Source organism: Dama dama, chromosome 20, assembly GCF_033118175.1.
Source record: "Dama dama isolate Ldn47 chromosome 20, ASM3311817v1, whole genome shotgun sequence".
In the NCBI taxonomy this organism is placed as follows: domain Eukaryota; kingdom Metazoa; phylum Chordata; class Mammalia; order Artiodactyla; family Cervidae; genus Dama; species Dama dama.
The window spans coordinates 20,333,228-20,384,553 of record NC_083700.1 but is presented as its reverse complement, the minus strand read 5'-3'; the positions used below and the strand labels follow the sequence as shown (position 1 = coordinate 20,384,553).

The 51,326-nt window shown below is 43.2% G+C and overlaps 1 protein-coding gene and 1 non-coding gene across 3 annotated transcripts; both read left to right on the top strand.

The window, feature by feature from the left end:
• Positions 1 to 1,161: 1,161 nt before the first annotated feature.
• On the top strand, positions 1,162 to 43,854 carry TUFT1 (tuftelin 1). 2 transcript variants are annotated; one of them, XM_061120831.1, is made up of 13 exons: positions 1,197 to 1,319; positions 21,615 to 21,689; positions 22,101 to 22,202; positions 26,087 to 26,173; positions 26,727 to 26,816; positions 28,770 to 28,835; positions 32,163 to 32,276; positions 36,316 to 36,444; positions 37,188 to 37,282; positions 39,480 to 39,585; positions 40,425 to 40,508; positions 41,423 to 41,523; positions 42,342 to 43,854. In XM_061120831.1, exons 1-13 carry the CDS (start codon positions 1,260 to 1,262, stop codon positions 42,403 to 42,405), a joined length of 1,173 nt encoding a protein of 390 aa, XP_060976814.1. In that variant the 5' UTR covers positions 1,197 to 1,259; the 3' UTR covers positions 42,406 to 43,854. The 2 variants fall into 2 exon arrangements, with proteins under 2 accessions (XP_060976815.1, XP_060976814.1); XM_061120832.1 differs by lacking the exon at positions 21,615 to 21,689 and having other exon boundaries at positions 1,162 to 1,319.
• On the top strand, positions 3,565 to 3,694 carry LOC133041871 (small nucleolar RNA SNORA11). The gene has a single exon (XR_009689423.1). It is a non-coding gene; the product is annotated as a small nucleolar RNA SNORA11 (small nucleolar RNA).
• Positions 43,855 to 51,326: the final 7,472 nt, after the last annotated feature.

Sequence of the window (51,326 nt, the reverse complement as noted above, 5' to 3'; positions counted from 1 at the left end):
TTTATAGCAGCTCCATTCTTCCTGGGAATAGCAAGACCAAGAATAGTAAATGCCTTCTTTGAGAATTAAAGAAGACAGGCTAGAACTGAGTTTTATTCCTATGGGGCATAAGGATATCCTAAATATTTACCTTCCAGTTGCAAAGACACCATCCATTCCTACATTTCATGTGACTAAGGGAAGTTTCTGTCATCCCTGCCCTTGTGTTCCCTTGAAGAGGGGATTAGGTGTTCACCAAAGTCTATTGTCAGATTCAGAAGTTCTGCCCACTCAAGAATAGGTCAGACCTCCTCCTGTCTGATGTCCATGAAGATCATAGCCCCATTGAGAAGCCACCTGCCAAGAGCAGTTGGGCTGGGAGAGGCTCCAAGGTCCTGCTAGACCAACCTCTCTTATGGGCCCTTAAGATGCTAACCTGGGCTTAGGGAGCAAATGCCACTGGAGAAGTTGAGATTTATCCCTTCTCAAGAATACAAATTCCTTTTAAGGCAATGTGTCCCGCCTCTCCCTTCTATATAAGGGCAGCTTCGATATAATAGCTTCTGCCAAACAAGCCCCACCCATAGCCACGCTGGCATTGACTTTGGCCTGGGCTTCCTGCCAGGGAAGGGCACTTGCCAGACTGGCTTAGGCCAGTCTGAGTGAGCTGGTCCTGGAAGTCTGTAAGGTTTGCTCAGCTCCACAAACCCTACAGGCTGGCCTATATGTAGGAACAGGAGAAGATTTTTCCAACTCCTCATCCTCTAGGGGCTGGCAGGGTGATTCTATCTTACAAACACTGGTCTTGGAATTGAAAGGTGAAGGCAAGACTAATGTTTGAGGTACAAACATACACGCATATGTGCTTAGTCGCTTAGTCATGTCCTACTCTTTGCGACGCTCTGGACTGTAACCCGTCAGGCTCCTCTGTCCATGGGATTTTCCAGGCAAGAATGCTGCAGTGGGTTGCCATTTCTTCATATAGGCATAAAACGCTATACAAAACTTCAGTTAAGCAAATAAGTTGCTCCCAAGCCATAAGCCCCACCTCTAGGTAAATCAGTGCGAGCTCAGATGGGCGAGTCCTGATACATCTAGACCACGCCCATTGCACCCTTTCGCCCACTCGTTGGCCAATGGCGTCTTAGGGGCGTGTCCTGTCTTGCCCCCTCCCCTGACGCGACTATACAAGGTGGGGCGGTTCGGCGCGCGCACACTTAGTAAGAGCCAGACTGCAGGGCAGAGGGTTGGGCTTTGTGCTGCGACCCCCGCAGGAAAAGATGAACGGGACGAGTAATTGGTGTACATTGGTGGACGTGCACCCGGAGGGGCAGAACGCGGTAAGAAAAAGCGTTCGCGCCGACTACCTACCTTGATATTCTGGTTTTCGAATTCTTCCTTTGCAGTGCCCCGCGAGGGGTTCGCTGACATCTGATGTCGCGCTCGGTGTGGTAGCTCGTCGCGGCGCTTCTCTTTTTCTGCCACTTCGCGGCGGGCAGTGGGGTCAGCTGGATAAAGACTCTTCTGGGGCTAGAGGACACGGGGCTTCCCTGCCCTTTGGGAGGACACTGCGGCTCCTGCCCGGAACTCGGCGCGGGTCACCGGTGCGCGCTGCTCAGGCGTCCTATGGGCTGTTAGGCTGTGTCGTAGGAGAATGAGCTCCAGGGACGGGATCCCTGTGCCCTTTTGGACTTTGGTTCCCATCGAGGGGGATTAGGCTTTTCTGTGGGTCCTGATGACTTCAGGGGTTCTTCAAAGAACTTCGTAGTGCTTTGGGCGATCAGTAGCAAGACAAAGGATACAAAGTGAAATTCTAGGGCTTGGACTGGAGGGTGGGGGTGGTAGAACTCCAAGTACGCCGAGATTGGCCAAGGACTCTTATTTTGCGCTAGGAGGCTGTCTGCTTGGGGTCACCTCTCTGCTATGATTTCCGCTCTTTCCCCCATGCCGGTTTTCCTGCTCGCCTCCTCCCATCGGTCAGCCGATAGCTTCCTGGGACTTTCGGTTGGTTTTGCTTCCGTCTTCAAGCACGGAGCAAGTGGGAAGGGATGCCAGAACCTGGGCTGAGAAGGGGAGGGAAGTGACCTGCACGAGCTTCTAGACAGAGTGAGAGTAGGGGAGCGAGGAGCCCTTCCCATTTGCTCCAGTGCTAAGCTATCTGCCCAGCTCCCCTCCACTCCCTTGGTCTCCTCCCCACCACAGCAGACCGTGTGGTTTTTCCTCATACCCTCAGAGGAGGGTAACTTGTGGCTCTGCTGGGAAACCTAACCCAGAATGAATGTGTACTATTTCATCAGTTTCCAAGCAATTCTGGGGGAGAATGAACGGGAGCCAAGGTGATAGGGAGTTTGTATCCCTCCTTTTCTCCCACTGCACTCTGATTCCGTTCCTGTCTTCCTGTTTCAGCATGCCCTTGAGATAGAGCTAATCCATCTGCACCTGGATTATGGCTTTTCAAAGTATATTTGTAGAATAGTTGGTCATTTCAAGTTTAGGGTATAGATGATCACTTAATTTGGCTCACAGTCCCCTCTCCATTTCTGTCCAGGCTGTGAGTTTCTATCACATTACAATTCAGGTATTGCTACTGCCCAACCCCAATACCCCCACCCCTGTCTTCTGTTATTTGCCACTCCCCCAGCTCTGGGACACCAAAGAGATGGGGGAAAAAAATCCATCCTTTATTGTGTTAGACCCAAGTCCTATTCCAAATGCTTGCTCACTGTTTTGGAATGGCTGAGGCAGGATATGAGGGACATAAAGGAGAGGAATGACTTGACTTCTTTTTGCTTATTGTAGAAAAGAGATTCAGAGAAGTCTTAAATCTAAGGCATTGGCAGTGTTGAGAATGAATTGACACTCTCTTCTATCCCTTGATGTTTTGCTGCTTGTCTGGTGGGGCAGAAAGAGTGGATTGGAAAATAGCAAGAAATTCAGACAGTCTCCAGCTGTGGATTAGTTTGAAGCTAATCAGAGGCCTCTAGAATAAGAGAGAGACAGAAATTTTCTTTTATTCCTTCTTACCAGGCTGAATTTGAGAGTTATTTGACTTCAAAGGTGGGAATGAAATCACTATTGCCCATATCTGGTGTTGGAGACATTCCTGAGCTCTTACAGAAGAGGAGATGGTAAACAATCAATCAGTCAGGAGACAGGCTTTGTCCTGGATTCCTTTCCTCTGAGCCATCTTGAAGACAATTTATGGCTCTGGACAGTCCCCAGGAACCTCTTGTATATTCACACTGTTGAATGAGTGCTCAGTGTGTGTGCAAAGTGAGTGAGTGAATAAATGAACGAAGAAGTTATTTCTTTTGGTGTCAGCAGTGCAGACAGTTTAACTGACTGGTGTGTCCTGCTGAGTGTCAGGACCCTGGGACTGTGTTGGTGTTTCTCCAACAACCAGGCCATGTGCCTCAGTGCACCACACATGGTCACTGTAAATATGGCTGCTGCATTCTCTGGGTTGTTTTTATTGTTGGAGGCAGATGCGGCAGGTACAAGGAGCCAGTGCTTTCCAACTGCTGATCATAATCACATAGTCACTAAAATCAACTTAGTGGGTCAGAACCAGCTGTAAAAAAGAAATAGATGTGCTCAGAGCGGGAGGCCTGAAGAAATGGCCCCTCTATTTGTAACACACCCAACAGGAATCTGGGTTCACTGTAACAAGAGGCACAGAACTTGTGGCCTTCCTATGAATAAATACCCTACACATGTCCGCCTGCACCTCCACTGGGCAGGGACAGTGGGATAGGGCTCAGTATTGGAAGAAAAGTTGCAGTATTTAGTGGAAGAGTTTGCCACCTACAGCCTCTCTGGCCCTTACATGGGTGAGCTATGAATGGTCTTACAGTCATAAAAGCTTTGAACTTCTCTTTTCAGGAAAAAAGAAAGTGAGTCCAACTGTATGCCATTCTGGAAATGGTAAAACTATGGAGACAATAAAAAGACCAATGGATGCCAGGAATTTGGGGGGAGAGTGCAGATGAATACAAAGAGTACAGAAGTTTTTTAGGGCAGTGAAAATACTTGATAGTATAATGATGAATATATGTCATTATACATTTGTCCAAACCCATGGAAGGTGTAACATACTCACTTGACTTAGAGTGAATGTTAAGATGATCTGTGGATCCTAGGTGGTTATGATGTATCAGTATATGTTCATCTTCGGTTAAAAAGTACCATTCTGGTGAATGATACTGATAATGGCTATGCATGTGTGTGGGGAGGGGGCATATGGGAAATTTCTATATCTTCCTGTCAATTTTGTTACAAACCTAAAACTGCTCTAAAAAGCAACAAACTTCTTATTTCTTAAAATAAGAAATAAGAGTTAACAGGCTCAGAGTGTTAGGGTAGACATTTTTGGTGAAACTTTTGTTTCAGTTATATCTTTGTTTACATATTATATATGTGTATGTGTATTTATTTGATTGTGATGTAAAATGTGTTTTTTTTTTAAATGTGTTTTTTAAAGCCAAAAAACTTTGCAAGCCACTGTAGTAAATTGTACTGGCAAATAAAAGCACAGATTAACCTCATACTCATTTTTTTAAAGACATTCCATTAAGTTCCCTTATTATAAACAACAGAGAGTGGCTTCACTAACTTAAGCAAAAGAGGAATTTATTAGAAGGAAATGGGCAGCTCACAGAATTTAAGCTTAAAAAGTCTAAACCAAGGGAGTCCTGGGGCCTGGGTAAATAGAAGGAGAGAATGGAGGGTTTCCAGTTCTGGGTCCACTGTTTCCAGCTGTGTTAGGTCTTTTTGCCATTCTGTTTTCTGTTCAAGATTCCGGGGAGAAAGTGTCATTGGCCCCTTCCCCTCTTGGCCAGGGCTTGGGGTTCCTTGATTAAGAGGCCAACCAGATTACCCAGTAAAGGAGGAGATTCTCTGAAACAAAACCCCAGTGCTGTTATCAGTGGAGGAGGATGGAAATTGGTAACAAGAACAGCAATAGACTTAATTTAAATGATCTCTGATTATCTTTCTTTTCCTTTTTAAATCATTTTTAATCAAAGGAATGTATGTGTATGATTTTAAAAAGATCTAGTAATATAAAAGGCCTTAGAGGAAAATAGTAAGCAATTCCCTCCCTAAGGCCAGCTGAGCAGTAAAGAATCTGCCTGCTGAGGCAGGAGATGCAGATTCTATCCCTGGGTAGAGAGGATCCCCTGGAGAAGGAAATGGCAACTCACTCCAGTATTCATGCCTGGGAATCCCATGCACAGGGGAGGCTGGCAGGCTCCAGTCCATGGGGTCGTAAAGAGTCAGACATGACTTACACTTAGCGACTAAAACAGAAGCCACCCAAAACCACCCAAAGTGGAAGTTACCGCTCTTAACTCTTAGCTCTGTCTAGTGTTTATGGCCATGTTTCTAAATAGTTTGCTTATGATTTGTCAGTTTTAGACATTGTTGACTTCCTGTTGTAGGAATTATTGGAAGGTTTATACTGGCACCCCTTACATGCTTCCTTTTCCTTCTGCCTTCTTCCCAAAGAAATTATATCACAATTTTTGACTAAATTGTGGTTCTATTCATAACATTGCAGTTAAGAGCCTGGTTCTGGGAGTCTGACCCACTGGACTATAGTCAGAGCTTCAGTGTTTGCTTTGCTCAAGATCACTTTGATAAACTACTTTATCTCTTTAGTCTCAGTTTCCTCATTTGTAAAATGGGGATAATAATTACATCCTTTTCATAAGGTTGTTGTGAAGAATGCATATGAAATATTACGTACAATGCCTGGCACATGGTAAGTGCTCAGATGTTAGTCATTATTTTCTCTTTGTTACTTACGGCTAGACTGTTTTAACTCCCCCTGATCAAGGGATGGAGAAAGAAGTTTTGCTCCTCATTATGTTGATGTCTGCTCTTACCTGTTCCTTTCCCCTTTCCTCTGTCAGTGGAGGGTCTTGAGGGTCAAAAGGGACATCTAGGTAGATCCAGAGTGAAGACCTGAATCACCTCGGCTAGTCTCAACTCAGCAGGGACTGTCTTAGAGTGATAGTCAGGGTTCATGTTTTAGCATCTTGTTCTGGGCTCTTTTCCTCCTTCTCCTTTTTCTGAAATCATGGCCAAGACAGCTGGTGTCCCATGATGTCTGGGCTGTGAGAAGGTCCTTTTAAGCATCCTGTCAATGTTACCCTTCCGTAGAATATTTTCTCCCTGCCTCCACCCCAGGACTTCCCTGGTGGCTCAGATGGTAAAGAATCTGCCCGCAATGTGGGAGACCCAAGTTCAGTCCCTGGGTTGGGAAGGTCCCCTGGAGAAGGGAATGGCTACCCACTTCACAGTTCTTGCCTGGAGAATTCCATGGACAGAGGCTACAGTCTGTGGGGTTGCAAAAAGTTGGACAGGAGTGAGCAACTAACACTCCCCCCCACCAGCACCCAGTCCTCTCTACAATTTTTATATTGGTCAGTCTAGCTAGAGAGGTTTTCTCAATATCTGAGTGGATTTGAAATTTTACATCAGCTGCAGTCTGAACCTTTGTCTTTACCCTGAAATAGGTGTCATTTCTTTAGGACCTCAGAAGCTGCATTAGTTTAATGCCAAGTCTTTCCTAATTTAGAAAGACTTTTTTTTTCTTTTACTAAAGTTATGGTTTACTGAAGGCTCAATATAGGCCTCATTTTCATTTTCTTTTTATACTAGTTTTATTGAGATATAATTCACATGCCATACATATCACCCATTCCATATACAATTTAATGGGTTTTAGTATAGTCACAGAGTTGTATAGTCATCAACACAGCTGATTTTAGAACATATTTCATCACCCCATAAAGAAATCCTGACCCATTAGCAAGCACTCCCCATTTTTCTCCAATAGTCCCTGACCCCAGCCATAGCAGTCTACTTTCTCTGTGGTTTGCCTATTCTAGATATTTTATCTAAATGTAATCATGTAATATGTGATCCTTTGTGACTGGCTTCCTCTGGTTAGCATGTTTTTAAGGTTGACCCATATTGTAACCTGAATCAGTATTTCATTTCTCTTTATGACCGAATAACAAGTGTTACATTGCATGGAAATATTCTGACGTGTTCATCACGGGTAAATGTCACTGGGCTTCTGGGTTGCTTCTTTAAAAAAAAAAATGTTTTGAAATTGGAGTCTAGTTGATTTACAGTGTTGTGTTTGTTTCAGGTGTATGGCAAAGCAAATCACTTATGCATATATCCACTCTTTTTAAGAATCTTTTCCTATATAGGCCATAACAGAGTATTGAGTGGAGTTCCCTGTACTATACAGTTCAGTTCAGTTCAGTCACTCAGTTGTGTCCGACTCTCTACAACCCCATGAACCGCAGCACGCCAGGCCTCCCTGTCCATCACCAATTCCCGGAGTCCATTGAGTCGGTGATGCCATCCAGCCATCTTATCCTCTGTCGTCCCCTTCTCCTGCCCTCAATCTTTCCCAGTGGCTTCTTATTAGTTGGTTGTTTCTTCTTTTCTTCTTTTATGAATAATGCTCTTATGAACATTTGTTGACAAGTTTTTATGTGGACTTATGTTTTAATTTCTCTTGGCAAGAAATACCTAGGTTTGGAATTGCTGCGTCGGAATATTTGCATTTTAAAAGAGGATTCTTCTGGAGCCATTGATGCTTACTCCAAAGGAATGAATGAATTCTAAGCCGGTGGCAGCCCTGCCTCTGTGACACCTGGATGGGGAAAGAAACTCCTGGGCAGAGGAACCATTCAAGTTCAGTGACTGCCTGTTCCTTTCACTCATGAGCTCTGCCACAAGCTCAGCCCGTAAATTCCTCCTCACACCATTCTATTTCCCCCATTCGTTGCCAAGTTTTTACCTTTAGGAGCACTACAGCTGATGATGTCTCCAAACCTGCCAGGAATTTGGGGAATGCTGGGCTTTGTGGGAGGATCTGAGAGGGGAGGTTTATGGAGTCACCAGGCATTTGGCGCCAACGTCTGCCCATATTTCCCGCAGGTGGGAGTGGTGGGGTGGAGTATGCACCCAGATGGTTTCAGTTCCATACACGTGTACTCAGAGCAGGTGGGACAAGCTTCCTCGCCTGCTGATAATTATGGTATGTGCCTCTTTGGGTCACGATTCAGTCTTGTGAAATACCTTTGTCTCCTAGGGGTGGGGAGGTTTAGTTGAGGGAACAGGTATGTGCCAGGGGACTCTTGGCCCAGATTGAAGCCTGGCCAGCAGGGGCAGGAAGGGGAAAAGAAAACAGAGAGGAAGGAAAAGGAAATGGTCTTCTAGAGCTTAGGGGCAAAGAAAGCAAAAATCACAAAGCAAGGTAATCAGAGACTGGAGAAGGGGAGGGGGTGCCAGGGAACTGGGGATTCCAGGCTGGCTGGGCACAAGGTGGGTTTCCTAAAGGAAGATTGGCTGAGCAAAAGGGTGTATTCCTCAGAGTTGAGAGTTCAGGAGCCCACCTCCCTCTCACTGCTGGCCCCTGTGTTTTGCTGTGCCAGCGGTCCAGAGAATGAGAACAGCTGCCTCAATTTAGGGTGCCACCCTAAATCCCTTTTTCTCACTTCACCTCCCAATCACCTTGGTCAGCTCTCTGCATAGAGCTTGTCCAGCCCATGCCTTTGGGCAGGGAACCAGACAAAAAGCAAACACCTGTTTTGTTGGTTACTCTGTGGGGAGGAGCAGGAATGCAACAAAGAGCCAGCTCTGACCTAGAGAGCCCTGCAAGAGGCAGGACCAAGAGGACCCCATGAGATCTGTGAGCCAAGTGGGTTAGGAGTCTCAGCCAAGAGAGGATGGTCCCCCAGTCACTGCACCTAGCCTCTTTGACTTTACTGGGGCTTTCCTCGACCTGACCTCTTGGGAACCGTTGTTTCAAGAGGCTGGCTATTTCCATTTCTCAGAAGGGAAAAATTGAGGGGGCTTCTTGAGAGACCACGGACATTCCAAGTGGAAACAGGGAACAGGATCAAGGGACAAGATGGTGGAGGAGTGGATTATAGGGTACGGATAAATTAAGGATGCAGGTTTCCAGCTGAGGGACAATCTTACTCAGAGGCCCTTGACTCTCACCTGCCATTCAGTCCTCATGGCCCTCGTAGCAGCCTGGGGAGTAGGAGCTGGGGAGATACATTTTCCCATGGATCTTTCCACTATTCACGTGAGCCTGAGGTGTGAGAACCTCTGGGGCCTCCCTGTTTATCTCCCTATCACTGTTCCTTAGCTATGTGTTTACCCCCTCCCCGCTCTGAGGAGTGAGTCACAGCTGGAGATTTGTTTGAACAGAGTGGAGAGGCTGCCTATAATTTAGAGGTGGCTGGGCTTCTCCCCAGGAATGTTTATGAGGTTAGAGGCTGCTTACCTTGTGATTAGCTCTGTTCCTTTTTCCCTAGAGAAGATGGCTCCCCTTCCTATCTTACCGTTCAGAGAGTCCCCAGAGGGGACCCCCCTGCTAGATATTTTGGGGTGTTCTTGAAGCTCCCTGAAGCCCGCTCACAGCCCTGGGGTCCCTCCAGCCCCAGAAACCAGTGGTACCAAACAGAGAGGGGCCTGGGTTTTCCTCCTTGGCTGTGGTTTGGGGCTGTGGGGTGAAGTCTGTGGCCTTACAGACTGGATCCTCTGGTTCCGGAGGATGAAGTGCCAGAAAGAACCCTAGATTTATTCATAGGCTCCTTTTATTTTTTTATTTATTGAAGGCACACGGGCTTAGTTGCTCCATGGCGTGTGGGATCTTCCTGGACCAGGGATAGAACCCGAGTCTCCTGCATTGGCAGGCAGATTCTTTACCATTAAGCCACCAAGGAAGCCCTCACAGACTCGTTTTAGACAGTTGGTTTCACCCACTCCCCTCCCTTGAAGTTTTCCTAGAGCTCCTTGGGAAAGTCAATGCTTGCCTCACTTTTGGGAAGTGATTTATGGTTTGCAAAGTACTTTCACACTGTTCCTAAATATCTGCTACCTACTTGCCTAAAGTACAGGCAAAGTAGGTATTATTAACCCCCATTTGCAGATGGAAAATTGCCCAGAGAGATAAAATGATTTGCTCAAGGATTAGTAGGTGCCATTTGTACTCAAACTCCACCTTTGTCTCGAAGTTTAGTATTTTTTCTTTCCTTCTCTTTCTTTTATCTATTTTATATAGGAATGTCACACAAATACATTTTTGTTGCAGACGTTTAAAACACTGTAGAAGTGTTGATGTATGAGCTGAAAGTCCCTTTACTCCTCTGACTTTTTCCGTGTGTTCAGTCGTGTCCAACTCTTTGCGACCCCACGGACTGTGGCCTGCTAGGTTCCTCTGTTCGTGGGAGTTTTCAAGCAAGAATATTGGAGTGAGTTGCCATTTCCTCCTCCAGGGGATCTTCCCAACCCAGGGATCGAACCCGAATCTCCTGTGTTGCAGGCAGATTCTTTACCACTGAGTAGACTTTTTCTAGCTTAGTGTGTGTGAGTTCAGTGCTTTTCTGTTGTGGTTACTTTCAAAGAAATGCCAGTGTGGCATGGTGGTTAGGAGTACAGACTCTGGAATCACAGGGCCTGGGTTTGAATCCTGACTCTTCTCCTTACTAATTATGTGACCTTGGGCAAGATACTTATGTGCCTCAGTTTTCTCATCTGTAAAATGGGGATTTATACCTAACCTATAGTTGCCTTGTGAGGATTAAATGAGTTAATACATATAAAGCACTTAGAACAGGACCCAGTAGGGCTTAGCATGTAGTATTCTTCGCTTTACTTAGGAGTTGACAATTACTAATACTCTGAACATATATATGTACTTAAATAAATAAGAGGTCATATTTTATGAATTAAATTGTGACTTGCTTTTTTCACTTAATATATCTTTTTAATATTTATTTGGCTACATCTGGTCTTAGTTGTAGCACGGGATCTTTGCTGCATCATGTGGGATCTTTGTTGTGGTGCACAGACTCTCTAGTTGGGGTGCATGTACTCTCTATTTGTGGCATGCAGCCTTTCTAGTTGCGGCACTTGGGCTCCAGATCACATAGGCTTCAGTAGTTGAAGTGTACAGTCTTAGTTGCTTCACGGCATGGGATCTTAGTTCCCGACCAGGGATCTAACCTGCATCCTCTGCATTGCAAAGTGGATTCTTAACTACTGGACCACCAGGGAAATTCCTCACTTGATATATCTTGCAGGTCTTTTCCTGTCAACTTGCAGAGGTTTACTTATCAGCAGTGTAGTATTTCATAGCATGGATAGTACCATGCTTTATTCACTCACTTGAGACTATTTATGCTGTTTCCAGGTCTTTAAGTATTGTAAAGAGGATTGCAGTTAACATTTTTACACACATATCTTTGGGTAAATGTGCACATTCCTAAAAGTGGAATTAGTCAAAGGGTTTTAAAAAGTATGCACTCTTAATATTGGCCAAATTGATTTCTAAAAATACTTTCATAATCTCTGATGATATACATGTGAAATTAGTCTTTTTTCCTGCATCCTCATCTTAGGTATTATCAGTATCCTTAAAATTTGCCATTCACTTGATTTAAAAATGATATTTCTGCAGGATTTACATGAAGTAACTCACTCACTCTACCGAAAAGCAAGAAAGGATACCTTTGTATATAAGAAGGTTTTTTTTTTTTTTCCTGTCACACCATGTGGCATACGGGATTTTAATTCCCTGATGCCCAGGGATCGAACCCATGCCTGTGCCCCCGCAGTGGAAGCACAGAGTCTTCATCACTAGACCACCAGAAAAGTCCCTATATGGGAAGTTTTAAAACACAGCAGAGAAAATGGTCACCTGTGTACTGAATAGCCACCTTAAGAAACAGAACATCACCAATTCTTTGAAGCTCCCTGGGTCCCTTATGGATCATAACCCTTCTGCATCCTCCACAGAATTTGGGAATTTTGTGTTTTTATTTTTATGCTTTTTATTATACTTTTACTACATACTCAAGTAATGTATTGCTTAGTTTGACGTGTTTTGAACTTTGTATACCTGGTATCATCTGTATTCTACTGCTTACTTTTTTGCATAATATTAATTTTGGGATTCTGTCATGTCGATGCATGTAGCTGTAGTTCATTTATTTTCACGGCTGAATATACTGGTTCATTGTATTACTCTGGCAGAGTTTATTCATCCATTTCCTTGTCAGCGCACCATCTGGGTTGTTTCCAGCGTTTTCCCACTGCAAGCCGTGCTGCTGTGAGCGTACATCTGTGTGTCTTGTCTTACACTTTTCAAATCAAAATTTAATGAAATTCCCCGCAAATGATAACTCATTATTATCTTAATTTTTGCATTTCCTTTGTTACTGGTAATGTTGAGCATCTTTTATATATTTTTTTAGCCATTTGTATTTCTGTTTTAAATTCATTTATTCATTCATTTATTTATTTATTGGCTGTGCTGGGTCTTCATTGCTGCCCATGGGCTTTCTCTAGTTGTGGCAAGCAGGGGCTACTCTCTAGTTGTGTGCATGGGCTTCTCATTGCAGGGGCTTCTCCTGTTGCAGAGCACAGGCTCTTGGGTGCCTGGACTCGGTAGTTGCCGTACACAGGCTTCAGCAGTTGTGACGTATGGGTGCAGTAGTTATGGTTCATGGGCTAAGTCGCTCTGCAACATGTGGAATCTTCCCGGACTAGGGATTGAACCCATGCCTTCTGCATTGGCAGGCTGATTCTTAACCACTAGACCACAAGAGTAGTCCCTGTAGTTTTTCTTAGTGTTGCCTTTCTTGGTCTTTGCTCATTTTTTCCTTGTTTCCCCCCTTTTCATGTCTGCTTTTTTCCAGTGTTCTGTACCACTTCTCTAAACTGAGGAGTCTAATGTTCTCAAAAGAAAAGGAATTGGGAAGATCCCAAACCACATTACCTGGAATTCGTGCAACACATATTCTTTGATGTGCCTACTCTAAGCAAGGCACTGTGCTAAATAAGCCATCAAGGAGGTCTTCAGGAGCTTATGATTTTATCGGGGAGAAGAGTGAATAAGTAGTTATGAAGGAATGGGACCTGTGTTACAGTGTAGGGTATGTAGGATGCAGTGGGTGCAGGAGCAGGCTCTGACAGAGGGCTGCTGGGGTAGGACTGTTAGAGCGGAGCCTTAAGGTTGAGTGCAACTCTCCAAGGAGACAAGGGAGGGGAAGGTGATCTCAGAGGAGAACACAACGTGTACACCTTTGGGGAGGTGGGAAAGTGTATTGCATTGGAAGGCTCATCAACAGAAATTTGGATTTGGGTGCTTTGCTACAGTTGGATCAGGAAAGTTTGGAATAGCTCGTGTTGGGTACAGGTGAGGTCCTGGTGGGAGTCAAGACATTATGTGATGCAGACAGTGATAATAGGTCTGATCATAAGGGCGTTTTAATGCTATGATAAGCAGTTTTAAATTTTTTTGTTTACTTTTAAAAAAGGCATGCATTTATGTATGTGTGCAATAACATACATACATAAATGTACAATCAAGTAATTTTCACAAACTGGACACTAACCATCACCCAGATCAAGAAACAAATCATTACCAGTATTAGGGAGTCCCCTTTTGTCCCCTTCTAGTTATTACCTACCCTCTGTCCTCACGGGTAACCACAATCTTGACTTCTGAAAGCATTCTTAATTTTGCTTGTTTTTATGCTTTTTGTAGAAATGGAATACTTTATTGTCTGACTCCTTTTGCTTACCCTATCTGTAAACATATCCATAACATATCCATGTTGCATGTCCATTAGTTCATTCTTTTCCATTGTTGTACACTGTTCTGTTGCATGGATGGCTATATTGCAATTAATCCATTCTACTCCAAAACATTTGCTAATTTTGGCTATTGTGAAAAATGCTACCGTGAACATTCTAGTATGTGTTTTTCATGGGGAAAGTATATGTGCATTTCTATTGAGTAGATAACCAGGGGTAGAATTGCTGTGTTATAGGATGCTTATAAGATTGAAGGCAGGAGGAGAAGGGGATGACAGAGGATGAGATGGTTGGATGGCATCACCGACTCAATGGACATGAGTTTGAGTAAACTCTGGGAGTTGGCGATGGACAGGGAGGCCTGGCGTGCTGCAGTCCATGGGGTCGCAAAGAGTTGGACATGACTGAGCAACTGGACTGAGGGTGTCATGTGTTCATCTGTGGTAGATACTTCCAAAGTGATTGTGATTGATTGTGATGATGAGCACACCCTCCATCAGCGTAGGAGAGTTCTGATTGTTCTACAGCCCCTAATGCTTGGTGGTGGTTTTTTTTTTTTTAACCCTTCATTCTGATGGGTATTTTGTGGTATTGCCTTGTGGTTTTAGTTCCTAGTTCTTTGATGACATGGCTAATGAGATAGAACCCTTTTCATATGTTTATTGGCTATGTGAATATCCTCTTATATGATGATTCTATTAAAGTGTTTTGCTCATTTTTCTGTTGGGCACCACTCTCTCTCCCTCTCATGTTCCCTCCCTCCCCTTCTTTCTTCCTTTAAATATGCTCTTTACTTTGAAATAATTTTAGGTTTACAGAAAAGTTGCAAAGATAATACTCATATACTCTTCACCCAGTTTTCTCAATGCTAGCATCTTACGTAACCACGGCACATTTATCATAACTAAGAAATTTTTAATTGAGGTAATACTGGTTAACTAAATTGTAGAGTTTAATTGAATTTCACCAGATTTTTCACTAATGTCCTTTTTTTGATCCAGGATTCAGTCCAGGATATCATGTTGTTTTTTGTCTTACAGGAATTCTTAATGTATTCTGAATATCCTTTGTCAGATGGTCGTAGAATGAATATCTTCTACTCTGTGGGTTGTCATGCACTCTCTTAATGGTGTCTTCTGATGAATGAAAGTTCAAAATTTTAATATAGTCCAATTTATCGATTTTTTATGAGAAGGATTTTTTTATGCTGTGTTTAAGAAAAATTTTGCCTTTGTCAAGGCCGTAAAAATGTTCTGAAAGAAAAGTGAAGTTGCTCAGTCATGTCCAACTCTTTATGACCTCTTTGTGACTATAGCCTGCCAGGCTCCTCTGTCCATGGGATTTTCCAGGCAAGAATACCGGAGTGGGTTGACATTTCCTTCTCCAGGAGATCTTCCTGACCCAGGGATCCAACCTGGGTCTTCCACATTGCAGGCAGACTCTTTATCGTCTGAGCCACTAGGGAATCCTAAAAAAAAAATTCTATAAAAACTTTTATTTTTCTAGGAATTCCCTGGTGGTTCAGTGGCTAAGACTCTGCTCTCCCAATACAGGGGGCCTGGGTTTGATCCCTGGTCAGGAAACTAGATCCCATGTGTCACAACTAAGACCCTATGCAGCCAAATAAATAAAAATTAAAAAAAAATTTTAAAAACCTTTATTTTTCTGCTTTTCACATTTACATCTGCAATCCACTCAGAATTAATGTTTTTATATAGTATGAAGTAGGAATTAATATGCATTTTTTCCCCATAACAAGGCATATTTACTTTAACCTATATGCTTATGGAAAGTATTTTAAAGAGCATTGTCAAATTTGAGGAACTGGCACTTTTGTATGTCTATGTGTATTAGTCACTGTGTTCTCACTTAAGTGTTGTACTATCCGTCTTATCAACTAGTAAAGTAAGGCTGAAGGAGAATAAAATTAATACACACAACAAATGAAAGTCAGAGCTAATGTTTGGGCCAAGGTCTAACTGTTCTAAATGCTATTCTTTTTCTGCAAAGAAGGTAGAAAATCAGTCTGGGCTTGAGGGATAATGGACCAGGCAACAGACCTGGTGGTGATTTGGGTACTGTTTGTTATGTATCATTCTCATTCAATCAAAATAAAATATATTTTCTAAAATAAAAAATAAGTATATGAAAAATAAAATGAAAGAAGTTGATCATATCCTACACTGAAGTTGGGGAACAGTTAGGCTGAATAAATTAGTCTGATCTATTCATGGAGTACTAATACTAATGGCCATTAAAAGCCACTTTTGAAGAATGCTTAATGTGATGGAAATTAATGATGAAATATTAAAGGGGGGCAAAGCAAGTATATAACTGTATATAGTAGTATGCCTTTCAAAAATGTGCATAGAAAAACTATAAGGAATACATTTTAATGGTGGCTATTTTAGAGTAGTAGGATAATAATTACTTATTTCCTTCATTATTTCTTTAATTTTTATCTCTGTAGGTATTTTTTTTAAGCACAGTTGTAGATTCACATGCAATCATAAGAAATAATAGAGATCTTTTGCATTTACTTAGCATTCCTCAGTGGTAACATCTTATAAAACCATAATGCATTGTCAAAACCAGGATAGTGACATCAATACAGTCAAGATACAGACTATTTCCATCACTACAAAGATACTTCAGTTTGCCATTTTAGAGTCACACCCACTTCCTTTCCACTTCCATCTTCTCCCTAACTCTTGAACCCCTTTGCTTGTTTTCTATTTCTGTAGTTTTGTAATTTCAAGACTATTGGATAAATGGAATCATATAGTATGTAACCTCTTGTGATTGGCTTCTTCCATTTAGCATAATTCTTGGGAAATTGGTGTTGCATGCGTCAGTAATTAGTTGCTTTTTATTGCAGAATAGTAAGCATTCCATGATATGGCCTTACCATAGTTTGTTTAATCATTCACTTACTGAAGGGTATCTGGGTTGTTTCTGGTTTTGGGGTTTTACAAGTAAAGCTGCTATAAGCATTAGTGTGCAAGTTTTTAAAAACATATTTAGTTATTTTTAATTGAAGGATAATTGCTTTACAATACTGTGTTGGTTTCTGCCACACATCAACATGAATCAGCCATTGGTATACATATGTCCCCTCCCTCTTGAACCTTCCTCTCACCTCCTACCTCAAGTGTGCAATTTTTTTGTGTGAACATTAAGTCTACATTTCTTTGTGATAAATGCCCAGGAGCATAATTCCTGGGTCATATGGTGATTGTATGTTTAATTTTTAAAGAAATGCCAAACTATTTTTCAGAGTGGCTGTGTCACTTTATATTCCCACCAGTAACGTGTGAGTGATTGTTTCTCTGCATCCTTGCCGGCATTTGGTACTGTAGTCTTTGTTTTAGCCGTTCTAATAGGTGTGTAATGATATCTCACTGTGGTTTTAATTTGCCTTTCCCTAATGACTAATGATGTTGAACATCTTTTTGTATGTTTGTTTGCCACCCATATATTTTCTTCAGTGAAATATCTTTTCATGTCTTTTACCCATGTTCTAACAAAATGTTAGGGGATAAAATCTTTGTATTTATGAGAGAGATTGGTTTGTAATTTTTTTTGTTTTTGTTTTCTTTTTAAAATTGTCTTTGGTCTTGGTGTCACAATAAGAATAGCTTCATAAAATGAATTTGAAAGTGTTCCTCCTCTTATTTTTTGGATGAGATTATGTAGAAATAGTATTGGTGCTAATTTTTAAAATATTTCATAGAATTCTCCAGTGGAGTCATCTGGGCCTGGATATTTCTTCTTAGAGGAGTTTTTCTTTTTTTGGCTGTGCCCTGTGGCTTGTGGGATGTCAGCTCCCCGACCAGGGATTGAACGCAGGCCATGGCAGTGAAAGCCTGGAATCCTAACAGCTAGGTCGCCAGGGAACTCCTCTGAGAATTTTTAAACTCTGATTTTAATTTCCTTAATAGTTATAAGGCTATTCATATTACCTATGTCATGTTAGATGAAGAACTTCGATAGTTCATATTTTTTAAAAGAATTGATTCATTTTTCTAAATTGTCAAATTTATGCTCATCGAGTTGTTCATAGTATTACCTTATACTTTTTTTTTTATTAGTTGGCCTTGAAACTTTTTTTTTTTTAATTAGTTGACCTTATACTTTTAATACCTCCAAGTTCTGTAGAAATATTGTGTTTCATTCCTGATATTGGTATTTATGTCTCTCTCTTTTATTCTTTGTCAGTCTTATTTGAAGTTATGAATTTCATTGATCCTTTCAAAGAACAGCTCTTTGTTTCATTGGTTTTTCTCCATTGTTGTTCTGTGTTAAATATTATTTATCCATGCTCTTATTTTTATTAAGTCCTTTTCCCTGCTTGCTTTGAGTTTTAGTTTTTTTTTTTTCTAGATTCTTGTAGTGGGAGCTTAAATTATTGATTTGAGACTTTCTTTTCTTCTAATACATACATTTAGTGCTATGAATTTCCCTCTCTTTAGAGGGAGTTTAGAAAATTTCTCTCTCTTTCCCTCTCTAAAGAACTACTTTAGCTGTATCCGACTAAGTTTGACGTTTGGTTTTTCATTTTCATTCAGTTCAGCGATTTTTAAAAATTTACTTTGAGAGTGTCTTTTGGACCCAAAGATTATTTAGAAGTATATTGTTTAGTTTCCTAGTGTTTGGAAAATTTCCCATTATGCTTCTGTTATTTGTTTCTAGTTTGAATCTATTGTGGTCATACAACGTACTCTGTATATTTCAGTTCTTTCAAATTTGTTGAGATTTTTCATAGTCCAGATTATGGTCTGTCTTAGTATATGTTCCATAGATCCGTGGAAAGAATATGTATTCTGCTGCTGTTGGGTGGAGTATTCTATAAATGTTGATTAGATCTTGTTGATTGATGGTGTGGTTGAGTTTTTATATATTCTTGCTAATTTCCCCCACCCCAGTTGTTTTATCAGTTGTTGAGAGATAGGTATTGAAGTCTCTAACTATAACTGTGGATTTGTGGATTTGTTCTATCAGTTTTTGTTTAATATATTTTTTGCAGCTTGGTGTTTGGTGAATATACATTTGGGATTGCTCTGTCTTCTTTGTGGATTTACATTACATAATGTCCTTTTCTATTTATGATAATTTTCTTTGTTCTGAAGTCTACTTTATCTGATATTCACATAGCTCTCCTGCTTTCCTTTGATTAATATTTGCATGATATATCTTTTCCCATTCTTTTACTTCAACCAGTCTATATTTTTATATTTAAAGTATTGAATATGTTTCTTATAGACAGCATGTAATGAGTCATTTTTTAAAATCTATTCTGCCAATCTGCTTTTTATTTTTTGGCTGTGGTTGTACAGCTTACTGGATCTTAGTTCCCCAATCAGGGGTCTAAGCTGGGGAAAAGTATGGAGTCCTAACCATTGGACCAGCAGGGAATTCCTGCCAATCTGTATTTAAGTGATGTATTTAGACTGTGTACATTTAGTGTAATTATTGGTATGGTAAGCCTGCTATTTTATTTTTGTTTGTTGTTTGTTTTCTCTGTCTTTCAGCCATTGTTTCTTTCAGCAAGTTGAGTACTTCAACTTTCTTTCTTGTCTCCAACTGAGATTCTGATGACATGAATAGAGGAGATGACCTCTCAAGGCCCAAATCCAGACTAGTCGTCTGTGCTGTTCCAGTTAAAATGCCATGGCTAGACCTGGGACATGGCAGTCAAAGCATCAAATCCTAACCATTGGACCATCAGGGAACTCCCGAGACTATGCTTTAATCAAAGCGCATGCCTGTGTACTGGGGAAAAGAGTTAGCAGCCACTTTGGCTATTTTGGGCTTCCCTGGTGGTTCAGGTGGTAAAGAATCTGCCTGCAATGCAGGATACCTGGGTTCGATCCCTGGGTTGGGAAGATCCCCTGGAGAAGGGAATGGCTACCCACTCCAGTATTCTGGCCTGGAGAACTCCATGGACTGTATACTCCTTGCGATCACAAAGTTGGACACAACTGAGTGACTTTCACTTTCACTTGGCTATTTTGAAGTCATTTCTTCTTTCTTTTGTAATGGTCTCTTGACCTAGATGTCATGGAACACTCACTATGCATTCAGAAAATGCTTACCTTTGTTAGGGGCTGTGGCAGACAGCTGCCCACAAGGAGTTAACAGTTAGAAGATCACATGGTTCACAAATAAGTGAGAGGCACTTGCCACCAGAGGCCTTGTGAAGCAGCGGGGGCACAGAGAAGGGAGTATGTGTTTCCCGCAGGATGTGGGGAAGTGTCATGGAAGATGTGGCAGTTGAATGCAAACTCTTGAGGGACTCACAGGTGACCCTGGTGAAAATGAGAAGAAAGAACATTTAGGCAAAGGAAATGAAGAGAGCGAAGTTACTAAAGTAGGGAAGCATGGGGCACATTGGACCAGGGGCAACGAAGACCAGTGACAGCGGAGGCGAGTTGCCTCAGATTGTGGAGAGCCTTAAACGCCAGCCACACTAAGGGTCTGGCTTTTATTTGGTAGGAATTAAGTGTTTTTGTAAAAGCTAGCTACATTGCCAGGTTTGGTAAGTCTTAAGGGCCATGTGGGACTGTCTTCAATCTTTCTTATATTTGAGCTTATTCCAAGAAGTGGGAAGAGGCTAATATTTGAATACTTTCCTCTTACGTGGCTTCCCCAATGGTTCTGCTGGTAGATCCACCTGCAGTGCAGCAGACGCAAGAGACTCGGGCTCGATCCCTGGGTCAGTAAGATCCCTGGAGAAGGAAATAGCAATCCACTCCAGTATTCTTGCCTGGAGAATCCCATGGACAGAGGAGCCTAGCGGGCTACAGTCTATGGGGTCTCAAAGAGTCAGACATGACTGACCGACCGAGCACACACTCTTATGTGGCAGAGAACAACCTCCATATACTTTCAGTTAATCTTAAACAAAAAAGCCCTCACTTGGATGGTAGTATTTCCATTTTATAGGGAGAACACGGAGTATCTGATTACAGAGACTGATTACTTCTCCACCCATTTGTTTTTTCTTGTGTAGGAAGATCTGTTGCCTCCCAGAGAAGCTTCTCCCAGCTTTCTGGGCAGAGTCCATTCTTTCTTCCTCCTGTCACTCCATCAGATATTTGGAAGGTTAGGACTGTTAAGAGTAGGATGGCATTTACACTTCTGGACCTCATGGCAGGGTATGACCAGATGACCTCAAAGTCACTTTTGTCTTGGTTAGTTCAGTACCCATCTTCCCATCATTAGCTGCGAGGGGCATGTACTCCTCTTTTAGGCTGTTATAATATCAAATATGGAAGGAGCCTTAGGGAGACTTAGCTCGGCCCTTATTTTTCTAGTGAGATCCACAGATCCAGAATCACTCAGCCTCTTGTCTACCTGTACATGTTAGACGGGTTATTGGCAGGGTTTGGTCCATTCTGCCTTGCTGATCCTCTCTCAATGTTATTATCTCCCCAGATCTCCAGCCCCCCACTTTTCCCTCTTCTTGCATGTTTTCCCTCTCAGGTTTTCTATTTTCCTCACAATGAAAAGAAGGTTTTTAAACCTTCTTTAAGTTACGAAAGAACACCTGCCGCTTCCTTTGAAATTAGGCTGATCTATTGTATTGCCTGCTTTCTTCTGGGTAATTTCTGTGTGGCTCACAGAAATAAGGGTTTGGATTCAGGTACCTTCCTATGATTTGGTTCAGGAAAGATATCCTAGTCTTGTGAAGGGAATCAGTAACTTCCTGGTTGGATGTCAGGTGCAGAAATTCTGAACTGGGGGTGACCAATCCAGGGATGCCTTCTAAACAGTGGGGAAAGGAGAGCACATCCAATGTGCTGTGTAAAGAACACTGTCAGAGTCCCTGAGTGAACTGACCTTGGGCAAGCTGAAGTTCCTCTCCAGACCTCAGCTTTTCTTGTCTATGAAATGGCAATAATAAAGCTCACTCTACAGGACTGGCAGAAGTGCATGTGTACTGGTAGTAGACTGTAAAGCTGAGAGATTTTTGTTGCTGTGATTGTCATTATTAGGGCAGCGTGGACGTGCTCAGGCTGACTCTCCAGAGTGACCTGACAGGAGATGAACTTGAACTCTTAGCCCAGAAGGTATCGAGGTTGCTGGTGGAGCGAGGCCTCCTCGTCTCTGCCAGTTCTCTTTTCTTGCTGCTGACCCCTCGGCCCAGTGCTGGCTGGAGCCATCTCCTCTGCTGCCTGGGAGCATCTCCTTTCAGACACAGCCAGCTGACCTCAGCATCGTGCCTTGCTTTGGGGATGTAGAGGCCCCCATTACAATGAAAACTAACCTGCAATTTCAACTAATTCTCCCCGTCCTGTGTTCTTGTTGCTGCTGCATTCATCCTGTGGCTTCGGGTTGAGGTTCTGAAATGAATTTTTGGAGGGAAACATTGGACTAACCCTTCAAGTCTTTTGAGGAGCAGTTCTGCATTGGTTGAGGGACAGAAGTTCAGTGCTGGTCGTATGGTTTCTGATCCACTTTTCTTTCTCTCTCTCTGGCAGGCGGGCAGGAAGACCTATGCCATGGTGTCCAGCCGCTCAAGTAGTCATTCTCTGGCCTCAGAACTGGTGGAGTCCAATGATGGACACGAAGAGATCATTAAGGTAGGCTTCATTCACCTCCACTGTTTCTCCCTCCACTCTCCCTACAGACACAGGAGAGGAAACGGCTGACTTTGCCAAAGGGCCCTTGTGGTTTGACTGGGAAGAACCAGATCTGTGATGCTGGTTCTTGACTGTCTCTTGGAAAGATCTTAATTAACACCAGGAGATCACAGTCAGGCTATAGTGGCTGTAGTGCTACCTGGCACTCGGCAGGGGAATGGATGAGATGACCTTTCAAGGTGCTTATTTACTGTCTGTATTCATTTCAGCTGCTGAAAGCTGTGGAGACAGGTAGAAAGTATGTTTACGGAACTTTTTTTTTTTTAATTAAAACAATTTTTGTTTAATTAAGACAATTAAAACAATTTAAAAAAATGAAAAGTTTCTTTCCTAAAAACAGCTTTTTGAGATGTAATTCACATACCCTACAATTAACTCAGTTAAAGTGTACAATTCAGTAGTTTTTAATATATTCACAGAGTTGTGCAGCCGTCACCACTACTAATTTCAGAACTTTTTCAGTCACTCCTTCTAGCCCCTGGTGATCACCAGTCTGTCAGTACCTTCTGTCTCTATGGATTTGCCCTTTCTAGACATTTTATATAAACGGAATCACAGTACAACATGTAGCTTTTTGTGTCTGACTTCTTTCACTTAGCAAAGTAGTTTCAGGGATCAGCCATATTGTAACATACATCAGTACTCACTGCTTTTAATGGCTGAATCATATTCCCTTGAATGAATATATTATATTTTGTTACCCATTCATCAATTGATGGGCATTTGGGTTGTTTCCACTCTCTTATGAATAATGCTGCTTTGAATATTCATGTACAAGTTTTTTGGTGAACATGTGTTTTCAATTCTCTTAGTATATACCTAGCAGTAGTGAAATTGCTAGGTCATATGGTAATTCTATATTTATATTTAATCTTTTGAGAAACTACCAGACATTTTTCCAAAGCATCTGCTCTATTTTGTACTCCCACCAGTTATATATGTGGGTTTCAAATTTCTGTATATCCTCATTAACACTTGTTATTATCCATTTTTTTGATTATTGCCATCCTAGTGGATGTGAAGTGGTGTCCTATGGTGGTTTTAATTTGCATTTCCCTAATGACATCTTTTTATATGCTTATTGCCTGTTTGTGTATCTTTTTTGGAAAAATATTTATTCAAATCCTTTGCTCTTTAAAAATCCAATTGTGCTTTAATTGTTGCAGTATAAGGGTTCTTTTATATATTCTGGATAGTAAGTGCTTATCAGATAAATGTTTTGGAAAAAATTTTTATTTTTTTCCCATTCTGTGGGCTTTTTTTTTTTTTTGCTTTCTTGATGATGTCCTTTGAAACAAAAATTTTTAGTTTGTTGAAGTCCAATTTATATATATTTTTCTTTTGTTACCGTGCTTTTAGTATTGTATCTAAGAAGACTTTGCCAAACCAAAGGTCACAAAGATTTATCCCTATACTTTCTTCAGAGAGTTATAGTTTTAGCTCTTATGCATAGGTCTATGATCCATTTGGGTTAATTTTTGTGTATGATATGACTTCATTCTTTTGCACATGATGTCCATTTTTACCAGCATGGGTTGTTGAAAAGACTGTTGCTTAGCACACTTGTCAAAAATCAGTTGACAAAAATCAGAGTATGTAATTATTATTCCTGGATGCTTTGTATACCATTGATCTACATGTCTATCCTGTATCAGCCCCACGTTGTCTTGACTTCTGTAGCTCTGTAGTAATTTTGTTCTTTTTCAAGAATGTTTTAGCTATTTAGGGTCCTTTGCATTTCCATATGAATTTTAGTATTAGTTTGTCAGTTTCTGCAAAGAAACCGGCTTGGATCTTGATAAGAATTGTGTTGAATTTGTAGTTCAATTTGGGGAGTATTGCCATCTGAGCAATATTAAGTTTTCTAATCCATGAAAATAGGAAGTTTGTTCACTTTTTAAGGTCTTCTCTTATTTCTTGTTCTGTAATTCCTTGTTTCTGTTATGTTCTATAACTTTCAGAATGCAATGTTTTGCTTTGTTAAATTTATTTCTAGATTTTTTTTCTTTTGGATTGTTCATTGCTATTAATAGTGTATAGAAATACAACTATTTTTCATATATTATACTTGTATCCTACAACCTTGCTGAATTCATTTTTTGTTCTAATAGTTTTTTATTGAATTCCATAGGTTATTCTGTATACATGATCTTGTTATCTATGAATAGTTTTACCCTATCCAACCTATATACTTTCAATTAATTTTTTTATTCAAAGTCATTACATGGCCTTTACTTGGCCATTAGATTACCACCCCATAATTCTATTAATATAATCATTGTTAACATTTTATTGTGTATCCTCTCAGATATTTTCCTATGTTTGTATTTTTAAAAAATTGTATATTTATACTACAATTTTCTTGCCTCCCTTTAATGGTAGTTTATAATATCTTCTATATCCATAAATGACTTCATAGTATTCTATTATACACATACCCTATAATTTCTTTAATCCCCTATTGTTGAACATTTTGTCTATTTCTACTTTTTGCAGCCATAAACAATATTTTGTCAAGTATATGTATTGCTAACTTGTGTATATGTTTTATAGTATAAATAATAAAGAAATATTTTCTCAATTGTAAAAAATTCAAGCATGGTATACAGAGAAAAGTGTGTAAATCCCCTTTACAATCCCCTTTTCATGAATTTACATGTATGTACGTAAGTATTTATCCTAGTTTTTAGCTAAATTTATTTCATTAGGATAAATTTCCAGAAATAGCTTTGATAGGTCAAAGAGTAAATATAGTTTTAAGTCTTCTGATCAGAACCACCAAATCACCACCCAGAAAGGTGGTGACAATTTACCCTCCCACCAGCAGTGTAAGAGTTGGACATGACTGAGCCACTGAACTGAATGGCAGTGTGTGAGGCTACCTGGGTGGAGTTAATTTAACTGGAGGTTTCTTTTCTTTTTCTAAAATTTTTATTGAAGTATAGCTGATTTACAATGATGTGTTAGTTTCAGCAAAGTGATTCGGTTATAGATATCTTTTTTCAGATTCTTTTCCCTTATAGATTATAACAAAATATTGAGTATAGCTCCCTGTGCTAACAGTAGGTCCTTGTTGCTTATCTATTTTATATATACTAGTGTGTGTATATATGTTAATCCCACCCTCCTAGTTTATCCTTCCCCCCTCTCCTTTGCTAACCATAAGTTCGTTTTCTGTCTGCAGGTCAATTTCTATCTTGTATATAAATTCATTTGTATCATTTTGCTTTTCTAATTTTCACATGTAAGGGATCTCATGTGATATTTTTCTGGCTTACTCCACTTAGTATGATAATCTCTAGGTTCATCCATGTTGCTGCAAATGGCATTATTTCATTCTTTTTTATGACTGAGTCATATTTTAGCCTGTGTGTGTGTGTGTACCGACCACCTCTTTTTTCCCCCAGTTTTTATGTATTTATTTAGTTTTGGCTGTGCTAGGTCTTTGTTGCCACTTGGGCTTCTCTCTAGTTGTGGCAGGCAGGGGCTACTCTCTGGCTGTGGTACGTGGGATTCTCACTGCGGTGTCTTCTCTTGTCGTGGAGCACAGGCTCTAGGATGTGAGGGCTGCAGTAGTTGTGGCACGTGGGCTCTAGAGCACAGGCTCAGTAGTTGAGCACGTGAGCTTAGTTGCCCCATGGCATGTGGGATCTTCCTGCATCAGGAATTAAACCCGTGTCTCCTGCATTAGCAGGCAGATTCTTTACCACTGGGCCACCAGCGAAGCCCCTGTACCACATTTTCTGTATCTGTTCATCTGTCAATGGACATTTAGATTACTTCCACTGGAGATTTCTTAATTAGTGTTGTTTTCCTTATTTCAGGTGTACTTGAAGGGGAGGTCTGGAGACAAGATGATCCATGAGAAGAATATTAACCAGCTGAAGAGTGAGGTCCAGTATATCCAAGAGGTGGGCACCCCTTCCCTTTGTGGAAATGACCAAAGCCATTTCTCTAAACCTCACATTTTATGGCTCCCTTCTTTCATAGGTTCTGATTTTCTCCCTTCTGCTTCCTTCATATCTCCAAAGTGCCACCATGCCCCCTCATGTGTAAATAGCATTTCTGACCCTTCCATTAATCAACAAATACTTATTAAGCACCATACACCTAGCGCTGTCCCCCAGTCATCCTATCTAAAGTGCCAGCCTTGCTTCCTCACTTTTCTTAAGCCTTAACCTGGCTCGTATTTCTTCTTGGCACTTGTGGCCATAACATATCCCATTGGGTGGTGTGTCTCCCCAGCTGGAAAGTTAGATACACCAAGGCAGGATTTTTTGTTATTTTGTTGCTTCGGTAGGAGAGACTGGACTACAGCCCCACTTGAGTAGAGTCTCTCCTTCCCCAGCCAGTACTTAGAACAGTACTTGGCTCATAGGAGTGTGGGTTGGGAAAGGGCATTGAGGTGGGTGAGCTGGTGTACTCTCTTTCCCGAAGCTAAAGCCTCTTGCCCTCTCCTCCCAGGCCAGGAACTGCTTGCAGAAGCTCCGGGAGGATATAAGTAGCAAGCTTGACAGAGATCCAGGAGATTCTGTCCATAAAAAGGAGATACAGGTAATAAGAAATGGTCCACAGTTGGGTCCAAACTGAGGAGGTGGAGTTGTGCCGTTTACCAGTCACCCATTGGTTGCCAAATCTAATGTCAGTGCCAGGGAAGTTGAGAATACAGGTGATGCTGGCTTCTCTGAGCATTCACACCTTGTTAGGGCTCTCCAGAAGATGGATACTTGTATTCACACATGTCAGCCTATATACAACCACACCTGTCCCTAAAACATGTACAAAAGAAATAGAATTTATATCAATAAAATTATCTTTCAATTAATGGCAAGCCATCTTGTCCGTAGGGATTCTGTGACCAATCTTCTTGTAATACAAAGTCTTATAAAGCAGACAATCACCTATAAATCCAAACTTCTCACAAGTTGATCTTGCTTAATTTGATGATGCTTGTGGTGTAAATTGGAAGTCTTGGTCCTTGTCTGTTTCTGTGTGTGTCTAGAGCTATCTCTACCCTAGCACAGGAAGCTTCTCCAGGTGAGAATTCATCCTCCCACCCTCGTCTCTGTGCCGTCCCACCCCAGCCCAGGGTCTGGGATGCACAAAGTGAAAGTCGCTCAGTCGTATTGGACTCTTTGCAACCCCATGGACTATACAGTCCATGGAATTCTCCAGGCCAGAATACTGGAGTGGGTAGCTGTTCCCTTCTCGAGGGGATCTTTCCAACCCAGGGAATGAGCCCAGGTCTCCCACCTTGCAGGCCATTCTTTGCCAGCTGAACCAGCAGGGATGCACAGGGTCATCAGTAAGTGTTTGTTGGACCAAACTGATTGGAGAATCCTTCTGGGCATGGATGGCCCTGGGATCCTGCTTTTTGGTCCTTCAAAAATTTGAGGATAGAAATATCCCCAGGAGAGCAGAACAGTCTCTTCCATGAGTTCACCCTCATCCTCCCTTAGATTCTGGGCAGTGTCTCCTTCGTCTGCTTTCAGTTTGGGTGGGGTGGTCCTTTTCCAGTAGCCCCTGCCTTCCTTCTCCTAAGGGGAACAGTGACCTTGCAGCTAGAGCTGGCACAATTACCCTTCGCCTTGGGCATGTGCCAGGCTCGTGTGGTGGACACCCCCTAATTCATTTAGCTTTGGCTCAAGGTAAGACTTTCACTGCCTGAGCTCACATCTAGCTGGTGGGAGGTGCTTTGTCTTATGATTGAAGAGCCTAATGTGCTCAGAGCCCAGAAGTCCAGGGCCCTTGTTTTTATAAACCAGCAGTCATATGATGACTAATTAGGCTTTGAGTTGGAAAGAATGGCAGCAAATGCAGCTTCCCCTTTTGATTTATGTTTTGTCAAACCTTGTCAGGATCCCCGAGAGGCAAGGGAAACTCTTTGTTTACGGCAGGCAGCTGCTTGTGTTTCCTGGGCTTCGGGGAATGGGCCGGCACATTTTCCAGTCTGCTGAAAGGTTTTAGCCTGGGGTTTCCTTCCTCCTCCTGATGAGGCTCAGGTATTTTCTCTCAAGGCTGTGCGTGTTTCTCCACTCCCTCTTTTCTCCATTTTCCTGCAGAGCACTAGACGTCTTTTCTTCTTTTCTTTCCTCCCTTCTTTTTCTTTTTCCTCTTCCTCTCCCCCCACTCTTCCTTTTCCCTTTTAATCTAAATTTGAACTCTTAGAAAAATAATGTTTTATATGGTTTATATGGAATCTTAAAAAAGTAATACAAATAAATTTATATACAAAACAGAAATAGACCTACAGACATATAGAACAAACTCAAGGTTACAAAAGGAGAAAGGAGAGGAGGGATAAATTAGAAGTTTGGGATTAACACACACACACTACTCTATATCCCTGGAGGGGAGGGCATGGCAACCCCCTCCAGTATTCTTGCCTGGAGAATCCCATGGACAGAGGCTGGTCTGCAGTCCATGGGGTCGCAAAGAGCTGGACATAACCAAGCGACTAAACAACAGGAGCAATTTTCACTACCAATTTGATTTTTCTTTGAACAGGTGGTGCTAGAAAAGCCAAATGGCCTTAGTGAAGGTCCCCTGACCACGTATAACAGCCCACCCGAGGTAGGTAACAGGGAAAGTAGTGGCAACTACTGGTTAGCCAAGAGGCAGGAAATACACCTTCCTTATCTTTTTGTTTATTGCTTGCTCTCTCTGTCTCACTAACTATGACAGTAATGTTTACTGGCTGTAAAAATGCAAACAAAGGAGAAATATATAAAGCGGAAATTCTGCTTCCCCAGTTCCACTCCTTGTAAATATCCATCGTTAACAGAAGTGGGTAGGTCCTTTTATTTATTTGTTTTTCTGGCTTCGCTGCATGGCTTATGGGATCTTAGTTCTCTGACCAGGGATCAAACCTTGCCCTCCTCAGTGAAAGTGCAGAGTCCTAACTAGACTGCCAGGGAGTTCCCATGGGTGGGTCCTTTTAGAGCAGTGCTCACCGTTCGTTATTAAGATGGCCTTGGGAGCTTTAAAGGATGCAATACCTGTGTGCTGTCACTAGAGACTGTAATTTAACGGGTCTGAGATGTGGCCTATGCATCAGGACTTAAAAAAAATTCTTTTTGACTATGCATGCCATGCAGCATGCAGGATCTTAGTTCCTGACCAGGGACCAAAACTTCACCCCCTGCAGTGGAAGCAGGGAATCTTAACCATTGGGCCACCAGGGAAGTTCTGCATTAGGACTTTTAAAAGCTCTTCACTTGATTCTAATATTTCACCTGTTCTATTAGTTCTAATATTCTAGTTTAAAGTTCTAGAGTGTTTTTCCGTACATAGACATCCATATTTAAAAGCCATATGTGTGTGTGTGTATGTGTATACAGTAATATATAGACATGTGTTATATATATATGTATAAATATATGTATATAATATGCACATGATTTTTACAAAAACAGAGTTGTGATAAATAAAATATTATTTCTTCTTATTTCTTTGTTTTTTTAAACTGAAGAGTACAGCCTTCTTTCCATGTTAGAACATGTGAATCTAGGGCTTCCCTGATGACTCAGAGGTAAAGAATCTGCCTGCGATGCAGGAGACACAGGTTCAGTCCTTGGGTTGGGAAGATCCCCTGGAGAAGGAAAAGGCAACCCACTCCAGTACTCTTGCCTGGGAAATCCCATGGACAGTGGAGCCTGGCAGGCTACAGTCCATGGGGTTGCAAAAAGCTAGACACGACTGAGCAACTAAATAACAACAATATGTAAATCTGTCTCATTCTTTTGAATAACAACATAGTATTTTTAATCCCCCCCAGCTTTATTGAAGTATAATCGGCAAACACATGGCTATACTTTTTTAAAAATAACTTTTGTTATATTTTTTGTGATTATGTAATAATACAAGACATGCATACTGTTGAAAATTAGGGAAATTCAGAAACATAGAAAAGTTGAAAGAAGAAAAAGATATCAATTGTAATCTACCCAGAGAAAAATCAGTTTGGTGAACTTTCCTTTGTTTTCCCTTCAGTGCAAATATATATTTATGATATTGAGATTAGACTGACTTCCCTTTCACTTTACACTTTCATGCATTGGAGAAGGAAATGGCAACCCACTCCAGTGTTCTTGCCTGGAGAATCCCAGGGACGGAGGAGCCTGGTGGGCTGCCGTCTATGGGGTCGCACAGAGTTGGACACGACTGAAGTGACTTAGCAGCAGCAGCAGCAGCAGCAGTTCTTTGTACTTGTTTCTTGGGCGGTTATTTTTTTGTGTTGGGTGTGTTTGGCCTTCAAGTGCAGAGCTGACTCAGACCTTCCCTTCAGTTCAGGGCTCGTTATCATCACTGGGCCCGAAAAGGCCTGTCACTGCTTCGGCTCTTTTCTTTTTTTTTTTTTTTGGTCTCTCTGACCGAAAGGTGCTCACTCTAACATATTTAATATATAATTTAAATATGCCTATTAAGTATGTTTTTAATTTTCATAATAGACTTGCACTCTATTTGTTTTTTCCTTTTTCATCCAACACCATGTTTTTAGGGCTCTGTTTACATTGCTGTGTTAATAAAATCAGTTTTCTTGTCTTCAGCTCCTACATGTAAAATTTTATAACCTCCTTTTATTCTCTTCATACTGTATCATGAAATTTCCCCATGTCATCAAAGAGTCTTACAAGAATGACATTTGGATGAATTTTTTTTTTTTTGAAAAATTTTTTTAATTAATTTTTTTGGCTGCCCCAGGTCTTGATCTTTATTTGCAGCATGCAATCTCTTACTTGTGCCATGTGAGATCTAGTTCCCCGACCAGGGATTAAACCTGGGCCCCTGCATTGGGAGCACAGAGCCTTAGCCATTGTACTACCAGGAACGTCCCTAATGGCTGGATTGGGAATGTTGTGATTCTAGCCACTCACTTTAGAAGTGCAGTTTGGATTCTTTCCTTCCCCTGAGTCACCATATTTGGCAAATATGCTGTTAGCAACAAGTTATAATAACACCTGGCACCATCTGTTCAGCCTTTCTTCTTCCAAGCTCCAAGATATTATCTTACTTAGTTTTGAGGCAGCCTTGAAGGCAGGGTGTGGTAAGGAGTCTTCTCCCTGTTTCCCAGTTAGAGAAGCAAGGTCCACAGTACTCAGTGATAACACACCACCTGGGACACTGTCCTCTCCTCCCCGCTGAGCTCTGCGCTCTGGTTTGAAGGTGCTGCTGCCTCCCACTGTGTAAGACAGGGAGAGACTCTTCTGTCAGACTCGGGGGGCGGGGGGGGCGGTTTGGTAACTGAAGTGTGGCTGAAATGGCAAGACCCTACAGGCCAACTCAGCCCTAACCGCCCCCAGTTTGGGTGTGTCTGCGGGAGACACTCACAGTAACCTCGATGAGACACCTTTTCCTACATCGCATCTGATTCCTGGATTCACTAGGTCTTTTGCCCTAAGCTGCCCATCTGTCAGTAACCCTTTATCTGCCGATCTCTGTGCTCTGCGCAGAGAACCACAAAAGACGTGCCTCTGGGCTGTGCCCCTCTTGACCAGCATGGCACAGCCCTCGCCCTTGGGGACTGAAGTCTAAAGAGGATCATGGTCCCCGCTCTCAGAGGGCTCTAGTCTGGTGGAAAAGCAGGACACGCATGTGAAGATGGCATAACCATACCTGGTCATCAGTCTGTTGACAAGTACATAAAAACTGCTGTAGTGTGTCCTAAAATAATGAGGTGATTGGAAGCTAGTTGAGTTCTTTAGGGTACGAGTGTGTTTTCATATGAATAACTTAGAACACCTGGGTGCCTAAGACGACTAACTTTACTCCCTTATGCGATGTAAATTCCTTCATGAGGGTGGTCTGGGCCAGTCGGTCTAACAAGTGTTTATTATGGGGCAACCTTGTCTTACCAAGTCACATAGTGGCTTCACCTTCTCATCCCTCTTCTGGCTATAGGTGGACACCTGTATAAAAGAAGATGTCGAGAGCTTGAGGAAGACGGTTCAGGACTTGCTTGTCAAGCTGCAGGAAGCTGAGCGGCAGCACCAGTCAGACTGTTCAGCTTTTAAGGTGAGATTTGGGATTTGAGGAGAAAGTGCCCTAAGGGCAGGGCCACTGGATACAGGTGCAGATGAATTTCTTCCTGGCTGGGATGCCATCAATCAACTGGAAAGGCTAGGTTTGGTGGCCTGGGGCACTTCCTGTCAGCTTTGCCCTTTCTTGGATATTTATAGTTTTTGCTGTCCAAGGCTAGCCCATAGTTTGAAGGTCAGCTTTTGAGTCTCTGCTCTACTGGAGTGGAGAAGTGGTCCTGATTTAGGAGAACAGGTAATTCAGAAGTCCTTTCTGTCAATCCGTGGTAAGAACTGCTGGGCTGTATGTGCCATGCAGGCAAAGATTGTTCCTGTAAAGTTCACCACTGCGTCCCCAGTGTCTGAGACAATTCTAGGTATCGGGTGGGTGCCTCAAGTGTGGATGGGATGAGTGGATGGATTGGTGTGGTCTTAAGAAGAAATGTGCCTGTGGAATCAGGAAACTTTAGATCAAGTCTTGGCTTTACTACACAGAGCTCTGTGATTTTTTTTTAATTGAGGTATAATTTATTAACAGTGTTTTAAGTGAAAGTGAAGTCACTCAGTTGTGTCTGACTCTTTGTGACCCCATTGATAGTAGCCTATGAGGTTCCTCCATCCATGGAATTTTCCAGGCAGGAGTACTGGAGTGCATTGCCATTTCCTTCTCCAGGGGATCTTCCCAACCCGGGGATTGAACCTGGGTCTCCAGCGTTGCAAGCAGATGATTGTACCGTCTGAGTCACCAGGGAAGTCCCCCAACAGTGTTTTAAGTGTCCAGCAAAGTGATTCAGTTACACACACACAGACACATATTCTTTTTCAGCTTCTTTTCTATTATAGGTTATTATAAGATATTGAATGTTCCTGTGCTATATAGTAGGCCCTTGTTGTTTATCTGTTTTATAAATAGTCAGTGTGTATCTGTTAATCCCACATTCCCAATTTATCCTTCTCCCCACCCAGAGCTCTATAATCTTGAGTATCTCAATTATTGTTATAAAAGGTTATTATAGAAGATTTTAAAAATACCGAAGTCTATATATATAAAGCCCCTTCCCCAACTATTAAAAGTGTGTGAGGTGTTCCATGCTTTCCCGAAAATTCTTGGGGTAGAGGATGAGGTACACAGGACGGACACAGAGCAGTTCTCCTGCTGCTCTGTGTGAGAACCATCTGGTGTCTGCGGTTGTTCACTCAGTCATAAATAAGTAATGATAGGATTCTGCCCTGCCCAGGCTTGCCTGGGGCTGATGGAGAGAACTCCCAGGCTGAACTCTTCTCTTTCATGGACTAAAGAGAGAGAATTTTTGAGAGATGTATTGAGGGTGTGGACCAAAGGTAGTGAGAGTGATTAACTGCCTCAAGAGCACTTAAAGTCTTATCTGGGTAATTTAACCTCCCTAACCATTAGTTTCAACTTTCGTAAAAAGGGGTCATGAGTCGTGATTATTTAGGAATATAGTATATGATGGAGGTGTCCTTTTAAACCAGTAGAGATAGATGAGAATATTCAATAAATGAAGATGGAATTAATTAACTAGTATTAAAAATAAACTACAGGGATCCTTAATACGTCACTGTTTACAAAAATAGAATCTGACTGGATTAAAGAGTAAATGCAGAAAAATGAGATTATGAAGATATTCAAATATATATATAAGGACATATTTTTTTAAAAAGGGTCATGAAATATACCTTGCAAGTTTGGTGCATTGATTGAGTGAGGTAATATTTGTAAGTATATTTATTGCTTGAAAGAGTTTTAGGAATAATAAATATTCTACATTTTTCTTAGTCATCAGTTTAACAGGTGGGTTTTCCTGTCCTAAATAAATTAGGCTTAGGGCCCCCAGTGGCTGGGAGATAAAGAATCCATCTGTCAATCTAAGAGAAGGGGGTTCAGCCCCTGGGTTGGAAAGATCCCCTGGAAATGGAAATGGCAACCCACTCCAGTATTCCTGTCTAGGAAATCCCGTGCACAGAGGCGCTGAGGGCTACAGTCCGTGGGGTCGCAAGAGTTGAACACGACTTAGTGACTAAATAACAACGCCAACAATAGGGTAATACTAAGATTAATTTGGTCTCAGAACAAAGTAGCTGTGTGGTAAAGGAGTTTATTGAGTCTGTTTCAGATTCCTCAATTTGGATAATTCAGTTGATAATGAATCAGTTCAGTGACCCTTTCTTACTTTCCTAGAATAGAACAGGAGGAAGGAGAGGTTGAGGCTGTAGCACTGACCAGACTGTGAATGTTGGAAAGAAATTTCTACATTGAGAAACACTGTGAAGTACTAGTTGGTTTTGGCGACAAATGGGGGAGCTCTGCTAACCCTGGGCTTCAAAACTTGAGCAAAAGTATCCTCAGTAAAAGCCCAAGGCTGTAAGGCCTCTGACTGCTGTTAACCACACACTCATCGCTTCTTACAAGGGGCTGCCCTTTAACCCCAAGACATGTAGCACAGATCTACAATAGGAGATGCTCCTTGGGTTGCTCTCACTACTGGGGTAGGTCCCCAGACCCTCTCATGGTTAAGGGATTCCCTTAGGGCAGGGCTGGCTGGAGCTGTGGGACCGATGTAGCAGAGTGTGGCTTTTTCCCTTTGTGACTTTACAGCTGCGTGTGAGGATCATCTGTGGCTCGTTAGTGCTGTGTTCAGGGCACACAGCAACCTGGGTGCGATGTCTGTGTACAGAAATGAGAGGCCTTCTTTTTACACTTCTGCCCAAGGGGCTGGCCTGTTTCAGGCTGATATGGGACACTGGAAGGCTTTTCTCAGTCTCTTCGGGTGGATTAGACTCTCTGGTCTTTTTTTCTGAAGCTGGGGGGCAAGAAGGGCGAGATTGTCTATTACCATGAAGACAACCTGTCATTAAGCGTGGGTTTCCCGTTCTACTGGCTCCTGGCTGTCAGGAAGGATTTACTCTGGATGGGGCTCTGTACAATGTGGACAAGTCCCATCACACATCATTCTTTGCTTTGCTTTCTTCTCCTTGATTCTGACTTCAGGAGGAGCCAGACAAACTGGTTGCTGGTTCGTTTTACCAGGCCTGGTTAGGCTTTCCAGAGGTTACTCGGATTCTTTTTTAGCCTCTGATTGGGGAGTCAGAGTGGGGTACCTGGAAAGCATTGAAATCGATGATGAAACAGCTGAGTTTACTATCATTTACTGGTTGTGTAATCTTGAATAGGTCATTTGACCTTTCGTTGTGAAAGGAGAGGGTTGGACTAGGTGATCATCCGGTCCATTCATGATGTTGCAGAGCATTGGCTGTGTGCTCAGCGCTGTGCTAAGCTCTGGAAAGGTAATGGTGCCCAGGGTCTCTGCCGTCATGAAGCTGATGGTCTCCTGGGGGGTGCGCACAAGTCACCAGGCAAAATCTGCTCAGTGCATAAGAGGGAAAGGTTGTGTGTCCTCTGTAGACACACAAAGGACACACACCTCATCCGAGCTCCAGCTCCCTGGAAGAAGGGGTGTCTAGGCTGAGACCTGAAAGATGATCAGGAGTTGGCAAAATGCACACAGAAGGAAAGGAGGCAAGTTCTTAGTTTACTTTTTCACTCTAAATTCCACTTTTGTCCTTTTCACATTGGAAAATTCTTCCTGGTGCTAGTAACGCTTCCGGGTGCTGTTTTGGTCTTTCCAGGATTGCTGGAAGTGAGGATGAGGAAGAGTGGAGACAGAAGGAGGGACCGAGATTCCTCCATTGGATTCTTTGTATTAGGAAGAAAGCCATAACACTGGTTTAACCTTGGGTGACCCTGGAGGGCTGGTGGGGATGCTGAAGATGTCAGCCATCTGGAAAGTGGAGCTTGTGGGTTCCAGGTGTCACTCTGATTATGTGACAATTAGCCTTGGGAGTGGAGTTAATCTGCTGATCTCCTGAGTGGCCCTGGAACAGTGAGGGGGAGACAGCAGTATGCCCATCAGGGTTGCCTCCTCCTCCCATCCCTGCACCCGCATTCCTGGGTTTTTTCCTTTTTATCCATGTTTGTCCTTACACACAGTTCACACAATCCCCATCCTGTGTCCCAGGTCACACTCAGCGAGTACCAGAGAGAAGCCAAACAGAGTCAGGTGGCCCTTCAGAGAGCGGAGGACAGAGCAGAGCAGAAGGAGGCAGAAGTCGGAGAGCTGCAGAGGCGCTTGCTGGGAATGGAGACGGTAACTGCTGGGGTCTTGCTCTTCAGCACCCAGACTCCTGGGCCGGAAGGTGCGGGCAGACTGACTGAGATGGTTGCAGAGACCTTCCTTTTCTGAGCGGTTCCAGAAAAGCACATTTCACAGCTTTGTTTGCAGTAGCATTTAGCCCTTAAGGAATGGGAAGGGTTTTTTTTTTTAATCTTTTATTTGGCTGTGCTGGGTCTTAGTTGCAGCGTGTGGGATCTTTAGTTGTGGCATGTGGGATCTAGTTCCCCAACCAGGTATCGAACCTGGGTCCCCTACATTGGGAGCACAGAGTCTTAGTCACTGGACCACCTGGGAAGTCCCGGGAAGGTCTTTCTTTATCTAACTTAGCCCTTGGTAACTCGACGTGAACCCATTTCTGTTTTAGGTGGGTTCTGGTAGAGCTGCCCTTTGGCCTTTGAAGACAGTTCTTCAGGAGCGATTCAGCCTAGTTTCCCGGGGATTGGTAGCCAGAGCTGGCAGGTGGACCCAGCTGATGCAGGGCCAGATTCTCCCTTTGGGCAGCTGGGCGAGGCTGAGAAGTTTCTATGTGCTGAGGGTGGGAAGGGTTATCCCTGACAGGGGAGAGCACCCCATCAAACCAGCTTGACCTGCTGCTCCCTGGCAGCTGTCCCAGGCCCCGCAGGGGCTGAGTCCCAGCCCTTCGTGCCCATCTTACCCCGAACACAGACACCATCACCGTCTCCTCATTGTAGATTTTCTTTCCTTTGGCCCACCAGGAGCATCAGGCCTTACTGGCGAAGGTCAGGGAAGGGGAGACAGCCCTGGAGGAACTCCGGAGTATGAACGTTGACTGCCGAGCAGAACAAGAGAAGTAAGGGCCCTGGCTCACCTCGAGGCTGGGTGCGGGGAGGAGAGGGTGCTGGCCTGGGGCGGAAGCTGGTGCTGGTGTCAGGCCTTCCCGCTCTGACTCACTGTGTGCCTGCTCGGGCTGGGGCCCCGCCCAGAGAGATACTGTGGGGAGGCTGTCATGTCTGAGCAGCTCATTTTCCAATACCCCGAAGAAAAGGCTTCTGCGGTTGTAGGGTCAGGGGCAGGAGGGAGCTGGTGAAGCATCTACCGTTGTGGCATGTCATTCTGAGATTCTGAGGTTGTTACCCTGGATGTGTTACTAGATTGCACCACAGCCTACTCCCCCCTAGACAAAGTGTTAGTCGCTCAGTCGTGTCTGACTCTTTGTGACCCCATGGACTGTAGCCCACCAGGCTCCTCTGTCCATGGAATTCTCCAGGCAAGAATACTGGAGTGGGTTGCCATGTCCTCCTCCAGGGGATCTTCCTGAAGCAGGGTTTGAACCCACATCTCTTACATCTCCTGCATTGGCAGGTGGGTTCTTTACCACTTGCGCCACCTGGGAAGATCACAGATGGTAAATCAAATTTAACATTAGGATATTGGGGGACTTCCCTGGTGGTCTAGTGGCTAAGACTCCACGCTGCCAATGCAGAGGGCCCAGGTTTGATCCCTAATCGGGGAACTAGATCGCACATTCTGCAACTAAGATTTCACATGCCACAACTAAAAATCCCGCATGCTGCAATGAAGATTGAAGATCCTGAGTGCCACAACTGAGAGTTGACACAGTCAAATAAATAATTAAAAACCTGGACCTTTCTAAGTTCAACAGACATTACCTGAAGGGCCTTCTAAGGGATTCCAAGATGAACGGACACAATCCTCACCTTCTTGGACCCCTCGGTCTGCTAGGGTTATCTTCTCTCCTTTGGGATAACCTTGATCTAGGCCCGCCTGGCATAGTAACTACAGACACCTTATTGTAACCTTCTTTCAGACTTCATAGCAGAATTGCTTTAAATTACTCAGCACTCCCTCACCACTCCTGTGGTGGAGGTGCTCACAGACAAAGGACTGAGTGGAAGGAGCAGGAGAGACAGAGAAGACCAGAAGACTGAGATTTGGGGATGGCAAGTGACAGTTGCACATCATAAACACTGATTTTCTAAATTAAAGGAGACAGGAATAGCACACTGGAGAGCTGAGGGTAGGAACTTAGAGTGTCAGAACTTAGGAAGAGTGAGTTGGGCTCAGATTGCATTGTCCCCCACTCCTAGAGCTGCCCATCCTCTAGCAATGGGCTCTTGTCTGCTTCCTCAGGCAGACCCAGAGAATAATGGGTGCCAGCAATTCTTAAATGCCCTGAACTCCTGGGCACTCTCCCCAGCTGCCTGACCTTTGGAGATCTTGACCCAGTTTGCTCAGCAGTGTCTGGGAATCAAGAGACTTAGACCTGGGACTTCCCTCATGGTCCAGTGGTTATGGCTTCTCGCTCCCAGTGCTCTGCATTTAGTCCCCCTGGTCAGGGGACTAAGATCCCACGTACTGCCTGGCACAGCCAAAAAACAAAACAAAACCAGACTCTTGTGAAGAGGTGTTGCTGCTGCTGCTAAGTCGCTTCAGTCGTGTCCAACTCTGTGTGACCCCATAGATAGCAGCCCACCAGGCTCCTCTGTCCCTGGGATTCTCCAGGCAAGAATACTGGAGTGGGTTGCCATTTCCTTCTCCAATGTGAAGAGGCATTAAGGGTCCTCAAATCTTATCTCCCTCTTGGTATAAAATCCCTGCTAACAGCTTGATGGTCTTGGGTATCATAATCCCAGCTTGTACATGAATCTTTCCAGGAATAAGGAGCTCATTAGATGTGAGGCAGTCCACTTTCTGACAGCTTTAATACTGAGAATGTCTTTCCTATGTTATTAAATAACATAAGAGCTGCTACCTTGGTACATCTACCTATTGGCCCTAGTTTTACTGGTGGAACTATCCGGAATGATTTATCCTTTTTAACCTTTCTGAGCCTCAGTTCCCTTGTTTGGACTGGATGATCTCTAGTGATGCTTCTGATGTGTGTTCCCACTGCCTCCTCCTTGCAGCAGACCTGGGGTGGAAGGAAACACACCTGATCAGAACCCCCTGAGCTCAAGGTCCTTACTGTGACCAGGTGGAGAAAGCATCTTTCCCTCTTACCTCAGCCTTTTGGTCTTAATTCCCAGGGCTGCTAACCTGGAAAAGGAAGTGGCTGGGTTGCGGGAGAAGATCCACCACTTGGATGACATGCTTAAGAGCCAGCAACGAAAAGTCCGGCAAATGATAGAGCAGGTACGTGGGTAACCCCTGCTCTGGGGGGCCCACTCTGGGAGTCTCTGCATTGTGTCTAGCCCTGTTTTCCTGTCAAGCCTACACCTTTATTTATTTATTCTCCTGGGTATCTTGTCTTATATTCTTGAGTGTCCCATAAAACACTTAAGTCTGCCTATTAAATTAGGATGATTGGGGTTTGCTTTTCTTCCATCTTTCCCCTACTTTTTTGGTCATTTGCCTTGTGGTTTTCCATGGGAAAAGAAGGAAAATGTTAGTCTTCCTTGCATGTTAAAAAGTGCTGGTAAATAAGTAATTCAGTCCCAATAAACTCATCTGTGTGTAGATTTTCAACCTTTGCACCTCATGATGTATTTTCTGCTTTTCCTTGCCTGAGCTTTAGGCGGTCAGAATGTGCTGTTTTGTGGAATTGTTTTGAGAATTTCAGACCCCCTAGTTGGGAGGGCAGAGTTGTGGCATGTCAGCTCCATGTGCGCTAGGATTTCTTCCATCTTGTTCACTGCTGTTTCCCATTGTCTAAAATAGGGACTGTCATATAGTCTGGCATTCAATATTCCTTTCTTGAACCAGTACATCATTTGTATTTCCCAAAGGCAAATGAAATGGTTTTTGAGCCATCCATTATTTTGGATTATGAGGGTGGTGTTCCCCCTCACCCCCCTCAAGCAAATCTGGGATAATCAAGAGTTTAATGTTTACTGAAAAGCTAAGAAAGTCACGTGAGAGGTGCAGTACTCTGCCCTTTGTCTCCGCTGGCTCCCCCAGCAGCCGGGCAAAGTTGGATGAGTGTGTCATGAGTCATTTCAGAGCGAGCCCTCATGTCTCCCGCATCTTTGCAGCTCCAGAACTCAAAAGCTGTGATCCAGTCCAAGGATAGCACCATCCAGGAGCTCAAGGAGAAGATTGCCTACCTGGAAGCCGAGGTGTGTGTTCCAGGCAGCCCTGGGAAGGGAGCAGACTCTTGAAGAAGAAACTGGACATGGGGAGGGCGAGATTCTGGAGGGGTCTTGGTTGTGTCTTGCTGCTGCTCAGAAGTGAGTATCTGAGGTGGTTGGTTGATCTCCAGCTTTTCTGCTGAGTGAACGTTTTCTGAGACTCTTCAGGCATTGCGGGCAATGGTAAGACCTGTTCCCACTCTGAAGGGATAATCCTTGTGGTGCCACAGCTGCACGAAGGCCGGCCCTTCATTCTGATTCTGTGGGCCTAGCAGAGGAGCTGACAGTGAGCTGAGCCTTGAAGGAGAACACACCCTATAGATGGAGTCTTCTCCATGGCTAAGGTGATGGGCTTGATTGGCTGAGGAGTTCTTCTTGGTCTGATGTCCACCGTACTTCAGAGGCCTTCCTGTCCATTGATTCACTCCCTGAGATTACTTTGCAGCCATTGTGTGAGGGTGTCTCAGATAGAGGGAGAGATCAAAAGAAATAGGAGACAGAGTTGTTTATCTCCAGGGAGTCAGCAGTCTAGATTTAGAGATAAAATCCATTAAAAATATACCTAAGGGTACTTTATAGAAAAGCACATCAGCAAATGCAAGTAAATTTCTCAACAGACTCTAGGAGATTATATGCAGGAAATGTATAGAAGGGAAGTACAGGAGATGATCAGTGTTTAACAGTTATCGAGAGAACACGTCCTCAGGGAAGGAGGCTGGAGCAAGTACCGGAAGGAGAGTGCAACCTGGAGTGGTGAAGACGAGGGCTTCCTGGTGGTGGCATGCACAGTGAGGGTGGGGGTGGCAGTAGCACCTAGAGGTGGAGAACAGGATGAGCTGGTTAAATGTGACCCATGGCAAACCAGAAGAAACCAATTCTAATCGCATAAACTTGCGTTACAGAATTTAGAGATGCACGACCGGATGGAACACCTGATAGAAAAACAAATCAGTCATGGCAACTTCAGCACCCAGAACCGGGCCAAGACCGAGAACCTGGGCAGGTGAGTGAGTCCACCTGGAGCCAGGCCCAGGTAGGAAGTGAAGGAAGGAGGGGCAGAGCCACAGAAAAGAAACCTTTAGTACCAAGGTCAGGACAAGGCTCTTCAAGGTCCAGTTTCATTCTCTCTGTCTCTCATCTGATCCATTCTCCACCTGAACCACTTTCTAACCAGGTTAGAGTAGAGCCTGATAGCACAACCCCAGAGAGGCCCATGAACAACACTAGAGGCATATGAACCCCGGAAATTGGATGTAAAAATTGTGACTGTCTAGCAAGGACATATGGAGCTTCCCAGGTGGTACAGTGATAAAGAACCCGCCTGCTAGTGCAGGAGGTGCAAAGAGACGCAGGTTCGATCCCTGGGTTAGGAAGATCCCCTGGAGTAGGAAATGGCAACCCACTCCAGTATTCTTGCATGGAAAATTCCATGGACAAAGAAGCCTGGCCGGGGACAGTCCATGGGGTCGCAGAGTCGGACGTGATTGAGCACACACATATACAGCAAGGGCATATATCTAGGCAGAGGGCTTTTTGTTTCTGAGAGATTCACAGAAAGGTCCAAAACTTTGGAAGAAAAATCAGGAATCACAGTCGTCCCGCTCCGTAGGTGTTCAGCTGCACCCTCTGTGTTCCGCACCCTTGTCATGAGATAAAAGCACCAGTCCCCTGGCCCCTTAGCGCTGACAGTGATGGTTTCAGGACATTAGAACCAAGAGATCAGTGGACCCTGCAGGGCGTGACCTGGAGGCAAGCCAGAGGGGTGGCCCTGGGAAGGCTGGGCCATGACAGGGCACTCAGCGTTTCCGACTTTCTTTTCAGCGTCAGGATATCCAAGCCCCCCAGCCCAAAGCCCATGCCTCTCATCCGAGTGGTGGAAACATGAGCCCAAGGAGATGGACGTTGCTGCCGCCTCTGGCCTGCGGAGGAACCCATCACCCCTGGAGGCTGCCGGCCCTGACTTTGACTTCCCACCTGCTCCCTGGCTCTGCTCACGGTTCTGTACGCTGGGCAGAAGGAGGACTAACGCCCCTCTGGACACTGTGGCCTCTGGAGGCTGGTACCCTGCCTGCAGGAGCCAGGGCAGTAGCCTTGTTCCCATAGTTACTATTTCTCTCTGTAGCAGAGCCTCCCTTCTGTTGTAGCCTGGAGTTCAGCTGCCCCAGAAGCAGGCCCTCCATGGGTCAGGTCGGGAGAGGTGATGAGATCTGCCCTAGAAGCTGGAGTCCTGGGGGAACAGAGTTCCTTCCGTAAACATAGCTCAGTTCTTAGCAACAAACTGTTTTTCTACTTGCTCCACCCTCAGCCCATGCTGAGCAAGGCCTCCTGCAAACAGACTATGGGGCTGCCTGTCATGGCCTGGTCAGAGTCAGTGAACCTCAACTTTGACCAGGTGGTCTTGTCTTTGGGGGAGGGGAATTGTCCTTCAAGGCGTAGCTGTGAGCAGAAAGGTTCTGTGAGGCCATGGACAGTTATGGGCAACTTCTCTCTGCTGTGAAGGCTCCCAGAACCTCTTAGGGTTTCCCCCTAAGTGGAGGTGCAAGATACACCTCATTCTTCTTGACTCAGAGCCTAAAAACTGTTTCACTGGGTTACATCAATCTCAGCGAAGAAACTCTTATGGTATTTATTTTGCTAAGTTATTGGTGTTTTTCCTTCCATCTCACAACTGGTTTAATCCCAGAGTTTTGCAGTCTTCTCTTGCGGTGTTTGGATTTACTTGACAGAGGGAAAAGAGCATTTCCAATGGACTCATTGATTTCAGAATGATGTTATAAGTCTTTTTCTCTCTTTCCTTTACGTGCTGCCTTTCCCTTCCTCCTCCAAACCTCAAGAAGGCAAGTATATTTACCCTGAGGCATCAGGGTCTGAATGTCTGTTGTTTGGGGGAAGACAGCCATCAGGAGGGATTGAATTCCTCTCTTAACCCTGCTGTGCCCCGGTGCTCCACCATCAGTTTGTTATCCTGGCTCTGAATGAACCTGCCACTCATCTGTGTTCTCTTTAGGGCTCTTCCTGCAGCCTTAAGAAGGAGGTAAGCATCAGAATGTGGTACTCTAGGACACAGAAAAATGAAAAATAAACATTAAGTCTCTTTAGGTTCTACTTGGCTCAAAACCAGAAGCCTTAAATCTGTGGTTTCTGTGCATTGGGGCTGAGCTCCCGTGCTAGCTTTGTTCATTGTGGTGTTCGAGTGTTCTTCACACCGTTCCCATTGCACAATGAGGGGGTTGCACCAGATAATTTCCATGGGTCCTTCCAGTTCTGATACTCTTTCCCATGGCATACTCTTTGTATGGTGAGTTTAATAAATTATGTTAATGTGTCTTTTTGAGCTCCTGGTGTGGTTTCTTGTCACTTTTCGGGGAGGATGAAAGAACATAATTCTAGTGCTTCTTGCAGGCGGGCACCCTGCTGTCCATATCTGGAAGGTGTGGAGACATCCCCAGTACTATGATTTGGGGACTTTGAGGCATTCAAAGGAGTTAGAGTGTCTCTGTTAAGCAGATCAGCTCCATGGTCTGAGTCCTTGTTGTAGGAGGTAGATCCTAACTTTTGCTGTGACCTGTCTGGGGTGGTGGCCTTGTGGGATCCCTAAGCTTGGCCAGTTGGAAAAAGGCTGCTCGCAGACAGAGGTCTTGTGATTATTTAGAGATTTACCAATCCCGAAAGTTAGAGATTTATTTGCAGACAGAGGTCCTGTGATTACTTAGAGTTTTACCAGTCTCAAAACAAAGATTTACCGATCAGCACTGGAGGGAGGTGACTAACTCCACATCCTTCGCAGAAATGAAAAGCTGACTGCAGCTGTTTGAGGCTTTAGGTTTTGGCATCTCTAGGTATTGCATTCAATTAATCCAATGATCATCTTTTTCTTCCTGCCAAAAAAATGTAGTTGACTGCAGGGCCCAACGGGGACATAGCTAAATTTACAGGAATCTTCCCTGGGCCAAAGGAACTAGAAACCCCCTTCATCTCTGGCCCCAATTCCTCTCTCGTCCCCTTTCGCCTTCAATCAGAAAAGTGTAATATTTTTCTCTTGTGACTTTTCTTCCCCTTTCTGCTTCTCAGCTAATTCACATTCAGGCTTCAGAATGCATTGGAAACCTCCTTCCATTCCAGACCTGGGTTTGTCTTTGAGCAGCCTAAGTTCTCTTCTTTCTCTGGCAGTCTTGCCTGGCATGGGTGTATCTAGACTGTGCTTGTTTTCAGAATATTAAGAGGGTGGAAGTAGGGTGGGGTTGCTTAAGGAGCCAAGAAGACTTGCAGAGCTGGAAGAAGATGCAGTGAGGAAGAAGATGGAGTGAGTGAGCCCGCCATACAGGAAAGAGAAGCTCTGGACTGAGCCTCAGGGACTTGGTGAGACAAGCAGAGGTTGGACTTGGAGGTAATGAAATGGCCTGGAAATGTTCTGGGGAGAGAACTAGAGCTCTAACGGGAGTTCCCTGGCTGTTTGGTGCTTAGGACTCTGTGTTTTCACTCCCATGGGCCTGGGTTCAATCCCTGGTTGGGGAATTAAGATCCCACAAGCCACATAGCATGACTGAATTTAAAAAAAAAAAAAGAACTAGCGCTCCAAGAGGTTCCTGGGACCAAAAAGTACCTCTGGTGTACATTTCCCCAAGTTTAGTTATACCACTGCCCAAAGGAACAGGGGCTAAGGAGGTTCTATGGGAAGAGAAACAGTCAAGGGAAAGATAGTTTATATCCTGGCAACCTTTTCAATTAGAGATGGAGACTGGGGACTGGGGAACGGTAGAGGCCCAGGCCTGAGAAAGGGCGTGCTGAGAAGCTGCCCCTGACTTCAGCAGCCTGTTTATTGCCTGCGTTATGTCATGTGTAAGCCACTCCTCTGTGCTCCCTGAATGTGCTGTACAGAGAAGATTGAGTTCCACTCTCTGGGACGTTTGCCATGATGGCCTGTTTCTTTGACCTGGGTGCTGAGAGCTGCCCAGACATGCAGCCGTCATCAGCAGCACCCTGTAAACTGGGAGCATCACCTCAACGTGGGAAAAGCTTGGAAGAGTGCTCCCTGCCTCCTGAATAACTGCCCCTGTCCTCCTGGGGTAGAAAAAAGCCTCCCTACCTTCCCTGGGTAGAAAAAAGCCTGATCGGGACATGGTATTTCAACCAAATGGTGTATTGGGCCTTTTAAAAAAAAAAACAAAAAACTAACTACCTAAAACCAAAAATTGATTAACTTATTTTCATCTCTGTTTTAAAAAACTTTGCATTATGAAATGTTCCACGATGTCCTCTGGAAAGATGCTTTGACATGAGGTGGCTTAAAGCGACTTAATTTGACTGAGGAGGGTAATACTCTGTCTCTACTCAGCGCTTCAATGTGTGTTGCTGGTTTTTGTGGGGCCTCTGCTAATCCCCTGGGCTCCCTCGTTCCTCAGAGCCAAGTGTTGCGGAGCACGGGCCTGAGTTTGTTCAAGCTCTGACCCAACAGCAGATGTTCGCCTTAGGGCCCTTGGCCTCTTTTCCATGCTTCGATTTAGGACTTTAGCTTTGCAAAGAGAAATCGTTTCCTATCTTCCCTGTCCCAGTTCTAAGCACCATGGCCTTGAAACTCAAAGTTGGAGACCTAAATATTCTTTCGCCCCTCTTTCTCCAAGGAAAATCCTTATCCAGGCTGAGGCTAAAGAAGATCTTTTTTTTTTTTTTTTCCAAAAGGTGAGAAATTTCTAGCTCTGTGTGCTATTGTGGGTTGGCAGTGAGACCTACACTTTGAACTCTCAAATGTGTGGGCCTTTTCTCCTGGAATCTCTCTTCCTCTGGAGTCCTCTGGGACTTGGGATTGAGGATAGATGATGGCAGGATAATTAATTTCCTGACCGGGTGTTGGTCTCCAAGTCTTAGACCTCAGGACCTCACAAGCCAAGGGGAAGGAAGTCATTTGTCCTCAAGACTTTATCTATCAATTCAGTGCTGATTACGCATCTCAACTTTCCTCCCCCTCACTAGTATTCCAGGCCAGACTCGTGCATGTCTATAGGAGTTGGGGCACCCTATGTCTGTTTTATATCTATTTCTATGTGTTTGAACTGGCCTGCTATGTAAAATATGTGATTATGGAGGAAAATCAGAAAAATACTAATACTTAGGGAAAATATTAGTTTTTATAATAATTTATCAGTTATAATATAATAATAATATAACAATAATATTATCAGTTTTTATACTAATTATTTGGCTGTGTTGAGTCTTAGTGGTGGCACATATGATCTTTGTTACACTTTCTTTCATTGTGGCACATGGACTTTCTAGTTGCGAGCTTGGGCTTACTTGCTTCTCAGCATGTGGGATCTTAGTTCCCTGACCAGGAATGAACCTGCATCCCCTGCATTGCAAGGTGAATTCTGAACCACTGAACCACCAGGAAAAACTCAGTTTTCCACCTGTATGTCTTCTTTACAACATACACAGACCACTTCACCTGTGGTCACCAAGTGTGTGGGGTTTTCTGCCCCCCACAACAGGCAATTCTCAGCAACCACCAGCTGGGTTTAGCTCAATTCTGATACCATCTACCTGGAGATAAGGTTAAGGGCTAAATTGCAAGAGGCTGCCCCTCCCTAACATCAGATGCCAAAGGTAAGTAGCAGGTCCCTAGCTGGATTTTTGTCTGACTTGACTGCGAACCAGAGATTCCCACAACCCTCTCCTTGGGTTCAATTAATTTGCTAGAGAGACTCACAGAACTCAGGGAAACACCTACTTACCTTTACCGGTTTATAAAAAGATATAATAAAGGATGCAGATTAATAGCCAGGTGAAGAGATCCATAGGGTGAAGTCTGGGAGGGTCCTGAGTGCAGGGGCTTTCATTTTTGTGAAGTTGAGGTACATCACCTCCCTAGTATAAGGATGTGTTCACATACCTGGAAGCTCTCTGAATCCCATACTGTTGGGATTTTATGGACTCTTCCTCATGTAGGCATGATTAATCATGAATTCCATTTTTAGCTCCTCTCCCCTCTCTGGATAAGTGGGAAATGAAGCTGAGAATTCCAAGTTTCTAATCATGGCTCAGGCTCTCTGGTGACCAGCCCCCAACCAGATATACATCCAGAGTCACCTCATTAGAGCAAAAGATGATCCCAGTGCTTTTATCACTCAGGAATTTATAAAGGTGGTAGAAATTCTGTGCCAGGAACACTGGGTCACAGACCAATACATATGTTTTCTATTACTGGACAACAAGTCAATAGAGCTGTCTCCTAGGATATATTGTACTTTTTTTTGACCACTCCATGCAGCGTATGAGATCTTAGTGCCCTGACCAGGATTGAACCCATGCCCCCGCATTGGGAGCATGGCATCTTAACCACTGGACCACCAGGGAAGTCCCTGGATATATCGTAATTTCAGGGTCAAGAGAAATGAAACTGACTTCCTTTGAAACAGACTTCCGTTTTCAACTCTCATACTTCCTTTTAGTAGAGAGAATCACTCTCTTCAGTGATTCAAACTAGAAATTTAAAGCCACTTTTGACTCTTATTTCCATTTCTTTATCCCTTATATCTAGTTTGTCAACATGTCCTAATGTTTCCTCTATTGAGAAATACCCCAGACTTTCCCTTTCTCATGTTCACAGTCTCATTGCACCTCATCTCTCTCTTTTTTGGTCATGCTGCATGCCATGCAGGATGTTATTGATACTGTATTTTCCTGACCAGGGATCAAACCTGTGCCCCCTGCATTGGAAACTCAGAGCCTTAACCACTGGACTGCCAGAGAAGTCCCTGTAGCCCACCTCTGTAAGCCTGGATTACCGCAGAAACCAGTCCCTACTGGTCCCCCACCTCCATCCCAACCTACTCCAAATCTACTCTCCTCACCACTGTTATTTGAATTTTTCCCAGATACTATTTTCATCCTACCAGATGGGTTTATTTAGTCAGGACAAAAGAAGGCTGATGGAAATATGATAGCAGTCTCCAAAGAGATGAGACTCTGTCTCATAGAAGGAGGTGCATTTTTACTCCGTCTGGCTCCAGAGGGCAGAACTCAGACACGTGGGTGGTACCTGCAAGGAGATGGCTAAGAAACACAAGGACGAGTTGACCACTTGAGTGTCAACTGGACTGTCTTGACAAGTTAGTGAGTTTCCCCACATGCACAAGTATTTTCCCAATTAGAAAGCGACCTAAAATAACAAATACTCAGCACAATATACCAAGGAATAAACTTTATTTGACATGTCAGTGATCTATGTGAGAAAAATGACCATATTTTGTTGAGAAATATGGGAAACTAAATGAAGAAAAACTTTCCCAGATGGCAAAGTTAAAATTGTAAAGATGTCATTTCTTCCTTAATTTACTTTCAGGCCTTGTGTAATTATAATGAAAATTCCAATAGAGTCCTTTTAGAATTGGATATAATTATTTAAAAAATTCATCCGGAAAAATAAACAGGGGAGATGGCAAAGGAAATTTTGAAGACAGAGTTTAATTAGGGGATTATTAGCCTTGGGGATACTGAAACATTACATAGCTTACACATCAATTTAATATGCTTGCAAGGCAGAAGTAGACCCAATTTTATAGAAGCATTAAAAAAGGATAAAAGAAGCATTGCAACTCAATGGGGAAAAGGTATTTGAACAATTGGTTAAGAATTTGGACCTTAAACAGTACACCTGAATAAATTCTAGGTAAATTAAAGAAATTAAATATCACACCTTAACTGTAGGAAAACTAGAAGAATATACAACTGAATATCTACTCTGAGAGATCTATTTAGCATTTTAGTATTAAAGGTCAAGAAGGTATATGTCAATTGCATCTCAGTTAAAAAAACAGAAATAAAGGCCATGAAGGAAAATATTTTAGTTCATAAAAAGTAAGAGTTCTAAATTAAAAAACTAAAGAAGGCCAAAATATGAGGAATTATTAGTAGCAAATATGATGAAGAGGTAATGTTTTTGTTGATAAGCTCAAACTGATAAAAGTACTAAGATCCTTAGAGATCAACAGTGAGGATTAGAATGGATAATTCATGCAAGAGTTCATATTCTTTTTTCTGCACATGTTTATGAGGCTCCTACTTCATGCCTTGGACTGAGGATTGAGGTAGGGTTACGACAGTGAGCCAGACAAGCGCCGTCCTGCCCTTGGAGTCCTTGTGTTAGGTGGGTTGCAAATCAGAGAAAATGCAGCTCAATTGGGTTAAGCAATAAAGGATCAGTTTGATTGGCTCAGGTGACTAGAAAGTCCAGAGACTCTTTAGGCTCAAGTGAGCCTTCACAGAACAGTTTGAGGTCTCACTAAGGACCCATCTCCTTCCATTTCTTCTCTCTGCACAAGAGATTTGTGCTTCTTACATTAATAGTAGCATAAAATGGGAAACAACGTGTCCAATAAAAAAAGAAATGGATAAGTACCTGCGGATACAGCCACTCTGGAATATTATGCATTTACAAATGGCCTTTATGTCACATCAGGGAACTTTATGTCACATCAGGAAACTGCTTAGAATGTTAAGTGAAAAAAAGTAGGACACAAAATTTTATGGACACTTATTTCAGCTTTGCAAAAAAAAAAAAAATAAAGTTTCTCCAAAAGGCTAGAAATAAACACACCTAACTACTAATCATGTTAGTGTTCAGGCAGGATTTATTCTTCTGTTTGCTTTTTGTTATCTTTATTTTTCATTTTCCAAATTTTCTATAGGGTTCAGCCTTCCCTTTCCAGCAAGCCTGTGTTCCCACACTGCCCTCCATTCATGCCAGGATCATTACTCCCTTGTATATTTGCTCGTGTTATTTCCTTCACCAGAAATGCTTTCCTGTTTTGACCTCTTAATCCATTAAATATTTATGGATAATTGATACAAGGGTATTGTGCAGTTTACGGAGTATAATGTACACGAGAGTACTATGTGAAGTGTTTTACGGATGTTAATTGTTATTGTTAGGAGAAAAAAAAGAGAAGAGGAAGCAAAGGAAGAGAAAAAACTATTATTTATACAATATTGTGCTGGGTCCTAGGGGAGGGCAGGATAGAAAAACATAGAACATTCTGCAGTCCTCCAGAAGCTTAGGATCTTATCAGATGGGAAGAGGGGGAAAAAATACCACATTGTGGAACAGAAATGGATAGAAATGAAATAAATAGAAATAGATAATGGAACATGTGAGATGCAAATATGAGAGAGGCAGTCAGTGCTATAAGAGGAAAGCAGAGAAGAAGGGTTGGAGGAGGCAGAGCTAGAACCAGACCCTGGGGGTTTGGGGACAGGAAGGTTCAGAGAGAAAGGACACAAAGAAAGCTTGAGTTGGAAATAAATGAGGCATGTGGGAGGGTGGTGAGCCTGGCTGAAGATCCTGTTGGAAAGTGGTAGGAGGTTAGGGGGAGGTAAGCCACATTGCTGGCATTTTTATTTTATTTAATTAATTTACTTATTTGGGTTCCACTATGTGGCATGCAGAATCTTATTTCCTCTACCTGGGATCACACTCATGCCCCTTGCATTGGGAGCCTGGAGTCTTGACCACTGGACCAGCAGGGAAGCCCTGTCCTTTTGAGTTTTAAAAAACTAATATGTACATCCCAGGGTGGGCAAGGTTCTTCCTTGCCTGTCTTGTTCAATACTGAATACCTTAGTACATAGAAGAGTGGTGCCTAGAACCCAGTAGATGCTCAGTAATAAATATTAGTTGAATGGAAGTTGGAATGAATGAATCATAGGAGTGTCATCATAAAATACAAAGGTTAATCCAAAACAGGTGGATGACACAGACTGAAAAGGTAGAGGATGGCAGCAAAGAGAGAAGTTAATAGATTATTGGGGTAC

Excerpts from the sequence above, each read along its gene's own strand:
- TUFT1 (XM_061120831.1), top strand. The coding sequence starts at position 1,260 with ATGAACGGGACGAGTAATTGGTGTACATTGGTGGACGTGCACCCGGAG. Across the intron at positions 26,817-28,769 it reads TCCATAAAAAGGAGATACAG|GTGGTGCTAGAAAAGCCAAA; the intron begins GTAATAAGAAAT and ends TTCTTTGAACAG. Across the intron at positions 37,283-39,479 it reads TGCCGAGCAGAACAAGAGAA|GGCTGCTAACCTGGAAAAGG; the intron begins GTAAGGGCCCTG and ends CTTAATTCCCAG.